Raw genomic sequence first — 72,089 nt, forward strand, 5'->3', positions numbered from 1 at the left:
GAGGCAGAGGTTGCAGTGAGACGAGATTGCGCTACCGTATTCTAGCCTTCGTCTCAAAAAAAAAAAAAGAAAAAATAGAAAGAGTAAATAAATAAAAGCCTAGCCTAGTTATACATACTACTTCAATCTGAATTTTCTCCCTAAAAACTAATTCAGTTCAAGCTCCATGGTACATATGAGTTTACTAATAAATTAAAACATATAAATGATTAAAACCTTAGTTCTCACAGTTAAGAGGATTTTCTCCTATAACACTCTATTAAATAATTTCACTTATATTGAACCCATAAAAGGATTTAAAACAAAAAACAGGCCGGGCGAGGTGGCTCAAGCCTGTAATCCCAGCACTTTGGGAGGTCGAGGCAGGCGGATCACGAGGTCAGGAGATACAGACCATCCTGGCAAATACAGTGAAACCCTGTCTCTACTAAAAATACGAAAAATTAGCCAGGCGTGGTGGCAGACGCCTGTAGTCCCAGCTACTCGGGAGGCTGAGGCAGGAGAATGACGTGAACCTGGGAGGCGGAGCTTGCAGTGAGCCAAGATCTCGCCACTGCACTCTAGCCTGGGCGACAGAGCAAGACTCTGTCTCAAAAAACAAAAACGAAAACAAACAAAAAAACCCAAAAAACAATTTAACATGCTATATAGGATTATTCTATTCTTGTAAAAGATGCTTACTCATTGCTAGGTCAACAAATTATACATAAAAAATATATACTTAAATTTGATCTAGCAAAATGGCTCTGAAAATTAGCTATTTCTAACGTATTATCTTTTGTCTCGGCCACATGCTACACTAAGCTAAACAGAATGTTATCTGCAAACATTCAGGACTTAAAATTGATCAACTTGGCTGTAACCCAGGAGTAGGGTGATAAAAAGCGTGAGTTAGAATAGTAACACCAGGAAAATAAAAAGCAAGAATGGAAAAGTTCTGATCAAGGCTGAGAGCAATTATTTATAGCTTTTCGAAAATAGACAAACTTACAAAACACTATGCAAGATAAATGTAAATGTCAAATTACTTTAACTCTAGCTAAAGAAATCCAAACTAGAAACCTACAATAACACACCTAGAAGATGACTAGTTAGGCCTTGTGAACTATATTGCCTCTGATAAGTAGTCCACCAAATTTCTTATTAGAGCAAAATTTATGTATTAACATGGATCATCTGGGCAGACTTCTGCATATGGGTATATAAAAAACACACACTAATTTTGGCAGAATCATTACTGTTAAAAATTCATGGATCCACTAGTCAAATTATACAGTCTTGAAGGCATATTTTACTCCAGATAATTTTTTGGCACATGAAACTGATATATGAGACTATTTATATTAATATAAAATACATGGAGATTTTATCCTTCACTAAAATTTAAGTCAAATGGGGCTTTGTCTATCTTGTTCATCTCTGAGTATCTAGAACATGCCTGGTATGTTATCTTTTCATCTCTGTGTATCTAGAGCATGCCTCGTATGTTAACAGATACTCAAATTGTTTATTGAATGTTTAAGTACCAAATAAAGTAGGCAGATGTTAATTAATCATCAAATTTTGGTTGTAACCATATTTTAACCTTCTTTTGACCATATTTCTACAGGTTATGCCTTATAATACAATATAAGCATAAAGTTAGATAAGTAATAACCAAACATCATCATACACTATATGACTCCATCAACACCATAATGTGGTAAAATTATTTCTGTTGCACCATGACTCTTTCAATGGGCACTTAATCTGAAGTTATCAGGAAACCGAGAGAGATAATTTTATTCAGCTTTGGATGACTACTGTTCAAAATATAAGTGACTCAAGTGAGACCAAGCTGCCAGAATAGACTGTTATCTACCACTAGACATCAGGTTTTTATCAGCCAAGTTACCTAAGAGTAGGAGGGAGGCAACATGAAGTTTCTAGAAATAACTCTACTTCCCTGCAACGGGGAAAGAGGCCAGACTTTGAAAACCATAACAGAACCTTGGGGATTACTCTGCCACTTACCTTTAATCCTGCAGATAATATTTCACGTGTTTGGAATCTCAGTAACTCTTCAGGAGAGGTAGCCAAACATACAAAGGCTGATTTGTGAAACAATGAAATAAAAATCTAAAAACATCTCTGTATCTCACATTAAGTGGGTCAACTTAGTTTATAGTTGATTGAAAAGTATAATTTAGTTACTATAAAACAAGTTCCAAAAATTGACTAAGCCACCTCTTCCTCTTATGATTAATAAATATGTAGGGGTCCTAAAAAAAAACAGTGTTTTAACAACCATTGGTACAGGCTTCTAGATTCAGGAAAATATCCTTACCCTGAAATTGACTCTGTTCCTGACCCTCTGAGCCAATGCTGAATTTATAGCCTTATCAAACTGAAGTAGAACTTGAAGGGCAAGTTGGGGGGTGATCTGTTGAGACTGAGAAAAGGTAAAGGTCATAAATCCCCTTAAGGAAGAACATTAAAGACAAAGTAAATAAAAATATACAAATTATCATCTAAAATTTAATTGAGGTTAACCAAAGCCTCTAAACTAGAATTCCTTTATCTCCTTTGCCATAACTGATGATGAAGCAGCAAAGCTTGAAGATATCTTTTATACTATCTTGACACAAACAATCTTGAAGAGAAAACATGCAGTGATGTTACAAAGCCAGAACAAAACTTTGTCAATTTTCCCTTCACAGTGGCTGGAAAGGAGAAGACAGACAAAGAGGTGTTTCTTTTAAATACATAGGGCCTATATTAACAAACAAAAAACCTATTAAATTTTATTGAAGCTCATAAAATATACCAACAAATGGAAATACTTAATATGTTTTTGTTTTTTTCTTTTTCCTTTTTTGTGAGATGGAGTTTCGCTCTTGTTCGCCAGGCTGGAGTGCAATGGCGCGATCTTAGCTCACCACAACCTCGGCCTCCCGCGTTCAAGCGATTCTCCTGCCTCAGCCTCCCAAGTAGCTGGGATTACAGATGTGTGCCAGCACGCCCGGCTAATTTTGTATTTTTAGTAGAGACAGGGTTTCTCCATGTTGGTCAGGCTGGTCTCTAACTCTCGACCTCGGGTGATCCGCCTGCCTCAGCCTCCCAAAGTGCTGGGATTACAGGTGTGAGCCACAGTGCCCAGCTGGAAATACTTAATATGTTTTTATTTGGGAGAATTATACAGAAGGGTTAATTCTCTCAAAATTGAAATATAAATTCAGACTTGTAAATCTCAGAAGACTTAAATTGGACAAAATTATCTTAAAGCTAAAAAGAATATGAATTTCTTCCCTAAATTTGAGAAGGGGGAAACCAACAATCTCAATTTTTATGTTGAACAAAAATTTTTGAAGATTTATTTATTTAGAGGCAGGGTCTTGCTCTGTCACCAAGGCTGGAGTGCAGTGGTACCATCATAGTGCACTTAAGCCTCAAACTCCTGGGTTCAAGCCATCCTCTCACCTCAGCCTCCTGAGTAACTGGGACTATAGGCATGCGCCACCACACCAAACTAATTTTTTTATTTTTTGTGGAGATGGGTGGTGCTATGTTGCCTAAGCTGGTCTCAAACTTCTGGCCTCAAGCGATCCTTCCACCTTGTCCTCCTAAAGTGCTGAGATTAGAGGCATGAAACACTGCACATACCCAGATTTAGCTATATTTAATGATATCATTCAATCATGTTTTGTGTCCTGTTGTCAGGACAGTGTAATAAAGAAGAATTTGAGGTAATTTAATTAGTGTTACTGACTTGCTGGATCAAATAGTCCAAGATATTTTACCTCATATCTCTTTGCCTAAGTGATATGACAAGAATTACTGTAAACCCATCAAGATAAAAATGTTTGATTTTTAATTCAGTCTCCCACCTGTATGAGCTCATCTAGGCTCTCCTGAAGACTGTTTCCCAAAGTGGTATTTCTGTATAACTGATATGCCATGGCTTAGGAGGAAGAATTTGTTTTTCTTATTCAAGCTTGCATTGATGTCCTAAAAATTTAATATAAAATTGTTAAAAAAAGATCATACTGTAACATCATAAATTATGTATATAATATCATCTACCTCAAATATTCTAATATAGAACTAGGAGAACGCTTAGTGGTTGCAAATTACTAGATAATCATTTTAGAATTACAAGGAATTGCTACAAATGATTTTCCAGTTTTTTTCCCTGTGATTTTGACATAGGCATTTATACTCCTTTATGCAGTATAGATGTTATATTTATTAAAATGTCTTTACCATTTCCTTCAAATGTCTGCCTTCTGACTTAGTCTAGAATTTTCCATGTACCGTCCTTTCTACCTGCTGTCAAGTCACTGGTAAAATCTTCAGCTCATATTTGTATGTCTGCCCCTTTATTTTCCTGTTCTCTCTAAATTCAGTATTTACAGAATGCCTACCAAGAGAATGGCACTGTGACAGGTTCCAGGAAGAAGACGATGATTAAAGACATGCTCCCAATCCTAAAAATTTATATTCTAGAGAATGTAACAAACATACAAAAAGATAAGAACTGTGATAAAGATACAAAGCATACCATGGAGGCTGCCTGTAGACTGAGCTGGCTCAGAAAAGCTTCCAGGTTCTTTAAGCTAGACTTTAGCCAAGCAGAGGAGGGAAGTCATTCCAGAGGCTGACAGAATAGAATAAGTAAAGCCATGGAAGGATGAAATGTTTGTGGGGAAAAACATAAACTGTTCTACATTATCAGGGCATAAGTATGAACAGGGAGTGGCAGGAGATGAAGCTGAAAGAGACAGCATAGATGGAGTTGTTTGGCAGGATAGGTGCAAGCAGTGGGGAGTCACTGAAGCATTTTAGGCAGGAAAGGTCAGACAGCTGGGCTTGAGTGTGCGATTTAGAAACAGATGAGGGATGCGGGCTCAAAAAGGGTGGCAGCAGTACACAGTCAATAAATATTTACTGAGCTTCCACTACACGTCAGGTGTAAGATCTTGACCTCATGGCACTTTCAGTCTGGAGATGGATGGGGGAAAATACATTTGAGGAGCAATCATCAGATAAAACTCAGCAAAAATAATGGCCAGCCATCAGTCCTTACATTTCACACCTTGCTAGCATTGGATACAACAGATCATTTCTGCCTTCTTGAAACATTTCTTTGGCTTTGAGACAGCACTCTCAGTTCTCATGTCACTGGATACCATTGTATTTCTTATTTTCTTTTGCTGATTCCTCCTCAGCTCCCTGACTTCTAACTGTTGAACTGCCCTAAGTTTTCTTGGGTCCTCTATTCTCCACATACTTTACTCTCTTAGTTACCTCATCCAGACTTATGGCTTTAAATACCATCTACTATCTGGTGATGACTCTCAAATTTGTATCTCCAGCCCTCAATTCTCCCTTTGTACCCATATATAAAACTGCCTGCTTGACACTGGATAAAAATATCAAGTAGGTAGCTCAAATTCAATTTGTCAAAAACCATGTTTCTGATGCTACTCTTGCAAATATGCTCTGTCCTCAGTCTTACCCACCTCGGTAAACAGTAAATCTAGTCTTCCTGTAACAGCTCAAAAACCTTAGTCAAGAGCAACTTCTTTTTTTCTTACCTGGCATCCAATCCATCAGCCAACCTTTCAGCTCTTCCTTCTAACTGTAGCCAGAATCTGACAGCTTCTACCATCTTCAATGCTATTACCCTAAGTCACCATCATCTGTCACTAAAGTTAATGTGATAACTCATGGTCTCCTTATTTCCACTCTTGCCTTTCCCAACCCCACCCTCATAGTAGCCACACTAAGACTTTAAAACATAAGGCAAATCACATCACTGGTCTATTCAAAACCACCAATGGCAGCATCCCATCTCAGTGAAAACCAGAGAGTCCATGGTTTGGAAGGCCTATGTGATTTGGGCCCCCCAATACCTACTTCCCTATCTTCGTCCACTCACCCTCTCACTCTGCTCTGGTCATACTGGTCCCCTGCTGTTCTTTGACATGGGAAGCATGATACTGCTTGAGGGCCTTTGTGGTGGCTCTGCTTTTTGCTGACAGTATTCTTTCCAGATAACTGTATAGTTCACTCCCTCATTTGATTCACATCTCTGGGTCAAACATTACTGCATCAGAAAGGCCTTCTATAATCAACCTATAAGAAAGAATTACCTCCCTTCTTCCTCACACTGCTTTGTTTTCATTCATACCAATAACTGAAGCTGACATATATATGCTTATTCTGTCTCCACCTACTAAAATAGATGACCCACTGAAGACAGGGACTTTTGGTCATTTACATATTTACCAACTACAACAACGTATGTAGTATCTATTAAGTATTTGTTGAGTGAATTACTTGGTAGTATGTTAAAGTGCTAATATATTAGAAATGTATCTGAGTATGACACAAAGTATTCCACTTTACTGAGGAAACTGAAGCAATAACTTCCAGACTCACAGCCACATCCAGCTACCTACCAATAGCTATACAGGTTCCTTATCTGAAATGCTTGGGACCTGAAGTCTTTTGGATTTTAGAATATCTGCATCATATATACTTAGTGATTGAGTACCCCAAATTCAAGCTCTGAAATGCTCCAAAGAGCATTTCCTTTCAGTGTCATGTTGGTGCTCAAAATTTTGGATTTTGGAGCATTTTGAATTTGGGATGCCCAACCTGTACCCATATACTCTGCCTCCTTGTCACTATAGTTGAACTCTATACCTATTTTTATCTAAATCCAATCCTTTTACCTTTGTATCAGGCATTGTCTTCTAGTTCACTCAAGGATATTGTTCTGACAATTCAGTTGTTACTTCTCTCCCTCACCATCAAATTTTCCCTCTCTGCAGATCATTTCCATTAGCAAACAAATAGGTGGCTACTTCTCCCACCTTAAGAAGTAAAACAAAACAAAAACTCCTCAACCCAAATCCCCTGCCAGCTACATCCTATTTCTCAGTTCCCCTTTGCAGCAAAATCCCTTAGTTTTGTCTGTATTCACTGTCTCCCAATTCCTTTTTTCCCATTTTCTCTTAAGCTAATTTTTGCCTCTAGCACTCTAAGGAAACAGGTTGGTGAAGGTCACCAATGACAACGCTAAACCTAATTCTCTAGCCTCAATCAGAATATTGGACACAGCTGATTACTCCCTCTTTCGTACAGGATCTTAGCTTGGCTTCTGGGACACTGCCCTTTTTGGATTGTCCTAACTCACAAGTTCATCCTTCTAAATACTGTTTGCTGGTTGATCCCGTTTTCGCTAAACTCTTAACATCACAGGACACAGTCCTTAGTCCTCTGCTGCTTTCTGTCTACACCCATTCCTTACTGATAACATTTATTCTCATGGTTTAAGTACCACTGCTGATGATCCCCAAATCATATAGCATAGAACTTCTCACTCCTGAATCTAGCTGCCTACTCAACATCTCTACTTGTTATCTTTTGCATCGTGGCTTAAGTAACTCCATACTTCTACAAGCCTGGGCAAAACCTTTGAATTCATCCTCCACTCCCTCTATCTCACTCTCCATATCCAATTCCTAGCAAATACTGTAAGGCCTACCTTCTAAACGCATTCAGAATCCAACCACTTCTCACCATCCCCTACGGTTATCACCCTGACCTGGGCCACTCTCGTTGTCATCTGGATTACTGCAAAGATCTCCTAAATGATTTCCCTGCTTCTACACTCACCCCTACACTCTAATCACAACTCACAGCCAGGGTGATCCTCTAAAACTTCAGTAAGAACATACCTCTCCTCTATTCAAAATCTCCCATGGCTTCTGTCAGCCTTTACAATGATCCGGCTACCCATGATCTCTTTATCTTCTTGTGCCTTCACCCCCAAAACTCTTGCTCATCCCTCTCCAGATACACTGGCTTCCTTGCTATTCCTCAAACATGACAGGCCTAAAAGCCTTTGTATTGGCTTTCCTATCTGCCTGAATGCTCTTCCTGATATTTACTTAGCAAATTTTCTTAATTCCTTCAAGTCTTTGCTCAAATAACACCTACTAAATGAGGCTCAAACTGACCACCGTCATCTTTAAAATACCAGTTCCCACCTCCGCTCTGGAACTTTCCCGTACTCCTTTATCTTTCTCATTTTTTTTTTTTTGATGGCACCATCACTTTCTAACACCATTATATATTTATTTTATTTTCTGCATCCTCTAATAGAATGTAAGCTCCATGAGGGCACAGCTTTTTATTTTGTTCACTTAAGTAAAATGGGCGTCTAGAACAGTACCTGGCACCCAACGGGAGCCAAAAAAAAATCTGTTCAACAAACGAAGGCAAATATCAGTAAGTATAATATGCGTGTGGGAGGGGAAAGGGGGTTAAAAAGGGCAAGAAGTCCCAACAGGTAGATAAAAACTTCACAAAGTAGGAATACAGAATCGTACATCGTGTCCCATTTGACAAATTTATCAGTTTATCTAGAAAATAGCTATGCGTTAAACATTTGTTCAAAGTGCTGATTTCAATGTTCTTACATTCTTTAAAAATTCCTTGTGAAGTGTTCTAATCTTTTAGATGTGGTATCAGCCACAGAAATTTATTGTTCCCTTCTTGTTTTGCAGTTCAGAAAATTAGAAGTCTCCAAATTCGGAAGTAACTCGTCCTAACATTTTTTGATTAAACCACCCAGTTTAAAATTCGTTCCCTGTGTCGGAGTTCGCAAGAAAAAAGTTGGAAGGCAGACTTCAAACAACAAGCTACAAAGCACAGGAATGAGACATTTAAAAAATGCTCTCCGAAATTCGGCAAAACTCACAGGGCGCTTTAAGACATTCACCTGGCTGAAAACACGGTGGTGGGCTGAGGACCTCCCCTAGGTGGGTTCTGTGAGCGCCCCGTGAACGACGAGCCTCCCGCCACAGGACGCGACCGTCCCCGCCGCCTCACCGCCCTTCTCCGGTGCCGGCCGCGGGCCTTGCCGGCAACGGTCGGTAACGGGCAGCTCCCAGGAGCGAAGGGCCCTCAGAGACTACCCAAGCAACGCACCCCGACTCCGGCGGGGGCGGCAGGGAGGGCGGCCCTGTTTCCCTCCCTAACCCTGCCCTCTCTAACCCACTACCTGTGGGGAAGGCGCTTCCCGCCGCGGAGCGGACAGAAGCTGCCACGAGCCCGGCAGGAGTTTCCTACTTCTCCGACCACCTCTCCAGCCGCCGCAGAAACCGCAGAACTGGGCTGGCGACCCGGAAGTGCTCGCGGAACCTGGAAGTTACACCCCGCCCGAGGGCCGGGAGGCCCCGCCCAGCCCTGCTCTCGCCCGCCACTCAAGCCTTGTCAGGGAAGGGCGTGGAGACGGAAGGAGGGGCGTCGGGCTGGAGCTTCAAGCCCTAAAGTGGTGGACAGGTCCGCTGCTCGAGTAATTCACCAGGTTTACTAAATCGTTCCTAAGGGAATTATAATTTTTAGAGAGTAATCTTCTCCACTGTTAGATGCACAATTTAAGAAATATAGGGCGTTCATATTTCATGCCGGAAGTGGGTTCAGGGTAACACTGTTGAAGATCTTGCAGACGAATTCTGACAGGATTATAGCAGGGGCGGGGGTCGGTGGCGCACGCCCTAATCCCAGCACTTTGGGAGGCTGAGGCGGGTGGATCACCGGAGGTCAGGAGTTCGCGACCAGCCTAATATGGTGAAACCCTGTCTCTACTAAATACAAAAAATTAGCCGGGCGTGGTGGCGCATGCCTGTAATCCGAGCTACTTGGGAGGCTGAGACAGGAGAATGGCTTGTACCTGGGAGGCGGAGGTTGCAGTCAGCTGAGATCGCGCCATTGCACTCCAGCCTGGGAAACAAGAGCGAAACTCCGTCTCAAAAAAAAAAAAAAAAAAAAATTATAGCAGGGTATCTTCTTTACCCCTCGAAACAGAGCTGCAGGCAAAGTTTTTAGTTTGTGACCAGTTCATGAAGAACTTTAATTTGGGAGAAGTTATATTTAAAATTTGCATCTAATATGCAAGATAAATACTTCAATATAAATTCCAAGTTTGCAAAATCACAAATTGTTTTAGGTGTCAGGGTGCATGGTACACTAACTGGCTCAAACGCAGCAGTCATGTGTAGAGCAGTTTATCCTACAAAATAGCTGAACAGTGATTAAAGAGTACGTGCAAAACAACAACAACAAAACCACAAAAACACTTAACGAGTGGTATCAGCTGGAACCTCTGAGCAGGTCTATGAACTAAACAACTTCTTATTTAAGCCATGTTTTCGGCCAGGCGCGGTGGCTAATGCCTGTAATCCCAGCACTTTGGGAGGCCGAGGTGGGCGAATCACTTGAGGTCAGGAATTTCAGACCAGCCTCAACGTGGAGAAACCCCGTCTCCACTAAAATACAAAAAAAATTTAGCTGGGCGTGGTGGTGCATGCCTGTAATCCCATCCCAGCTACTCGGGAGGCTGAGGCAGGAGAATTGCTTGAACCTGGGAGGTGGAGGTTGCGGTGAGCCGAGATCGTGCCATTGCACTCCAGCCTGGGCAACAAGAGCAAAACTCGGTCTCAAAAAAAAAAAAAAAAGCCATGTTTTCATTTTAAGCCACTCATAGTTTCATCCTTGGATTCCTCATTAATTAAAAAAAATTCTCAACTATGAAACACAAAGTTTCATTATTGTTTTGATGTTAAAGCAGGCTGAACTCTCTAATCCCCAAAGAATAGAAGCACGCATACTATAGAAAGGGAAACAAGTGTAAAGGTCTGAAATTATTTAAGAGGTTTATAGGATAATTCAAAGCAAAAATTTAGTAGCATAATGAAAGAAAAATGTGATAAAAAGACAAAGACGAACGTTCCAATTAATTTATTTAAATTCATTAATGTTGCAAAAAATACAATGTGCAACAAATTAAGACACAAGTTATATTCCTAACAGGTCAAAGAAAATATTACATCTCCTTAGTAAATAATGACCAACTCTGGTTATTTCTTACAGGGACCACATTAATATCTTGCACACACAGACATCAGAACTGAATTTCTGACACTGCTAGGCTGGGCAACATCATCCTAAGAGTAGGAAAATATCATAGTACATTAATTTTGTCTAAATGACAGCAATGAACTTGTGGTAACAGAAGTATTTTTGAAATAGATATCAAAGTGCGTTAATGTCTTAACAAACTCTGAATTGTGTTGTGTGTGAATAGTGCTCCAAGGGCTGTGCAAGTCAGTGGCCCTGAACACCATCAATATTTACTAGCTAGGTTTACACAAATAAACAAGCAACTGTTAAACGGACATTAAACTTTACAAAGTCCACATACAAAAAGTGCAGTGTAGAAGCTGATGAATGTTATTTTCCAAGTTCCACCTTAGCCAAACTGCATAAAAATTTCAAAATGCAAATGTTTTAACTTCTTGTTAAACATGATTCTAAGACATCCTATAAGCCTAATATCATTAATTTGAAAGCAAGAAATGATTTTCATTTGGTGCTTAAGTGCTTTATGTGAATTTTTCATAGCATTTTACTTAGTTCTCAAAACATAAGTAGGTCTATTATAAATAGTTGCAACATACTGTTATATTCAAATTTTAGTGTCACTCCTTACTGTTAAACATGCCATACTACTTTATTTTCAATTATCATTTAGAACTTCAAAGGAAAGTTACGTAAGTGGGTCTCACCACTGATCTGATTCTAAATTCATTCAGAATCTCAAGAAGGGAAGAGGGGAATGCTTGCCAGGTAATTCTTTTGTATTAGCTTAGAACATTTGAGTAGATAATACGCCACTTCCCTCACCACTTGGCCTTCCCATTCAAGTCTAAGTTCTTGACTCTTTCTCCCAGCAACTCAAACTACACAATTCCCATGACCTATGACAAGACAGACTCTTTAACAGCAAAATAGGTCTAACTTGTAAGTACATACATTAATGCCTCTTTTTACTCTATCCCTCTCAGATTTGTGGTCCATTTCTCAAATGTCCATATAGGATTGGAGAAAAAACAGGCATGAAAACAAAATAGAATGGTGTAGCAATCTCTATTTTCAGCCTATCTCCTACTCCCATTTGCTTGAGCAAGTTTAACACTTCCACATATAACATGGAAAAAGGAAGGATGAACCTACCGTAACATCTCTACCAACCTCATCAAGAAACTGGCCTGTTCTATCTGATATGTCCTAATGCTAATTTATCACTTGAAGAAATACAAAAAGCCACTTCTGTATAAAACACATTTCCAAATTCCCTGAGCATTCACATAAACAGCCAAATAGAAATGTTATATAGTCTTTTTAAAAGGCCTCTATCAAAAAGCAGATCTCTTACCTTTTTACATTCTGGAATTACGGTTGAAAAAATTCTAGCTACAGATATATGCTTGCCAATCAGTGTATTTCAGCATTCAGTGCACTTACTAGTGATGTCCATTTTGGAAGACCTAAATCAATGTTCGGCAACAGTGAAATATGAAAAAAAACAAAAAACCCTCAATCCTAAACTTTTAAGTGCTGTAATTGCTAACCTCTGCTTGAACTTGCTTCTGTATGAAGAGACAAAGAAAGAGAAAATATGAATTCTCATCATAGGTATGTATTATCAACCTTTCCCCCTTCAATCCACAGTCTTTATTCACATATCTTGCGTGTAGCCTGCAGGTTTTCCTGCTGCATACAAGAAATGGTACCACCAGCAGTCATATATAGTACTTCCCTTAAAAGGACACACATGGCCGGGCGTGGTGGCTCAAGCCTGTAATCCAAGCATTTGGGAGGCTGAGGCAGGTAGATCACGAGGTCAGGAGTTCGAGACCAGCCTAGCATGGTGAAACCCCATCTCTACTAAAAATACAAAAATTAGCCGGGCATTGTGGTGTGTGCCTGTAATCCCAGCTACTCAGGAGGCTGAGGCAGGAGAAATGCTTGAACCCGGGAGGCGGAGGTTGCAGTGAGCCAAGATTGCGCCACTGCACTCCAGAATGGGTGATGGAGTGAGTCTGTCTCCAGAAAAATAAAAAATAAAAAAAAAAAAGAGAGGACACACATACAGTGGCATATTATGTAACAACTATGTCTTTATCCCTTTATAAAGGTTTGCTTTCTCTTACTTCCTAGTTTTATCACTTTCCAATGGCTCTGCTAGACCTTACTTAGAATCATATTTCTTCATATCTCCCTCTGAGTTAAAGACTGTTAAGCTTAAATTGTGGGGTGAATAGAACGTCTTCCCTTGGTGCTTGCTTAGGAGTATGATCAAGCAGAACACACAATCAAATTATTTCACATGAAAAACTTCTGACTAAAAAAGGGGTACTTAGAGCCTAGTGACAGAAGCATCAAATTAAGCCAGTTAAATTAGATCCATGATCCCAACAGAAAGATAAAAGTACAATCACATATACTTTCACCTCAGTCAGAATGGGAAATTAAAATGGAATAATATGGAAAATGTTAACTTAGCTATAGATTAGAAACAACAGACTTAATAAATGCTCTTCCTCTAACCTACCAGTTATGATCTTAAATCTTATAAAACATTTATTGTGGGTACATCTCTACACCAGATTCCGTTAAGGTGTAGGTTAAAGCAGGTATCCCTTTAGTTTACTGATTCACAGCACCTCATTTTCTTTATATCTCAGGTGTCATCACTGTTGTCTCTGAATTTTAATGTTTAACAGAATAGTCGTCTACTTTTAAAAACAATTCAGAAAAACATCACTTTTGCAACACGTATCTACAGTTAGGAGCAATGACTGCAAAATCAAAAATCAAAATAATGCAAAAAAGAGGTGAAGTTATTCTTCATATTTTTTAAACTGAAGAACCAAGTACTTAATGTGGTAGAAAACTGCCTATTAAAAACCTCAGCCCATTTTGAGCAAGACAAAGATGTACAGATGAAAGACTACGTTAAATCTTCTACAAATATAGAATCTAATGACAAATTCAACACAATTGTTTACACATAATTCTTATGTGGTAAATTCAGAAGGAATGCCTAACTTGTTATTGTTGGTATGCTTCTTCAACAAAAAGTGTTCCTAAAATGTGAGCAAGCAATAATCGTTTTGGCTCAATTCACTGTAATGACATTAGTTCAGGATCTGCCAAGAGCTGCTGGATCTGACTTAAGTCAGGAGGCTGCTGAGGAATGTTTCATCCTGGGAATCCTCCAGCATCTCTCTCCTATAACTGGTTTTAGGTTAGCATGCCAAGTTTAGGGCTGAGGAGGACAAAAAGTATAGGAAAGTTCCCTTTTGTAACAGAAGGCTTTTAAGTACATGAGAATGGTAACAGCCACATGTGTGTTCAATCTAGGATAGAATAAATCTTAAAAGGTTAGCTCACATCCACTTCAATTTTGCTACTCTAGGCCACTGTTTTGTAAAATACCTTACAGGAAGGGTTGAAGAGTAGCCATGACCTTCGAATTTGGAAGGTATTATGCTTACCAGCTGTGTATGAGCCTTTCAAGTATATGACACAATATTAGATCAATCTGTTGTTTTAGAAATAATTTTGTCGGTAATTAAACTTTTTGTTTGGAGGCACAAACGCAATTTATTTCAATGTAAAGGTACTTACCAAATGAAACAGTTTAAATGCTTGTAACAAACGTGTTATCCAAAACAGCACAATATAATGATGCTAAGACTTACAAAATTAACCTAATTTACAGTATTGTCAAACATGATTTCATACAAACTTGAATAAACACTACATCTAACTAGGTCAAACAACTACTGAGTTCAAATAATTGATATGGAAGTATTTTGGTAAAGTGCCCATAGTGAGAGCAGTTTAAAAAGCAGCCCCTGTTTTCTATAGAAAAAGTTGTGACAGTAACTCATCACATTCTCTGCAATACTACTCAGCACTCACACACACTCAGGGGAGCAATACCCTGGACACATAGCTTATTTCACATTAGTGAACAAACTCAAGATTTTTATAAAGTTCTGACTTTGGGCCAGAAGATAAAATGTCCCATATATACATATATACAAACCCTAATTCCTACCTTCTTAAATCCTCTAGTTCTAAAAATGGCTTTTTGACTTGTCTTTAAGTTTAGAAAGGAAAAAGTGTGCAATGCGCTTGCATTTGTACTTGCTGAATTATGAAACAATATATGTTAAATGAGAAAAAAACCTTGGGATGGTACTAATACACTTCGATTATATACATGATCTTTGGGTATTCATGAGAATCAGTTTAACCATCTGTTGCCTTATGAGAAACTTAATTTTCTAAGTTACCCAGGAAATGTATTTAACCATTTACAAAAACAAAAATTCTAATATGCACTTTACAAAATCGTGGTCTTATATACCTGCATATTTCTTCCATAAGACAGGTACACATTAAAAAATATTGCTCAATAACATAAAAATATATATTATTTCTTTCCTTTGCCATTTATGCATATAAATATTTCACCGAAGAAGATGCATCATTCAATAAACAAATGCAAAAACTGCTTTATATAAAGTGTGGTTCTCTATTTAGCAATATAAAATATAAAACAATAATATAGTTAGCTATTAAAGAGCTAAATTCAAGAAATTTGCAAACCAATACAGCAGTGAACAGTCCCTTGTACAATACAAAAGTCCATTATGAAAAAGTCAAGTCGATTTTGTAACAGGTTACATAAAAATATGGGCCAATAAATGCATTATGAATGCAAAAACAGCACTGCTCCATCAGCACATTCTTCAGTCTTGTTTGGACTAGATGCCAAACTCACTGTTCATTTTTCGGTTCATCTTGTTTTCCATTAAGTTCTTGATCAACTCTGTTTAATGAAGAATATATATAATAAGAAACCAGCAACTGAACAATTTTCTTTCTAAAAATAATGACTATTTTAGCATAAAATATTACTCTGTTAAAGACAAAGCTTTGCAAAGAAGCAGACATAGTAAAAACAGTTACCAAACATTATTTCCCCAACCAGAAAAGATAATTTTTAAAGGCAGGAAGACACTGGCAAGAAATGTGACTGTTGTTTCTTTAAAGATTATAAAATACTTTACATGCAAATGCATATAAACTTTCTTAAAAGTTCAAATTACATGGCATATTAAAATCTTGACCTGTAACTTGGCTGTGATAGGAATCCAGGTGGTAAGAAACTGGTAGGAAAAACAACTCCCTCAAAAATGATTCTGTTAACTAAAATATGAAAGTGCCATGAATGCCACCAATTGTCAATCAATATTTTAAAATCCAGTGATAAAAAATGCATCCTTATAGAACCCATAATCATTCTCCAAAACTTATTGGCACAGTTTGTGAATGCCTTAAATTTGTTTTGACAGTAAGAAGCCTTACGAATTTAACATTCAAGGCCGGGTGCCGTGGCTTACGCCTGTAATCGCAGCACTTTGGGAGACCTAGGCGGGTGGATCACGAGGTCAGGAGTTCGAGACCAGCCTGGCCAACATAGTGAAACCCCATCTCTACTAAAAATACAAAAATTAGCCAGGTGTGGTGGTACACGCCTGTAGTCCCAGCTACTTGGGAGGCTGAGGTAGGAGAACCGCTTGAACCCAGGAGGCAGAGCTTGCAGTGAGCTGAGACCATGCCATTGCACTCCAGACTAGGTGACAGAGTGAGACTCCATCTCAAAAATAAATAAATAAATAAATAAAAGAATTTAACATTCAAAAATAACTAATATAAATTAATTATTGGCTAGACACAGTGGCTCACACCTATAATCCCAGCACTTTGGAAGGCCGAGGCAGGCGGACTGCTTGACCAGGAATTCGAGACCAGCCTGGGCAACGTGGCAAAACTCCGTCTCTACAAAAAACACAAAAATTAGCCAGGTGTGGTAGTGTGCACTTGTAGTCCCAGCCACTCAGAAGGCTGAGGTGGAAGGATTGCTTGAGCCCTGGAGACGGAGGTGACAGTGAGCCGAGACTGCACCACTGCACTCCAGCCTGGGTGACAGAGGAAGACCCTGTCTCAAAAAAACAAAACAAAAACCCATCAAAAAGCTTATTTATTTAGTGGTGGGCTGGATATCAGTCATATCAGAATTTAGGCATGTGGGGATTAGAAGGATTACATAATTACCACATAATAATTACAGACAACCCTTCAAAGATAACAGTCTATTACTATTACATTTGTAGTGGTCTGAATAACTGATGCAGGGACCTTTAAAACAATCTGGTATTAGATATAGAAAAATATTTTTCATATGTTTTTATTCTCACCACCCATTACTATGCTCACCTGAATATTAGTGAAACAGACCTAAAAGCCCTGGTCTGTGGTAAAGCCAAAGTAACATTTTGAAATATTTAAAATATTGTTATAAAAATTTGGAATGTATTTCTGATAAGGCATGCAAAATATATCAAATCCTCTTAACATCTGAAATATCCTTACCAACTAATTTCATAATTATTTTTAAACTCCCCTGAAACATTTTAACAATCTGTATCTGCATGGCCACACTTGCATCCAGTTGTTTGAAAGAAACATTTTAAACATTTAAAACTGCTATCCTTTTTCTGTCACTGGGGACACTGGATCTCACTGTTGTCAACATTTCTTCAACCCTCTTCCCCACAAGCCCCTCAAGAAAATGGTTTTACCCCTTCTTCCCCTGCTCCCCAAAAACCTGCCATATGGACTCATAGCTTCATACTCTTCTTAGCACCAGTACTTATCACATCATGCAGTTGTCACCTTAAATAAGCTCCCTTGCACTTAGCCTCTGTAAAGTTTGGTTTAGGCTGGGTGTGGTGACTGATGCCTGTAATCCCAGCACTTTGGGAGGCCGAGGTGGGCGAATCACCTGAGATCACGAGTTCAAGACCATCCTGGCCAGCATGGTGAAACCCAGTCTCTACTAAAAACGCAAAAATTAGCCAGGCATGGTGGTGGGTGCCTGTAATCCCAGCTACTTGGGAGGCTGAGGCAGGAGAATCGCTTGAACCCAGGAGGCAGAGATTGCAGTTAGCTGAGACTGGGCCATTGCACTCCCCCCTGGGTGACAAGAGCGAAACTCTGTCTCAAAACAAAACATGCCTCTCTACCTAAATTTAATTTAAAAATTAAATTTTATCATTTTCAGATTGACAAAAATTTATTATTTTTTTAAGACTAAAGAAACTATAAAAACCAGAACGTTTTTGAAAGATACATGTAATCATTCTACTTATGGTTAAACACAAGTAAAAAAAAAATCAAGATAAAATAGTGACAGTTTTCAAACAATACATTTAAATAAAAAGTACAAATTCCATATTTTTTCTGATGTCTAAATTACTTAACAGTATTAAAAACTTTTTTTTAAAAAGGCTTAATACAGCATATTTTATCAACAAAGGCAATTCACTGTGAAATCTATGAAGCAGCTGGCTTCAAAATATTCTACAATTATAAATCATATTTTTAATTTCAGCCACTTGTCTGTTGAATGCACAGCAATGCCTAGAAAGGAACAAGAAATCGGCATGATCTAAAATCACTGTCTACATTTCTATGTTAAAGTGTTGTTCAAACTGTGAAGTTTCATATAGAAGTGTAAAACTGATTCTATCACAAGGCCTACTAAATTCTCACTCATCAACAGAAACAAAATGTTCAAAGTTAAGAATGTTCCAGTTAGTTACAGTTGGCTCCTTAGAATGGTCAAGATAATTACATATAAATCTCTCACCATAACTCTTAAGATTGTATTAAACTATGTTTTGCTAATTTAATTGCCAATATTTTAAAGATCTAACAAACTAGATCTAAATTCTACATTTTTCTAAATTATTATATAAAATTGTAAGTATTTTATACCCTTGCCTTTCATCATCTATGTCAAGGTATCAATAGATAATAGTTTGTTATGCTCAAAGCAGAAGTGTTCAAAATTAAATTTAAAATAGAAAGCGAAGTGTTTAACTGTTAAATGGGACACTGAGATTTTAGGTATTTTATCACATGTAGAATTTGACTGGTTAGCAAGCCATTTAATTTAAGCGTAAAAGGAAATCAATGTTGGTTAGCCAAAGAATATATGCATTGCAAATATAATAATCAACCCCAGGGAAATAAATTGAGAACTTTTAAAAAGTCTGCAAAAATATTTCAAAACCACAAGTTAGCTATTTAAAGAAAATGGTGAAACAGATAAAGTCTTCAAATTATTTGGGATTCCAAATACCATTTTCAGTAATTTCTCTGGTTTCACCATTAGTACTTAGACTAAGAAGGAGAGAGAAGCGTCTGTGGTCTTTAATTGCTAATTGGTATCATATATGGCAATAAAACATGGTGAATCCAAGTCATATTCAGCCTTAGGAACTCTGGGTTCACCCTGTATTTGGCAGTTGGGGTACATTTATATTTGCAAATGCTATTATCTTTGTCTACAAGCTAACCAACCAATAAGGAAGAGTTAGTCTGCAATGCAAATGGACTAGTCTAGATGCAACCCAGTCAAGGTGTGCATATACCTTTTTTGTTTCTTTTTAAACTTTTCTTCTTCATACCTTTGTAGGGAAGAGTTATTTCAGTAAATATACATGTTATGAAAATGAATAAAAACTTGAAAAAAGCTACTAAAAGTAAACTCATTTAAATTTTCCAACAAAACCAAAAATATTTAATACATGATGTAGAAAGTAAAAATTGACTTAATAAATCTGACTTTCATACATTAAATAGACTAAAACCTCGGGTGAGCAGAACAAAGAAACTTTTCAACATGCATTGTAATACTCAGGTATTTATGTTAACAGCCTTCTACCAAGTCCAAGAAGTTACATGGAAGAATGTGAATCTGATAATCAGAACAGAATTTCAGTCACTGGAAAACATTAAGGTTATGATGATTTAAATATTTTTATTTATTTAGCAATATGATTATTCAATAATAATATTGATGATGAGTTTACTCAAATTTGTTGAGCACTATGTTCAGTTTGGAGAATGTTTTAGTACTGATCAATTAGAGAAATCATCTCTTAGATTATAACTAGTCTATAAAAGTATAACATGAATCACAACCGGAAATAATTTATCCTAGTTCTTCAACTGACAGCCTGAAGAAAATGCTCACTTATGGGGACAGTGTGGGAAAATGGCTTCTTCCTCTTTTTCTTTGTTACACACACACGCACATACACAGTTATAAAACATAATACATAAAGAATGAGTGTTGAAAAGTATTATCCATTGCACATCAAAATATTAAGATCCAATACAATTAAGGAAATAAAACAAAACATACTGTTTTATGCATTCTGGTATGCCAACGTATTCCATGGGGACAAGTTCTGCTAGTTCTGCCAAATTAAAGACATATCTAATTTTTTGGCTGAATTTCGAGCTACGGAAGAAAATAAAAATAATTACCTCCATATTTCTGACAAATACCATGGATACAATGTTTACAAGATACAAAAATCATGTCATTTTGAATGTTCAAAACACAAAAAGATGATAAATGTCTGAGGTGATGGATGTACTAATCACCCAGGTTTGATCATTCTACAATGTATACACATATCAAAATATAGCTCTGTATCCCATAAATATGTATAGTTATTATGTGTTAACTAAAAATAATTGAAAAAAAAATAAAAATAAAGTTAAAGTCAATAGCTTTCAAAAATTACCTAATAAATGGTCTTGTAACAGCCAGAAGTGTTCTGATAAACCAAGAAGGATGTACAATGATTAGGGATTTTAGATTTTTCCGTAACCTAGAGTTAAAAAAAAAAAAACACACACAAAGAAAATTACAAATTTCTATAAATTCTAATGCTAAAAGTCAAGACATCAATAAATATGTGCAAGTTTATACAAAATAATAGTTGAAAAATCTCACCCAAGAGTTCTCATTTAGGTGTGATACCCCTGTAGACAAGAAAATGCACTCTTGAATTCTGATGGTCCCTCCTACTGCTATGAAATGAACTTTACTTCATTTGGCCAGATTTATGTCCACAGTATAGCCTGTTATTAAATGTCTCCTAGCATACACACTCACTTGTCTTCAGGACTCTGTTAACCAGAGAAAGAGGCCAATACTGAATGTAAAAGTAAACTATTCTCATTTTCCAAGACTAGGGAGAAATTGGTGCTAAGTTCTTCAAAACCATGAAAAGCACTGTGCAGGCAGAGAAGTGTGAGTGGAGAAGATGACCACAGGAACAAAAACAAATCAGATCTAACTCCTATTCTTAAGAAATTAAAGTTTTGATTAAAAATTAAAGGTATTATCCTAGACCTCTTCTTTTTAAATGACTAAAATACTCATTGTATTATGCATATTTCACACATAAAGTGAGATACATATATAATCACAAGAGCTAGCCAATGTCAAATTTAGATGTGAAGAGAAACCTATTAATGGGTCTGACTTGATTTAAATTAGCCACAGCAAGATCAAACCAATTGGAAGATCACATTCCTTCCATTAAGTACTGATGACTAACTCCCAAGACAAAACACTTCTAAAGCTTGTTCCAAAGAAAGATTACAACTAAATAAGCACCATTAGGAAACATAAAGACTGAGCGCTGTGGCTCATGCCTGTAATCCTAGCACTTTGGGAGGCTGAGGCAGGTGGATTGCTTTAGTCCAGGAGTTCAAGAACCAGCCTGGGCAACATGTCAAAACGCTGTCTCTATAAAAAATACAAAAATTAGCTGGGTGTGGTGGCACATGCCTGTAGTCCCAGCTACCTGGGAGGCTGAGGTGGGAGAATCACCTGAGCCTGGGAGGTTGCCGCTACAGTGAGCAGAGATTGCACCACTGCACTCCAGCCTAGATGACAGAATGAGACCCTGTCTCAAAACAAAACAAAAACAAAAACATAAAACATGCTAAGCACTATAAATTAGGCAAAACTCAGAATGTAATGAAATAGGAAACATACTACATTCTCCATCCTTTGCCAAGATGTAAACAGTAGGAAAGTGTTCAATGTGGAGAAAATTCCATCTTATAAATATGGAGAAAGTGTTCAATTAAATAAGGAGAAATATAGAGCTACTTTATAAGTTTGAAGAATTAAGGTTATTCTTTATAGAAAAATCAAAATTGATTTCCCTCACAATATTCTAAAATGCCATCTTTAGAAAATAGAAACCTGCCATGAAATTAATAAATAAAATTTAAAAAATAAATGGTGTTTTAAAATAGCAACAGAAGGCTGGGCGTGGTGGCTCACACCTGTAATCCCAGCACTTCGGGAGGCTGAGGCAGGCGGATCACCTGAGGTCAGGAGTTCAAGAGAAGCCTGACCAACACGGAGAAACCCCGTTTCTACAAAAAATACAAAATTAGCTGGGGGTGGTGGCACATGCCTGTAATCCCAGCTACTTGGGAGGCTGAGGCAGAAGAATCACTTGAACCTGGGAGGTGGAGGTTGCGGTGAACCGAGATTGTGCCATTGCACTCCAGCCTGGGCAACAAGAGTGAAACTCCATCTCAAAAAAAAAAAAAAAACGTTAAAAAAAAAAAAATAGCAACAGAAAACAAAGTTTGATCTCCTAAAGCCATTATAAAATTTTTTCAGACTCGCTTTCAACTTGTATTTGTATTACCTTCTATCAATTTGCTGATAACACTTCCTGAGCCATCCCAGACTGGGCATTTTTCTTCGAGTTGTTGCACCATTTAAATAAACTATCATGTAGTTTTCTGCTACTAATAGCTCCAAAGTGCCAATAACATACCTGTAAAAAACAAATTAAGTTTAAGCCTTAAAAATCACTATGCATAACTGAACTAGGTTCTCTAAATTGTACCATTATACAATTCCTTCCTCTCTCCTACAATGAGAGCAACAATGAAAATGCTCAAACCGCATTAGCTAGTATTACGATTATCTTAAGTTATTTTTTAGAGATATATTTTGAAATGTTTCTAGATGAAATGATTTGCTCCTGGAATTTGCTTCACTTATAAACTGGGGGTTAGAAGTGGGAACAAAGTATAAATTGATAATTGTTGAAGTGACTGATACATGAAGATTTGATATACTTCTCTTTACCTCTGTGTATGTTTGAAACTTTCCACAATATGGTTTTTAAAAACTGCACTAACCTGAGAAATAGAATGACCTTGTGGAAACAGAACTGATTTGGCTCAATTATATTGGCCTTCTAGGGGTATATGTAATTTAGCCACATGATTTTGAGACAAAAATCACTTCTTTACACTTAATGTGCCTGCAAATGTAAAATAAAACAGTTGGGACAGGTAAGGCATGGTGGCTTACTTGAGCCCAGGAGTTTAAGACCAACCCTGGCAACATAGTGAGACTCTGTCTCTACCAAAAATTAAGAAGTCAGCAGGATGTAGTGACATGTGCCTGTAGTCCCAGCCACTAGGGAGGCTGAGGTAGGAGGATGGCTTGAACCCGTGAGGTCAAGGCTGCAGGGAGCCGTAGTTGTACCACTGCACTCCAGCCTGCGTCACAGAGTGAAACTCCATCTCAAAACAAAACAAAGTTGGAACAAATAATCTGAGATATATTTCCCAGTTTTAAAATGACAATTTTTCTCTTGAATTGGAAAACTATTGTTTCATAATATCAAAGAATAAGGACTCATCTAGTCCTCTATCTAGTAATAAATACTTTTACTTTAACCTTCATTCTGTTGTTCACAAACTTGCACTTGAAAAGATCTGGGATATTTATTTTTCTGAGATAGGGTCTTACTCTGTCACCCAGGGTAGAGTGCAGTGGCAAAATCACAGTTCACTGCAGCTTTGACCTCATGGGCTCACGTGATACTTCCACCTCAGCCTCCTGAGTAGCTGGGGTACAGGCCCATACTACCACGCCTGGCTAATTTTTTTTATTTTGTAGAGAAAGGGCTTTGTCATGTTGCCTAGGCTGGTCTCCAACTCCTGGACTCAAGTGATCTGCCCACTTCAGTCTCTCAAAGAACTGGGATATTTATAATTTTTAAAAAGGTTAAGTTTCTTAAGGTGTAGATCTAATTAGCTCAGAATTCTGCCCAAATGTTTTTGTTAAATATATACTTACTTAAAAAGATTGTCCATCAGGTATCTATAGTTAGGCTGACTACTTTCAGGCATGAAACAGACAGCAAACACAACAATGGCATTTAATCCATCCCCATAATATCCTAAAAAAGAAACCAAAGAGAGTATCACCAGCATGATTTTACTCTTAGGCGTTTTTAGAAGACATCTGTATGATTGGTAAATTATAAATAAGAGTTTACTTTTCACAAATTTCTGTATTAAATGTATGTTTTGTAAATCTTACATGGTCTTATATAGAATTTTAATTTCTTCTTCCCAAAAAGAGAACAGTAAAATTTAAAGAGGACAGTGGACAGAAAAAACAAAAAAACCCAAGACCACTTAAATTAGCATATTTAAAAAGCCAGCCCTATTTTAGCAGGTAGACAAATATAGTGATATAACCCAATACAATACAGACAGAATACAATATCTGCAATGTATTTTTATTTATTTCTATGATGCTTATGGTTAAAGTGGGTGCTTTTTTTTTTTTTTAGACGAAGTCTCGTTCTCTTGTCCAGGTTGGAGGGCAGTGGCACAATCTCGGCTCACTGCAACCTCTGCCTCCTGGCTTCACACGATTCTCCTGCCTCCCGAGTAGCTGGGATTACAGGCGCACACCACCATGCCCGGCTAATGTTTTGTGTATTTTTAGTAGAGACGGAGTTTCACTACGTTGGCCAGACTGGTCTCGAACTCTGGACCTCGCGATCTGCCTGCCTCGGCCTCCCACAGTACTGGGATTACAGGTGTGAGCCACCGTGCCCGGCAAAGTGGGTGCTTTTTAATTTTTAATTTTTTTTTTAGAGATAGCATTTTGCTCTATTGCCCAGGATGGAATGCAGTGGCACAATCACAGCTCATGCAGCCTTGAACTTCTGGGCTCAAGGGATCTTCCCACCGCACAGCTTCCAGAGGAACTGGGGATACAGTGCACACAAACATACCTGGTTAATTTTTAAAAAATTTTTTTGTTTCACTGTGTTGCTCAAACTGGTCGTGAACTCCTGGCCTTAAGCAATCCTCCTCCTTTGGCCTCCCAAAGCACTGGGCATGAGCCACATCGCCAGAGCCATGAGTGAGTGATTTTTAAAAGGTAAATTTATATTTAAAAATGCTAGCATTTTGTAGAATTTAGGACATTAAAACTAAATTAGGCTGGGCGCAGTGGCTCATGTTTGTAATTCCAGCACTTTGGGAGGCTGAGGTAGGCAGATCACTTGAGGCCAGGAATTTTGAGACCAGCCTGGCCAACATGGCGAAACCCCGTCTCTACTAAAAATATAAAAAATTAGCTGGGTGTGGTGGTGTGCACCTGTCGTCCCAGCTACTCAGGAGGCTGAGGCAGGAGAATCATTCAAACCTGGGAGGCAGAGGTTGCAGTGAGTCGAGACTGCGCCACTGCACTCCAGCCTGGGCAACAGAGCAAGACCTGGGTCTCAAAAAAAAAAAAAAAAAACAAAAAAAAAACTAAATTACATCTCTGACATAATTTTCAGTAATGGAAAACAGCACTAAAATACGTATGTTTCAACTGCAGTCTTTAGATATTAAGCCAATATTTAGTAGCAAATACGTCTGCTTTAACCTTCATTTCTATTGTTTACAAATTTGCACATGAAAAGATTTGAACATTTCAAGAACATCAGAGTCTTCACTACCTTTCTTAATCACTCAGTCACAAAACATATTAAGTGTGATAATGCAATAAAATAAGGTGGTCTTATTTTCCCCTATAAAAAAACTGCTATTTCTGAAAGATAAAGAGATTTAAGACATAAATCAGGTCTTATAATTTGATTCCTGTGAACTAGCTGAATAATGTATGTCTGTGGACTTCCTGATGCAGATTATGCGATTTTCTTCATCGAGTACGATTAAATTAGGTAGAAGAATGCAACTACAAATATTCATGTGATTTGCTTTCAGAAGAATGAAGACTGTAGAAATAAGCAGGTGAATGCATCTGGCAGAGAGTAAATTAAGTGGAAATGACTCTGAAAAAAAATCAATCTGCTTGACCCATGTGCCCCTCCGTCCTGTGTTAGGAAGATTTAAGGTAGTATGACATGCTCTACAGTGAGCTGTGTTCTGACTCACTACTAACATTCTAGCACTATTTACAATGTGCCTAGGTAAACTTCTATATATGGTACTGTTAGATTGAAAAGATTTATAACTTAAACTTTTATGGCTTTTCCTATTTCTTAAGGGAAGGGACTTAAGCCTTGTATGTTTGTATATCCCATAAATATGGAAAGTGGGTGTTGTATAAAAGTGTGGAGTGAACTAGTTCTCTATTAAAAAATAATTTGGGCTGGGCGCTGTGGCTCATGCCTGTAATCCCAGCACTTTGGGAGGCTGAGGCGGGCAGATCACAAGGTCAGGAGTTCGAGACCAGCCTGGCCAATATGGTGAAACCCCGTCACTACTAAAAATGCAAAAATTAGCCGGGCGTGTGGCATGCACCTGTAGTCCCACCTACTTGGGAGGCTGAGGCTGGCGTATCGCTTGAGCCTGGGAGGCAGAGGTTGCAGTGAGCCGAGAATGTGCCACTGCACTCCAGCCTGGGTGACAGAGCGAGACTCCATCTCAAAAAAAAAAAAAAAAATTTTGTTCACTGTTTTAAGGCAAATTAAGAGTTAAGGTTAAAAAGTCCAAGTTTTAGGGCCGGGCACAGTGGCTCATGCCTGTAATCCCAGCACTTTGGGAGGCTGAGGTGAGCAAATCACGAGGTCAGCTGATCGAGACCATCCTGGCTAACATGGTGAAACCCTTTCTCTACTAAAAATAAAAAAATTAGCTGGGCATGGTGGCGTGCACCTGTAATCCCAGCTACTCAGGAGGCTGAGGCAGGAGAATCCCTTGAACCCGGGAGGCAGAGGTTGCAGTGAGCTGAGGTCATGCCACTGCACTCCAGCCTGGGTGACAGAGCAAGAATCCGTCTCAAAACAAAACAAAAAAAAAAAGAGTCCAAGTTTTACTTATATCCATAAATGACTTCTACAAGAATGTTCAAAGCAGTTTTGTTTATAATAGCCCAAGCTGGAAACAACTCACATGCACATAAAAACAATGGATAAGCAAATTATGGTTTATCCAAGTAATGGAAAACTACTCAGCAATAAGAAGGAATGTACTGTGGATACGTGCAACAGCATGGATGAATCTCAAAAACTTCATGCTGAAAAGTAAACAATAGAGTGCATAGGATGATTTTAGTTACTATATATGAAATTCTAGAAGAGGCAAAACTAATCAGGGGGTAGATATGACAGTGGCTACCAAAGGTGAGTATTGGGCAGTGGTACTAAAGAATTCTTCTGGGACAATGAAAATGTTCTATATTTTTAGGGGTGTGGGTTTCATATATATGGATATATATGGTTATATGGGCATTTGTCAAAACTCATTGAATTGTACACTTATGATCACAGCATTTCACTGTTTATAAATTAGGGAGAATGTTCAGTCCCAGTTTTGGGTAGCCTAGAGACAGTTAAAAAAAATTTTTTTTTTAATTTTGAGACAGGGTCAAAAAACAAAACAAAACAAAACAAAAAACTAGAGTGCAGTGGCATGATCACGGCTCACTGAAGCCTCAACTTCCCAAGCTCACGCTCTCTCTCCTCCTACCCCAGCCTCCTAAGTAGCTGGGACTACAGGCATACGCCACCACTCCTGGCTAATTTTTTTTTTTTTTTTGGTGGAGACGAGGTCTATGTTGCCCAAGCTGGTCCTGAACTCCTGGGCTCAAGTAATCCTCCTGCCTCAGCCTCCCAAATTGCTGGGATTAGACCAGAGCCACTGTGCCCAACCTGACAGTTTTCACTACAAATTCTTTTGTACTTTTTCAACTTACTGTGTGCATATAATCATTTTTAAATGGTACTTTTATTCTTTTACTTTAAACCTGTCATGTTTCTAAAATGATATGAGAAATGCTTATCATTCTTTCAAAATTACATAATATCTCTAGGCAGAGTTTATAAAAGTATTTAGAATTCTGATATTGCAGGAGACGGCTAGGGCGGGCGAGTGCGGTGGAGTGCCGCGCGGTGCGGTGCGGTGCGGGCGGCAGAGTGAGGGCGTCATGGAGGATGAGGGGAGCTTTTCGGGTATCTGCGGTGGCCGCCTGGCCCTGCAGCGCCGCTACTACTCCCCTTCCTGACGGGAATTCTGCCTCAGCTGCCCTGGGCTCTCGCTGCGTTCGCTCACCGCTGTCACCTGCACGGTGTGGCTGGCGGCCTACGGACTCTTCACCCTCTGCGAGAGCAGAATGATCCTCTCTGCTGCTATCTTCATCACCCTCTTAGGTCTGCTTGGTTATCTCCATTTTGTGAAGATTGATCAGGAAACTGTTAATCATCGATTCCCTTGGCATTCAGATGACTTCATCTTATGCTTCAGGCAAAGAAAGCACTACCTTCATAGAAGTGGGCAAGGTCAAGGATATTGTCATCAATGAGGCTATTTACATGCAGAAGGTGATTTACTACTTCTGCATGTTACTGAAGGATCCAGTGGAACCACATGGGAAATCCCAAGTAGTACCCGTCTTCCAGACTGCCAAGCCCCGGCTGGACTGCTTGATTGAAGTATACAGGAGCTGCCAGGAGATCCTGGCACACCAGAAAGCCACATCAACAAGCCCATGAGCCCCAGCGTTCAGAAGGCCAGCATTGTCTTCCATGGGAGATGACTCTTAAGCCATAGGGGCTGGTTTTCCGTACTCCAAACCATCAGGTGGTCACAGTCCTAGGAACCATTATGGATGTAGTGCATCTCAGAGCCATAGAGCAGGTGACTGGAAATCTAACTCAGTATATTCCCGTGTAATATAGTGTTTTCCTTATAAGGTTTTGCCTACTTTACCAAAAAGATGGGAGACCTTAAGAATTTTGACACAGTATGTCAAAAGTAATGTCAGCAAAGAACACTTTGGGAAATTGCTAAGCATGTTCAGGTTTACTTTGTTGATGTTTGTGAAGCAAAACAATGGGAAACTGACATCAGATGTCTTGAGAAAGCTATATTTTCCAATAGTATCCCTTGTATAAAGTTACAAAAAAAACAAGCCCTCCAGGTACTGGTTAGCAGGAAGAAATGTTCTACAAAAGACGAGTCTGTCAACCTAGCGCCTGTGTTCTGTACAGGGCTTATTTATTTACTCTTAATAAACAGATCTCCTTCCAAAAAAAAAAAAAAAAAAAAAGAATTCTGATATTGCATTAAACAATCTGAAAAACCCTCAGTAACTCTTACCCCCATGGCTGATAACTTTTTTATAGGGTTCAATTGCCTTCATATCAACCCTGTGGTCCTGTTCTCCAATCCGGAACATACGCCAGCGTCGTCCATCTTCTTTTTCCTCTGCTGCTGTGTATTCAGTAATTGAGCCTTTCCTAATTACTTCAGTAGTCTTGGGTTTTGGAAGATCATCTGTCAAAATAAAAAGTTTTTGAATCACAAATTGTTATACAACAAAAATCAAATTATACGTTAACCACTTTACTACCTAGATTTTACAGAGAATTTTCATTATACCATCTGCACAATTTTAAATCTCTCTTCCATAAAGGAGGAAAAGGCTTATTCTTAACATGAGGCTGTTTTATGTCTTTGGAAATCATGGTTCTTTAACTTTTATTGCCCAATTTAGCAAAACCCACCTAATCATAGTGCAACGTATATCCACAAGTTCAGAAAATGTAATTCGTAGAGTCATCAAAATCTTAGTACACCGGCCTTACAATGCCATTCCAGATTCAACTTGTGATAATATTCTCCCTGGCAGTTATGACTATAGGTTACTTCAAGTAGCTATCTGGGAGCCAATTTTGTTGTTGTTGAGCACATAAATTAACTGTAATACCAGATAGGAAGTGGTTAACTACTCAATGATCACTTCTCATTTGATCAGTTTTATAAAGCAGAAATGTATTTATAATATTTTGAAGTATACATGCAGAAGTCTATTTAAATTAGCATTAGCCAAAGCATAAGCACCAATGATTAAATGTAATTTATGTTTTGAGATTGCAGTTTAGCTGATTTTTAATGTAGTAATAATTTTCAAAATTTCAGTATTATAGTCCTTACCAAAAGATGGGGGGAGGGGGAAACCTACTGCATGTTAGTTGTTTCCAAGACAAAGCTGTTAACGGAAAATATCCTTCCAGGAAATGACTACAGCAGCATTAAAGAAAGAAGAGACAAAACACATAGGCACAAAACTATTTCAGTATCTTTACAAAGTATTGCTTATTACTGGACTGTTTATTGAACCAGTAAAACAGGGAAGAAAAAAGAAACCAAAAATATAGCATATCACACTTTATTACAGTAAAATACTGAATGCTAAACACTACTTTGAAAAAAAAATCATTTTCAAGATGGAAAAAACATACATAAAAATTATAACAACTATATATAAGATACTGTAGACAATTTTGTAATTAAAGAAAGCATGCAAAGTAAAACACAGCACAATTCCTTTGAATTACAAATAATAAGGAATACTAGGTTCGGGGGCTAAAAGAATTTAAGTTGGTCATCTCACAAAGTAGAGCAATGTCAGGCAAACCTACTTAAAAAGTCACCCCAAACATCTCCTTTCAGAACTCCCTTCCCCCAAACTGTTAACTATATGTCTCTTCAAAAGTTTCTTACTTGATTGACTGAAAAAGAGCATGCCATAATTATCAAGAAATATTTTTGAAACAACTATGAAAAAAACATGACAGCACTGGGCAAATATGAGGGGAAAAAAGCCACTGGTGTACTCTACTATATACACACTTTTTAAGTCCTTGAGAATATTCAAGGGTTAGCAGAATTTCCTATCTTAGTAACAAATATATGAACTTTAGAAAGAATGACGTATTTCCAACAAAATACACTAATAAAGATCAGATTAAAAACAGTGAAACATTTACCTTCCCACTCAAACTCATTACTATTCTCTGACGGTGTATCTAAGCCATCTAAGTCAATCTCCCCACTTTCATCCAAATCATCTGACAATACAGAGCCATCACTAGGATCCAGTGTCAGGCTAATGTCTGGAGCCATTAGTTTCTTTCTCACTTTATTTCCATTAACTTCTAGTGAGCCTGGAATTGGAAAATAAAGAAAAAGATATGTAATAAGGAATGCTTAGATGCTAAAGTTGAATAAGAAAAATTTTAACTACTCCATTCTTGGGAAAAAATAATATTAATTAAACATAATTTCAAAGCACCTATTCACAAAATTTTTATTCTGATCATTATTGCTTCTATATCGTTGGCAAGAGATCAATAAAGTATCAATGTCTTTTAAATAGAGGCAGACCTTATAGATACCTCTTACCACTAAAAATGATGTCCTCCACCCCCTTTACTGTAAAACTTTCCAAAAACCAAGCATATGTTTTTGGAATTTTTTAAAGCATTCTAAAAATGCTTTCCTCAATGTTCAACTTATACTTTGACTTCTATGATGGAATAAAAACTCAAGTTTTTTTTTTGGACAAAGAAATGTGTTTTAAAAAATAACACAAAGTCCATAATTTCATTGAAAGTAAGTGTCAAGCTCTTACCAGGCTGGTCCTCTGGTCCAGTTATAGCTAGTATATCTGCTTCAATACTGTCATCTTCTGGTAAAGGTCTAGAAAGACAAAGGCATACTTTTTAATCCAGAAATTAAGAAAGAATTTTTTTTGAAGTTCAATCTATTAAACATACAGCTTGTAGAAATAATTATTTGGAAAATGGAATAAAGCAGTGTTGTTGTTTTTGAGACAGGGTCTTGCTGTCTGTCACCTAGGCTGGAGTACAATGGCACAATCATGGCTCACTGCAGCCATAACCCCTGGGCTCAAGAGATCCTCCCGAGTAACTGAGACTACAGGTGCAAGCCACGATGCTTGGCTAATTTTTAGTAGAGACAGGGTCTTGCTATGTTGCCCAGGCTGGCCTTGAACTTCTGGGCTCAAACGATTCTCCTGCCTTGACCTCCCTAAGTGTTGGGATTATAGGCATAAGCCACTGTGCCCAGCCTAGCAGTGTTTAAGATAAAGCCTCAGCCTTCTGAGTAGCTAGGACTACAGTTGCACACCAACATGCCCAGCTAATTTTAAAAGTTTTTTTTGTAGAGACTGGGTACTGCTATGTTGCCCAGGCTGGTCTCAAGCAATCCTTCTGCCTTGGCATCCCAAAGCACTAGGATTATAGGCATGAGCTGCTATGCCTGGCTACACTTTCGAAGTAAAAATTCTGACTGTCAGAGTTGACTCATACACTTATTATATATAAGTAACACATAAAAGTAGATATAAATTCCTTATGCAACAGCTGTTATACAATTATAAAACGTAACAATTTTAAACAAATATGACTGAAATGCACAAATATAATGTGATGTATGATGCAATGTATGAAGCTCAATTTTTACTCAGGAGACTACAGTAACAATGGTTCAATTCTTCTGAGATCAGCATTCCTATATTTAGTATCACTACCATATGCAACAGTGACTCAGGTCTCCTATCAGCTGTCCAACTGCTAAGCTATCCAACTGCTAAGGCACCTGATTATGCACTAGGATGTCTTCTGACCAGTATGGCATGGAAGCACTATTTAAATATAAGGACTGCCATTGCTCTCTTTTTCATTAGCCTACCTGGTGCCAATATAATTGTAAATACAAATGCAAACATGTCAAGGTGGCTGGCCAGATAAGCTAGAAAATCCTTATTAATTTACTTAGTAAGGTTTTTTTTTTTGTCGGGGGGAACCCACTTTTTTTTTTTTTTTTTTTTTTTTTGAGACAGAGCCTTGCTCGGTCACCCAAGCTGGAGTGCAGCGGCGCGACCTTGGCTCACGGCAACCCCTGCCTCCTGGGTTCAGGCGATTCTTGTGCCTAAGCAGCTGGGACTACAGGCGCCCGCCAAGCCTGGCTAATTTTTTGTATTTTTAGTAGAGACAGGGTTTCACCATGTTGGCCACGTTGGTCTCAAACTCCTGGCCTCAAGTGATCTGCCCATCTCGGCCTCCCAAAGTGCTGGGGTTACAGGCGTGAGCCACCGCACCTGGCCACAAAATTAAAGAAAATTTTTAAAGACAACTAAAGACCTCCTTCTCTGAGGAATCCCTCAGACCCTGTTTAAAGGAAAACGAAAACAAAACAAAACAAACAAACCACACTAAAACACTTTATTATAAAAGCAAAAATTTGGAAACTTAAGTGACCAAAACAAAAATGAAAGATTATAGAAGATTATATATATACTTGGTTGGAAAGTAAGATACAAGAGAATCAATCTAACTGTTGGGAAGAAACTTTTACTTCCTAGTATCAATGATCACCTTGTATTACTCAGTTTCTTAATGACATCTCAGCTGTGCAGTGGCTCACACCTGTAATCCCAGCACTTTGGGAGGCCAAGGCGGGCAGATCACGAGGTCAGGAGTTTGAGACCAGCCTGGCCAATATGGTGAAATACCGTCTCTACTAAAAATACAAAAATTAGCCAGGTGTGGTGGCGCACACCTATAGTCCCAGCTACTCGGGAGGTGGAGGCAGAATAATCGCTTGAATCCAGGAGGCGGAGGTTGCAGTGAGCTGAGATCGTGCCACTGTACTCCAGCCTGGGCAACAGAGCAAGACTCCGTCTCAAAAAAAAAAAAAAAAAAAGTAACATCTCGATAAAGAAATTTTGAAGTTTTGTTCTAAAATTGTTTCCATTTAAAAGCATTGCTCACATGGGAAAATCTTCATCTTGCCATTCTTCTTTAAGTTCCACACCTTCCATCCTCAACCTGGATTCAATGTCAACTACAAACTCTTGATAATCCAGGGAGCCAATGTCCTATGAAAAGAGAAAAATGTATAACTTAATTTCCACTTTACTTTTCATCCACTGAAAAGGCACGATAATCTTATATATTAGTTTATACTTGATGTTTAGTACAGTGGTCTGGTCATGAAATTCATTTATGGGGTTGCAATTTTTTTTTTTAAAGAAAAGAGAATATTCAGACTACATATATTCTGGGAAAGTTAAATACTGTTTATAGTAAGGATACTGTTCAGTGAAAACACTTGTTTTCAGTTCCATGTATAGTATCTCAGGTTATGATTGAAAATATATTTCATACTATGGATTATATTAAAAAATTTAAAGTGGGGTAAGAAATAAAAACGTTCTTTATTACAGATTCATAATTAAATTTTCTGTCCCTTGGATAGAGGCCCATTCTAGAGAGTGAATAATAGTAAATCAATAATATTTAAACTCATGATTCAGCAGAGTCAGGTAGTGTGCTATCTTTTATATTTCCTTCTCAACAGTTTGATGCCACAATTCCTGAGCCACTTAAAGAAGTCTATTCAATAACTTGTCCTGTAAATGAATTATGCTCTTTTGATTTGTTTCATATCTATACTATGCCCTTCTCATATAGCTCGGCATATGTTTTCAAACACTGAACTTGGTGAATGCCCTTTTATGCAACTACATATTTTAACATATGCCATGAACTTTAGTTTTAGTTTTTCGAAGGAATCATGTGAGTGACAATATCCACATTTTAAAAGTGAGAAATCTAGAGATACTCCCTCTGGTGATGGAGTAAGAAATAGAAGTTTAGGTAAGGTAAAGATCAACTGGTTAACAATGCAACAAAACAGTGAAAACTATAGAAGGAAAGAGGTATACACGAGTATTTAGTTCATTTACATTCAAGTCAATAGACGTCTAAAGTTATTCAACAAACAGCAGTAACATATTTCTGTTCTTTTCTTTTCTTTTTGCAGTAACATATTTAAGAGATACAGAGCATCACCAGCAGTACTAAAAATAAAGTTAAAAGTGGTTGACACTAGGCTGGGCATGGTGGCTCACTCCTATAATCCTAGCACTTTGGGAGGCCGAGGTGGGCGGATCACTTGAGGTCAGGAGTTCAAAACCAGCCTGGCTAACACGGTGAAACCCAGTCTCTACTAAAAATACAAAAACATTAGCCGGGTGTGGTGGCAGGCACCTGTAATCCCAGCTACTTGGGAGGCTGAGGCAGGAGAATCGCTTGAACCTGGGAGGTGGAGGTTGCAGCAAGCCGAGGTCACACTATCGCACTCCAGCCTGGGTGACAGAGCAAAACCAGTAGAAGAGGAAACAGGGTGAAATGCAGAAAATGACTAATGCTTTTCATAGTAAGTCCTTCTATACCATTTGATTTTTAAAACGATACTATGACTTTAAAAGATATTTATTAAATAAAATCAATTATGCCAGCCATTCATATCAACCAGTCTTCTAAAAGAAAAATGTGGTCATGTCCTATAGCTATCTTATCTGCTAAAGATGAATAAAGTTATATAGAAAAAAGCCTTATGTTCCGTAATGACAAAATTACAATGGAAATATCCTAAAGTGTTAGATTTCACAAGGTAAACTAAATTTGTATCTCTGCCAAGGGTGGAAGGCTCTCTTCCCAGTTTGAATTTTTACTTATACTCAAGAGAAGGTTTTAAACATTCCCAAAAGGTTTCAATGTTTGTTGATACACTTGTTAGCACAGAAAAAAAATGGTAGATGCTGACTTTTCCACACCAACTTATTTGCTTGAAAAAGTCATTTACATATAGGAGTAAGGTTTTTAATTCTCTGGGAAAACAATGATCTAGGCAATTTTGATAAATTAATGAAAAACATTTAAAATAATCTTGACTTATTTAGCACTTTCTCTGTTGGGAGGGAAAACAAAAAGAGGGACACCTACCTTACCAAACAATCCCCTCTGTTTAGAACAGAAATAGTAGAAAGGAGCCCACAATTACAATCAACAAGCCCAAATGGTGAAAATACTTACTACTCTAGAATTACAATGCTCAAGTGAGACCAAAGCATTCTATGACTAAAGGCTGAAAACTGGTAAGTCTTTTCTAGATGTTTAATTTACTGTATTTCCCAATGTTTAAGTTTTCTTAAGTCTTTGGTACTCACTCTAAAGTGAACGATGTATTTTCCTAAATTCAACAATCAGAAAAGCTTTCTATTATCTTGTCGCACCTTCTTATTGTGTGTTGAAAAAAATACCAGGATGTTGTCTGGGTGTCTTTTTCAAATATCTCAAATACTTAGAAAAATATTTAGCATTTCAAAAATAAAAGCAGAGACTGAAAGTTGTACCCAATATATTCCCAACACCTACCATGGTGCCTAGCACATAATAGGCCTATAAAAAGTAAGTGAATAATACTTACCTGCAGGGTATGGACACTGGTCAGCAAACCCTTGCTCAATCTCTTAGGCTTATTTTGCTTATTAAACTACATGAATAGGATTTGTCACGTGTTACCCCATAAAAATGTAACAAAAATATTCTGTGGGAACCTACACACCAGCAATATTAATTGCTGTTTGCAAAATTGTTCCTCACTGGTAAGAGGAAAGGTTTATCTTGGGAAATTCTAGAAGATAATCCATTCCTTTCAGCTGCTTAACCATTGGAACAAGTTTGTCTCTTCGAAAATAGCTCCTTGAGGCCAAACGTGGTAGCTCACACCTGTAATCCCAGCACTTTGGGAGGCTGAGGTGGGCGGATCACCTGAGGTCAGGAGTTTGAAACATGCCTGACCAAGACGGTGATACCCCGTTTCCACAAAAAATACAAAAAATCAGCCAGGCGTGGTGGTGCCTGCCTGTAATCCCAGCTACTATGGAGGCTGAGGCAGGAGAATCGCTGGAAACCCAAAGGCGGAGGTTGCTGTGAGCTGAGATTGCACCACTGCACTCCAGCCTGGGCAACAAAGGGAGACTCTGTCACAAAAAAACAAAACAAAACAAAACAAACAACAACAACCAAAACCAAATAACTCCTCGAAACACAGGCAGCCCAAGTCTTTCAGCTATCTCAGCCTATTTATTCCATTTTTACCTTAATATCATATTGAATCATGTGTTAATACCTCAGCATACAGACATGGATATTTAGTTTGAGGATAATCAATTAGCCAGTTAAACAGAACTTGGTGAGAGAGATATAGATAGATTTACTCTACCATTTCATCGTGAATTTTAGGGGAAAAGTACACTAGGTAGATCAAAACAATTTAAACAATTGAGGGAGTACTGTTTCTTGGAAGCACTTTATCATCAAGCAGCTGTTAAGAACAGGAAACAAACAAGAAAGGAGTTAATATCACCACAACCACTTTGAAGAAAATCAGGATACTGCTGACTCACAAGTTAACTGTTGTTGCTTCCCATTTCTTGTTCATGTATTTTTTTTTAGTAAATTAGAATGGGAAATAACACTTTAAGATGATATTTGTTAAAATAACCTGTTGGCACAGGAATAACTTTATTTCTCAATAGATTTGACTCTTGGTAGTGGTGGCACATCCTTATGCCACTTACTTGTTGCAGTCATAAAGATAAATTCAAAACAGTTGTTGACCTTAGGTTAAAAATCAAAGAGACAACTGATTCCTTCTGACATAGCTTCAAGGAGGAGGAGTACTGGTAAATCCAACCAGGATGAAGCAGCTTTCCCCAGGCAGTTTAGCAACATAAGCAAAAATTAAATGTTAAGATCACATTTAGGCCAGGCTCAGTGGCTCACTCCTGTAATCCTAACACCTTGGGAGGACAAGGTGGGAAGATGGTTTAAGCCCAGAAGTTCAAGCCTAGCTTGGGCAACATAGTGAGATCTGTCTCTACAATTTTTTTTTTTTAAGATCGCATTAGAACTGTGTAGATTATAACACGATTTTACACAGTGATTTTACTATATGCAGTTTAATACTGCTGCTGCAATAGGTGCCAGTAACGACCGTTTATGCTGAAATCAATTACAGTAGGCAGATGGAAATGCCCAGGCAAGCCTTTTACTTCCCCATTTAAACAAAAAGGTTTCATTCTAAACATTTATGTTCACTTTTTAACCAACAGCCTGTACGTTTAGGAGATCACCAAACATCCTTGAAAAAATCCTAGACGTGTGCTTGTCATTGCTCCCTTGAGGGTAGTTTTTAAACAATGAAATGAAATGCTCTATCAGAAGTGTTAACACAAGCCGGGCGTGGTGGCTCACACCTGTAATCCCAACACTTTGGGAGGCTGAGGCGGACGGATCACCTGACGTCAGGAGTTCAAGACCAGCCTGGTCAACATGGTGAAACCCCATCTCTACCAAAAATACAAAAATTAGCCGGGAGTGGTGGCACTGGCCTGTAATCCCAGCGATCAGGGAGGCTGAGGCAGGAGAATCGCTTGAACCTGGGAGGCAGAGGTTGCAGTGAGCCGAGATTGCGCCATTGCATTCCAGCCTGGGTGACAGAGCGAGACTGCATCTCAAAAAAACTAAATAAAATAAAATAAATGTTAACACAAAATTTAGAGGAAAAACTAGAATGGTGCTGAGTTCTCTCAAAATTGTGAAAATAAAGCAAAAGATGACTGTGCCACCTACAAAAGTTACATTTATTATCACTATGCAGAACATACTGAAAATGCTGACATCTTTAAAAAGATAGTCTACTAACTGATGTCTCAGTTTGTTGTAGTTAGAAACATAGTTGTAATATAAAACTATAATCGTGGAATATTACTATCACCACATTATACTAGCATTCTGCTTTATAGGATGTAAACTTACTTTATAGGATGTAACACATCTTTTCTTTTTTTTTTTTTTTTGAGACGGAGTCTCACTCTGTCGCCCAGGCTGGAGTGCAGTGCTGCATTTTCGGCTCACTACAACCTCCACCTCCCAGGTTCAAGTGATTCTTGTGCCTCAGTCTCCCGAGTGGCTGGGATTGCAGGCACGAGCGACCATGCCTGGCTAATTTTTGTATTTTTAGTAGAGATGGGGTTTCATCACGTTGGCCAGGTTTGTCTCATCTCATTGCTTTATCATTTTTTGCTCCTGACCTCAGGTGATCCGCCCACCTTGGCCACCCAAAGTAACAAGACATCTTTCGATCTATCAGCCCGGTAACTTACTAGATCTGGTTACACATACTTTCTCTGACACCTTCCTCCCTACTGCTCCTTCTACCAGCATTACTCCAGATACAATGAACAGAACTTTTCCAGAGTGCTTTTCACATTTACTAACCACTTTTACATCCATCATCTCAAGTTCCAACCAGCAACTTTGGGATGCATGACACTTGTGTTATCATTTTATCTTATATATGAGGCAATGACACTACATCCTGGTCCCCATATCTAGTCCGGAACTGTTTCTAATATAGCACACCGTCTCCAGTGCGCTGGTAACTTTATACAGAATAAGCCTGTAATGCCTGATTTGGCTGCACTTAGCTTCAAAGGTCTTGTAATGCCTGAAGACCATAATAGCACTGACTTATGATAATCTAGTTCAAGTTCCGTTTGCAGAAGTGGATCTGTCATACTTCCTGTCTAAGCCCAGCAGTGTTAGGCTGCACTAGAGATTATGAAGACTAGGAATAGAGTTTAGAGAAAATGTAAACCAACAAGAACTAAGAATATATGTGCAAAATGATCAAGAAACTAGTCTGCAGAGGTAACTTAATTGGGTAAGGTCAGTTGTAACTTTGAGGAAACATCCATTTACAAATTACAGAATTTGTTTCTACAATTGCAGAGATTCCTATAAAATGTTAGAAAAACTACATTTAATTGAAAATAGGAAATCAGGTATTAGGTGAAATACAGATCCTAATCAAGAGAAGGTGAGAATGAAAAAAGTAACACTAAAATGCAATCACATAGTTCATTCAATTAAATAAATAGGAGGCACTGTAACTATCTTCAACACCGCAAAAGCTGTTTCATCAGAGAGCTCACGGGACACACAGACAAGTAACTCTCCAGCGGCATGAAATGCATCCAGAAATCCAAACCATTTTGCCACGTATTTAAACAGAAAGGGTAGTGTCTAGATTCACGCGGGGACTCGGCTTTTGACGTACACACTCTATATTTGGTTTAGCGTACTCGGGAAGATCTATTAAAGACCTGATTACTTATGCTGCTTCCGTGTCTATTCCCCGAGGTTACGAGGCATACCAGAAGTCCAAGTTTCTTTGTTCTGTACCAGGACGGACGCTGGTCATAAATACTGAACCATCGTAGCCCAGCCACTTCACCCACACCAGGGTAAAAGGGTGGGGGAGCGGAGGAGGGGCAAGGTTCCATCCCGAGCACAACTACCAGAAACGGAAAAGCGACGGGGTGGGGGGCCAAACCGCCAAATACAAACAGGACCCGAGCCAAGGGCGAGGACCTAAGCTGGGCGGGGATCCAGGAAGCACCTCCCGCGCACGTTCTATGGCTCCCCCTACCAAGGGTAACTCTCTGGGTTTCCTCTCCCCGGACGTCGTGGGCACGCGCCCGACAGACTTTCGCCCCTAGGCCGGTTCCCAGTCCAGCTCCGGAGCCACCGTGCCGAGTTCTCCCAGGCCACACTCACCCCGGAGGAAGCCTTGGCCCCCTCGTCCTCTTCGCCCCTCCAGGCCGGCGACGTGGGGCTGACGGCCAGGTCGCAAAAAGCAGCGCCGAGCGGAGCCCGCTCCCCTCGGTCGGCGGTGGAGACCCCGGCCCAATTCCCCGGCCGCAGCGGCACGGCGGCGGCGGCAGCTGCTGACCCGGACACAGTGAGAGGCCCCGGCGGAAGTGATAACATCCCGACCTCCTCCGGGCGCGGCAGCCGGCGGTGGCGGCGGCGGAGGCGTGGCGTCTTCTTGAAACCCACACAACATCCCCCCAACCCCCTCAGACGTCACGAGCTAGCGCGAGCGCCTGCGCGCGCGGGGTCGGCCTCCCTTGCCTGTGGGCGGACCCGTCGCGTCGACTCCTTATTGGTGGCGTTACTACGCCTCAAGGCGTTTCTTCACTCTTTGCTGTTCGCAGGGACGCTGCCCGGTAGTTTCAGTTGTTTTTGTTTTCTTTCTGCCTGGCTTTATTGATCATTACAGTAGGTGAAATTATCGATATCAATAATAATGTTGTAATGCAATAGGTGCAATTATCAACGATCAATAATAATGTGAATTATAAAATGGATGAAATAAGGGGAGGAGGTCGGGCGCGGTGGCTTACGCTTGTAATCCCAGCACTTTGGGAGGGCGAGGCGGGTGGATTACCGGAGTTCAAGAGCTCGAGACCAGCCTGGCCAACATGGTGAAACCTCGTCTCTACTAAACATACAAAAATGAGCTGGGCGTGGTGGCGCGCGTCTGTAATCCCGACTACTCAGGAGGCGGAGGCGGAGGCGGAGTTTGCAGTAAGCCGAGATCGTGCCACTGCACTCCAGCTTGGGCAACGGAGCAAAAACTCCGTCTCAAATGAAAAAGAAAAAGAAAAAAATAGGGGAGGAAAAATATCCGAGGCCTCATTTTGGGAAGTTAGGCCTCAGAAGCGACCTTAGAGTTTGGTAATATTTGAGTGTGAACAGCTTTACAGCAGTGCTTCTCTTCACTAGGGGAACGGTCGGTTTATTTTTTTCAATTTTCAATTAGTTTTTGACCACAAATTGATAAAACAGAAAAATGAAAAGACATACAAAGTCCAAGTCAAAACTTTTTATCGTTAGAGTTAACAGCCATAAAATTACCTGCAAAATTGCCATAGAGTTTTCTACTCTCTCTCTGCGGACCATTTGCAAACAGTTCTCAGAATAGCCCAGGTCTATAGACCATGGTTAGAGTACTCAAGGTAAACTACTCAAATTAGATCATACTCAGCTGTAGAGTTTCAACCAAATGACATTTGTTTGGAGAACATCATAGTCTCTCTCAGTTGGGCGTGCTGGCTCATGACTGTAATCCCAGCACTTTGAGAGGCCGAGTCGGGTAGGTCGCCAGACCTCAGGGCAACATGGCGAGACCCCATCTCTTAAAAAAAAAAAAAAAAGAGAAAAAGAAAGGAAAGAGAGAGAGAGAAAGAAAGAAAAAGAAAGAAAGAAAAGAAAAGAAAATTAGGTGGGCTTGGTGGCATGCACCTGTGGTCTCACCCACTCGGGAGGCAGAGGTGGGAGAATCGCTTGAGCCTGGCAGGCGGCGGTTATAGTGAGCCAAGATCGCGCCACTCCACTCCAGCCTGGGTGACAGCGAGACCCTGTCTTAAAAAAAAAAAAAAAAAAAAGTCCCTTTCCAGAGTTTCATCTGATAAATCCATAAAAAGGCTCAGCAGTCAAGTATTTGGGTGATTCCATTAGGGTACGATCAGGCCTGAGGGGAAGAGAAAAGCTCAAAAATTTAAATCATTGACGAAAAATGCAGCACTCTGCCTGGATTTCACATTGCTTTGGCAACATTAACCCACCATTGGTAGATTAAAGTCCGTCTCTTTGATAAAATGGGAAGAAAATAGTACCTACCTTATAGGGTTTTTGTGAGATGAATTCATATATATGTATTAGGACCTTGGTTGTCATATAGTAATCACATTTAAGAATTAGGTATTCTTTTTATCCTAGTCTAGCAATTTCACTAAATAGCTAGTAGAGAAAACAAAACTGATCAACAGAGCTTTAGCTAAACAACTTCTTGGGCCAAGAAATTTCATCTTGATTTACAGAAGTTTTTATAGTTTCGTATTTTGCTTCTTCAGTTCTGCAATGTGCAGAATTCCCCACAGGGTGGCAGAAAATCATTGGAAATCATATACAGTTATGTGATTTTTTTTTTTTTAAAGATCTTTAGTTCCTTCTTCATTTTAGTGACTTTATCATTTAATAAGCTTGATCAGTGTTTGCTTTGGTTTCGAGTAAGCCATCTTGTTACTTATCTTTTTATCCCTATCTCGTTAATTATCCATACTTATTGTTGAAACATTACAAACTACAAGGCAAAAAGATAATTATTATTAACATATTTATGTATAGCCTTTCAGATTATATATATATACACACACGTATATATTTTATGTATAAATTGCACATATAAGTCTTTATAAAAATCAGATAATATACTTAGTGGTTTATAATCTCCATTTTCTTCTTTTCATTTAAAATATGAGCTGGGTGCAGTGGCTCACACCTGTAATCCCAGCACTTTGGGAGGCTGAGGTGGGTGGATCACCCGAGGTCAGGAGTTCGAGACCAGCCTGGCCAACAGGGAGAAACCACGTCTCTACTAAAAATACAAATATTAGCTGGGTGTGGTGGTGGGCACCTGTAATCCCAGCTGCTTGGGGGTGCTGAGGCAGGAGAATCACGTGAACTCAGGAGGTGGAGGTTGCAGTGAGCCAAAATCACGCCATGCACTCTAGCCTGGGCAACAGAGTGAGACTGTGTCTCAAAAATAAATAAATAAATAAAAATACAGATTCTGAGTCTTCACCCTCTACAGTCTATGGAAAGATATGGGAATCTATATTACAAAAATAAATAAAATATGAACTCTTTTTCAAGTCAATAAATACATTCCAATGTATTTATGGAAAATGTATTTATTAAACAATCCTTTATTGACCTTTTAGATTGTTCCTTTTTTTTTTTCTTTTGAGACAGGGTCTCACTCTGTTGCCAGGCTGGAGTGCAGTGGCATGGTCTCAGCTCACTGCAGCCTCCACCTTTTGACTTAAGTGATTCTCGTGCCTCAGCCTCCTGAGTAGCTGGGATTATAGGCATGTGCCACCATGTCTGCTAAGTTATGTACTTTTGGAGAGACAGGTTTTTGCCATGTTGCCCGGGGTTGTCCTGAACTCCTGGCCTCAAGTGAACTCCTGCCCACCTTGGCCTCCCAAAATGCTGGGAATACAGGTGTGAGCCACCACGCCCAGCCTTGTTCCATTTTTTTTTTTTTTTTTTTGAGATGGAGTCTCGCTCTGTCACTCTGGCTGGAGTGCAGTGGTGTGATCTCGGCTCACTGCAATCTCTGCCTCCCAGGTTGAAGTGATTCTCCTGCCTCAGCCTCCCGAGTAGCTGGGATTACAGGCATGCACCACCACGCCTGGCTAATTTTTGTATAGTAGCGATAGGGTTTCACCATGTTGGTCAGGCTGGTCTTGAACTCCTGACCTCAGGCAATCCTCCCGCCTCGGCCTCCCAAAGTGCTGGACAACACTTCATAGGTGTTCAAAATTCAGAAACATAGGACTAATTTATTTTCTAACAATGTATTAGTAACATTTTGAAATAATATTGCTCAATATATTTTCCTTTGACTTCCACCTGCTGTCTTAGGTAAGTGTCTCTAAAGCAATAAATGGAATTGTTAATCTAAAATACGATGTTAAAAATACACTGTAGGCCAGGCGTGGTGCTCACGCCTATAATCCCAGCACTTTGGAAGGCTGAGGTGGGCGGATCACCTGAGGTCTGGAGTTGGAGACCAGGCTGTCCAACATGGTGAAACCCCACCTCTACTAAAAATACAAAAGTTAGCTGGATGTGGTGGCACACATCTGTAATCCCAGCTACTCGGGAGGCTGAGGCAGGGGAATCGGTTGAACCTGGGAGGTGGAGGTTTCCGTGAGTCTGGTCGCGCAGCTGAACTCCAGCCTGGATGACAGAGCGAGACTCTGTCTCAAAAAACAAACAAAAAACCCCACTGTATTCCCTGTGTTTCTAGAGTTTTTGGACAAGATTTAGGGTATTTTTACAATTACTTATTGTCTCCTTGAATAGGGAGATATTTAAGCTCTTAAAAATTGGGGAAAAATTCTGTGGAAAAAAAAGCATGGCTTCCAGCCCTTATACCCTACATAGCACGTAATACTTGGAGAGTGATACATTAGCTCAGAGCCATGATCATCCTTTTCTTGTGTAGTTTTTGGTGTTATGTTTAAATAGGCATTCCTCACACTAAAATTATATAGTCACTGTTGTTTTCTTTTTTTTTTTTTTTTTTGAGACGGAGTCTCGCTCTGTCGCCCAGGCTGGAGTGCAGTGGCGTGATCTCGGCTCACTGCAACCTCCACCTCCTGGGTTCAAGCAGTTCTCTGCCTCAGCCTCCCAAGTAGCTGGGATTACAGGTGCCTGCCACCACGCCCAGCTAATTTTTATATTTTTAGTAGAGACAGGGTTTCACCATTTTGGCCAGGCTGATCTTGAACTCCTGACCTGATGATCCGCCTGCCTCAGCCTCCCAAAGTGCTGGGATTACAGTGAGCCACCGTGCCTGGCCCATCACTGTTGTTTTCTTCTGATGGTCTTATAGTTGCTTTTTCTTCTTTTTTTTTTTTTTTACATATGAATATTAAATCCAGTTGGCATTTTGTGTATGTGCTTATGATATGAATAGGGAGTCTGACTTTACTAAACTGACTAAATAGTTTGTGTAAAAGCATTTATTGAATAATCCAGTAATTCTTGAACTCACCTAGAACTCAGTCAAATGAATGTTTACTTTCAAAGTTGTCATTTTAGGTTACCCACTTCTTTCAAGTACCCATTCATTTGATACATCTTTATTTACTTATTTAAATATTTATTTAGAAATGGGGTCCTGCTATTTTACCTAGGCTGGTCTCGAACTCCTGGCCTCAAGCAATCTTCCTGCCTCAGCCTCTCGAATTGCTCTGCCATGCCCGCTTGATATATATATATGTTTTGAGACAGGGTTTCACTTTGCCGTCTAGGCTGGAGTGCAGTGGCACGATCTTGGCTCACTGCAGCCTCCACCTTCCGGATTTATGCCTCAGCCATCAGAGTAGCAGGACTATAGGCGTGTGCCACCACACCCGGCTAATTTTTTTATTTTTATTTTTTAGTAGAGACAGGGTTTCGCCGTGTTGACCAGGCTGGTCTCCAACTCCTGACCTTAAGTGATCTGCCTGCTTCAGCCTCTCAAAGTGCTGGGATTACTTTGGGAGCCACCACACCTGGCCAGTAAATCTTTATTGAACAATACCATAAATCAATGCTGTTGGGCCCCGAGGATGCAGGAAAAAAAAGACTAGTATCTGCCTTCAAAGAGCTTATCAACTGGTTAGGGAGAGGAGCAATGAAGACAATAAAAAATTTGGTGGATTGAGGTGGCCTTGGTACTTTTAAGGTGCAGCTAAATTGAAGGGAGCTAAACAGATTAGAGAGTGGGAGACAAAGGCAGTAGAGGTTTTCTGAATGAGGAGATCTTGAGCTTAGTAACAAGAGGATGATCTTTCTGGCAGAGGGAATTGGCATATGCAAATTCACAGAGGCTTCTAGGAACTGCAATGTTCAGCATGACCAGATCACAAGCAATGGGAGAAGGGGTGGCTGTGAACAGCCTTTAGCAAAAAGGAAGTAGTCAAAGGCCAGATTAAAAAGGGATTTTTTAATGGTAAGGATTTATTTGTAGCCAATATAATGAGCAATGTGGAAAAGCAATCACCTATTAATTTATAATCGAATTCCAAAAGAAGAGATTGAAAGGTATCCTGCACAGTGGCAGCAGCGTTAGGATGAGTCCTCCCAAGACAACGAACTTTGAGAAAGGCAGCACTCATTTGAATATATGCTTCAGTATGTGTTAAAAGCTTTTATGATACTTTGTCACACTTCATACATTAAAATAAAAGTGCTCAGCCAACATAGACTTGGAAGAGGTGTTGAGCCTGTGCCAAGAGTGGTGGGTAGTGATGAAAGGCCAAAGGCATGGACATGATGGCTAGATGGGGAGGCAGAAGACACCATCTGACCTATGCTCACAGGGAGTGATGTATCAGACTGTGATGAGAACAGGCCCTCTGACAACTTCTTGAAATAATGGTAATAGGCCAGGTGTGGTGGCTCACACCTGTAATCCCAGCACTTTGGGAGGCCGAGGCGGGCGGATCATGAGGTCAAGAAATCGAGATCATCCTGGCCAAAATGGTGAGACCCTGTCTCTAAAAATACAAAAATTAGCTGGGTGCGGTGGTGTGTGCCTGTAATCCCAGCTACTTGGGAGGCTGAGGCAGGAGAATTGGTTGAACCTGGGAGGAGGAGGTTGCAGTGAGCTGAGATCATGCCACTGTACTCCAGCCTGGGCGACAGAGTGAGACTCTGTGTCAAAAAAGAAAAAGAAAAAAAAAAAAAAGAATGATAACAGTGTTCAGGGTGAGTGGTGGAGTGGCTTTTTCTCTGGGAAGCTCTCTCTATTATTAGGCACATGGTTTCCACAGGGAAGGACCATGTGTAGCCTGGGAATTACTAATTACTCCTCGGGTGCCCCACTCCCCAGATGTCCTTTTTTTGTTTGTAATTATTCTGTATTGGGATACATTTTGTATCCTGTTTCCCTACTCCATCTGGCCCACTCTGCCATGAAGTGTGAGAGTCTTGTGCTAAGTTCTGTTCAGAACACAGATTCTTGGGTAGCTTTTTTTCTGCTTCTTTGTGCTTTGCTATTTCCACTGCTCATCCTTTCTCCTTTCATCAAACCAGCCTCATAGCATCTCCCAACAGATGGAGAATTTGGGGTATGCTATTACCCTGTACTAACAAGGCATGTTGTACTCCTTCAAATAATTTTTGTAAATAATTAAAAGCGTCTCCTCACACAGTCTTCCTCTGAATGTTTCTCATAATTCCTACCTTACAGATGGCACAATGAAGGTATCTATTAGAATGGGAAAGTTCCTCACATAGCTGTTGCCATCCCATGTGACACTTTTCTGTAGATTAGCCAAGGAATCTCTTCTGGCTAATGGAGAAGCCTTCAGAATGGGCTGAGCCTTTCTGGTTCAACTCAACAACCTTGCCCCAAGGAGCTGATAAAGCTCAATAGACGTCTTTGTTCAAATTTTCAAAAGCTAGGCCTCCCCCCTGGGCAGGTAGAGTCTTGCTCCAGAGCATGTGGCTTGATAAATAGAATGTTCCCTCAGCTGAGTCCTGTGTGTAGACCACAACCTGCTCAGCTGGACAGACTGGCCCTGGTTCCCCACCAAGGTCTTGGAATCACATGTAATTATTTTCCCTATAATAAGAAGACTTCCTTGGGCTGGGGGCTTACTTTTGTAATCTCAGCACTTTGGGACGCCGAGGCCGGCACATCACTTGAGGTTAGGAGTCCCAGATGAACCTGTTCCAGATGGCGAAACCCCATCTCCACTAAAAATACACACAAAAAATTAGCCCTGTGTGGTGGCTCACGCCTGTAATCCCAGCTACTGGTGAGGCTGAGGCAGGAGAATTGCTTGAATCCAGGAGACGGAGGTTGCAGTGAGCCAAGATCGCTCCACTGCACTCCAGCCTGGATGTCAGAGCGAGACCCTGTCTCAAAAAAAAAAAAAGAAGACTCCTTTATTGTTCTGTTGATAAAGCATCTTTGGAGGATTGGATCTCTACATGAAGATTCTGTTTCTAGATACATTTGCATATGCTACTTAATGATGTTCACTAGAACTGCTTCCCAGCACCCAAGCCAACCTTGGACTAGAAGATGAGAGAGGATGAAGAAGATATTTAAGACGATGCTTAGGAAATGCTTGTGTAAGTTCAAATTTTAGAAGATAAAAGATACATTGCACAAAACTCGCAGGCTGCTTTACTTTTCACTGTAGGATTTTATAGACAGATTGTTATTCTCACTTACAAGCATATAAATTCAGTGATGTTTGGCAGCTTGCTCATAATTTAAAAAAAAAACATGAAGTAACCTTTTTACATGGGCTGAAGATGTCTTTGCTGGTTAAGCTTGAGGGTAAAACTGGATACAATTATATATTCATTTAATAATTCATAACTTGAGTTGAAATGAATGTGTATATATTTTTCACTTGTTCACTTTATAAAATTCGAAACTAAACCCAGCAGCTGTTTTGTCTTTGGCATGGTGACAAGTTTCTACAGTGAACCAGTCAAAGAAATTGTTCCAGAGAGAATATGTGCTTCCCAATTTCAGAAAATCAAATTGGACTGTACACAATTACACATCACCGTTGTGTGATGCTTCCACATCCCAGAGTGTGCAAGAGAGAAGTAGCAATATACATTTCTAAGAAATACCTCTATATCCGGCTGGGCGCAGTGGCTCACGCTTGTAATCCCAGCGCTTTGGGAGGCCGAGGCGGGTGGATCACTTGAAGTTGAGCGTTTGAGACCAGCCTGACCAACATGGAAAAACCCCGTCTCTACTAAAAATACAAAAAAATTAGCTGGGCATGCTGGTGCATGCCTGTATTCCCAGCTACTCGGGATGCTGAGGCAGGAGAATCGCTTGAACCTGGGAGGCAGAGGTTGCGGTGACCTAAGACAGTGCCATTGCACTTCAGCCTGGGCAACAAGAGTGGAACTCCATCTCAAAAAAAAAAAAGAAATACTTCCATATACAGTTAGATTATAGCCATTCAAGGGAGAAACTAGGCTTAGTTGTCAGAGGATTTTATTGCACAGAACTTTAGAGATTCAACTCATTCAAATAAATAGCTAGGTTATAATTTGCAGTGAAGTGAGACTGAGAGTTCAGATCTGGACATAGTCATGTTTGCTGAGGAGGAGGGGGTGTGCATTTCATCCAACAGAAGTTGGGAAAGGCTGACACTAGCTTAGATGACTCATCAAAACCAATAGTGTGAAGAAATCCGTTTTTTTTTTTTTTTTTTTTTTGAGACAGAGTCTCGCTCTGTCACCCAGGCTGGAGTGCAAGGGCACAATCTCAGCTCACTGCAACCACCACCTCCCAGTTTCAAGCAATTCTCCTGCATCAGCCTCCCGAGTAGCTGGGACTATAGGCACGCCACTGCGTCAGGCTAATTTTTGTATTTTTAGTAGAGATGGGGTTTCACCAAGTTGGCCAGGCTGGCCTGGAACTCCTGATCTCAGGTGATCAGCCCACCTCGGCCTCCCAAAGTGCTGGGATTACAGGTGTGAGCCACCGCGCCCGGCCAGTGTGAAGAAATCTTAGAGTTCATATTCAAGACTTCTGTGAGGATATCTCTGCAGTCATAAAAACTTATAAATACGAGTTTAAAATTATCTGAGGATATAAATTTTATATTATAAAATCATAAACTTTGGTAAAATCATAGCAACCACTTGGTTACTATCATGGTCACCATTTGAGAAGTAGCTGATGGACAGCGATGCACGTACACTGAACCCTCTAAGCTGAATAGTATACAAGATCTACACTCAACAGGGGTCATTACAAAAATGATTCTTCACTTAAATAATTAATGCTCTTGCAAAAGTATTAATACATAGTATCTACATGCTTAGTTTATAATTAAAATAAAGATTGATCTTGATGAGGGAAGTAGATTTCGCTCTTCTGTTCTTCAGGATATGAAATGTTAGTAACACTGTGATCAACTATATTTAGAAAAACATGAATAAGCAGTAGCCTCCAATTAGAAAAAAGCAGTTTGATTGATAATTTTAGCAATGATAATGTTTTTTACATTATTTTTGGGGTGGGTAAGTAGAAGTAAGAATTGATCAACTAAAGCTAACTGTTTTGTGGTCAATTTCAGTCTCCTTATCCAGAGTAACACAAAATTAGATATAACACTGTCATTCATCAAAGCATTAATCATTCATTCTGCATCTTTAGAGTCAAAGCGCAATCTTATTTGTTTAGAGAAAACAAATGCATTTCAAAATACTCAAGTAATTGTTGGGTCAATTGGAAATTTTGTTATATTTAACAAAACAAAGCACTGATGTGGCTCTATGTAAGGCACATGCATTTTTATTTAATACAAATATAAAAATTAAAAGGTGGCATCTAATTCACTGTTGCAATGGGTGAATGTTCTACAAGTGTATTTCCAAAAATAGTTTACATCCTAAAAGTAACTTACTCAGCTGAGAGAATCTAGGTTATTATTTGTATTTTAAAACATGGGAACTCTGTAAATTGATAAAAATGTACTAGCTTAGTTTTAAAAATGAATTTCAGTATAACTGAGAAGAAAATATTAAAATTGTAACATTATTTCTCATTTATATGGTTCCTTTATGATAAAGAAGGAGAAACACCTTCTCCTAATACAATTGCTAAAACACCAAATTATACTTACTAGGAAAAAGAAGAAAGCTTTCCAATTTCAGGTATATACATAATAGGGAGAAATGAAATGAGAAGTTTAGTATGAATTATCATCTTTAAAAGATTCTTAATATCTAACATCTGGATTCTTTTTTTTTTAGTGGAATACTAATTCCTTAGCAGATTACTCATTTAATATGAATGATTTTAATGTAAGACATACACACACACATATATGAATGAGATGCCATTCCATCTATATGCCTTGTATGTAGTTTGAGGTATGGGGGCGGGATTTGAATCAGTAAGATGACTGATGCCTGAAATTACATTATTCGTCTTTCCTTAATTAGCTTATGACACTGATCCATGTTAAAATGCAATTCTTTTTCATAGAAGGGCTCAACACATAAACCTTACACTAAAATGGAAGGTGTGCGAACTTGGTTGGGGTTAGGAAGAGCATTTTAATTACTATTTTTCTCCAGTCTCTGTGGCCTTAGGCAAGTTACCTAACTTCCCCGACATTGTTTCCTTATCATTAATTTCTGGTGTACCTAAGACTTATTTTATCTAAGTTAGCATTTTGCCTGAAGCTGAGATGATTATTTCCTTGATTTTTTAGAAATTCACTAAAATGTTATATGGATGTTTAAGTACAAGCATCTGAAAATTATATTTTACATGTCTATATTCTATCTTTTCAAAAAATGGCATAACACAAGAAGACCATCCAAATACATACATAATTCCACACCAGGTAATAGGGAAGATTTTAAAAATCTGAATATTTACAAGGTATGTTGGTATTTACAGTTTTCAGGTTTGCACAGTATGGGTGATAGAGCCCTGAACTCAGAATCAGCAAATTTTCTTTAAAATTTCAATCCGACCACTGAATTTGTAGATCCTCCTCCCCCTACTCCCTCCCACTTCATTCCTATCTGCGTTATCTAAGACTAGAAACCACACATCAGCATATGAAGAAACAGATGACAGTTTCAGGCATTCCCTTGAACTGATTATTTTTTGTTTAAGGCCCATTCTGAAAATGCAGAATTCCTTCAAAGTTTTGTCTATAAGATTGCCTCTTCTTTTTTTTTTTTTTTTTTTTTTTTTTGAGACGGAGTCTCGCTCTGTCGCCTCAGCTGGAGTGCAATGGCGTGGTCTCTGCGCACTGCAACTTCTGCCTCCCGGGTTCAAGCAATTCTCCTACCCCAGCCTCCCGAGTAGCTGGGATTGCAGGCGCATGCCACCATGCCCGGTTAATTCTTGTATTTTTAGTAGAGACAGAGTTTCACCATGTTGGCCAGGATGGTCTTTGGACTCCTGGCCTCCAGCGATCTGTCTGCCTGGGCCTCCCAAAGTCCTGGGATTACAGATGTGAGCCACCACGCCTGGCCAAGACTGCCTCTTCTTGTAATAGTTTTTGCTTCAGTTCCTTATCCAACCTGGTGGTATAGAGAACACATGCTGAAATGTAATCACTTGAAACTTGCTCTTTTTTTCATTTTAATAATTCTTTTTTGTGTTTTACTATTAAAAAAACCATTCCCTAGCAAATGAATTTCTTGGCTCAGCTATATATATTTGTAAAGTATTAATAAAAATGTGTGTATTTTTAGGTTCTTCTAGCTAGGGTACAATATATTTCTGAAGGTGTCCTAGGGGCCTCTTAAATAAGGAATCTTTTTGTTAAATTAACAAATATATTCAAAATTAAACTTCTTATTTCTGTTTATTTATTTTTAAGTCACAGGTTGTGGTCTTCACTGCCCATCTTCTCCTATACCCTTATAAAATGGTTTGGTATTTCATTTTTGATCTAGGAAAGAATAATTCATTTTTATCTTCATTTAATTGTAATAGTCAAGGAGTAGTCTATAAAGATTGAATAAATTTAATCCTTCTGCAATTAGTGTCAAGTTAATTCATTCTGGATGTGAGTAACTGAAGAAATACAGACCCTCCCACACACTGACAGACACCTTTATCAGGTTTAATGTTTTATATAAATGACCCTACTTGAAAAGAAGTTGTCTTGTTTCTCCCTCCTCCCTTTCTGTCCTTGATAATTGTTTTTAAACCTAAACTTTCTCTCAGCATTTTCTCAGGACTATAGTACCATTCACTGGATCAACTGTGTTGATCCTACAAAGATAACACATTCTGCCGCTGATTTGACTCCTTTGCACAGAGAAATTCTTCCGTTTTTCCCTTCTCATAAAAGTTCACAACCATGTAACTTCTGTGGGTTGCTCCAGCAAGGATATGATCAGACCTCATGAGGATTAAAAGGATCTGGGTATGTCTTGTGTGCAGCAAGCAGATAGGATTAGTGTAAGTAGCCTTTTGTCTCGCCCAACACGATCCATCTGAATCATCCCAGATTTGATCAACCCAGAGATGACTTCTCTGAGCCAGAATATTTTCCCTCCTATGGAGAAGATAAAATACAAAAATCTATCAAGCAGGTCAACATCTAAAACATTTAAAATGCCCTTTCTGCTTTCTTTCCATTAAAATCAACACTTGAGGTTATATAGCTGGTGTTCATATAGATTTTAAAATGAATCACCTTAATACATAAGGAATATAACAATCTAATATACTTCTTTTAATTTCAGTGCAGCTATAAAGGCATACTGGCTATTACTAACATGACTCATCAAGATTTCTTTAAAAGATAATTTAGTTATCTCTTGTCAAGTCACTATTTAATGTTACTTTCTACATTTGCTGTGATAAGCATTAAAATCTGTATATTGGTTGATAAATCATTGTTTAGGAGTGTCTAAAGGGTTCAGTAAATGGTATGAAATTGCCATAGTGTAGTAAATGGTTATTTGATAATGAATGAAATTGTTTGAAAATACTGTTAAAATGTCAAGTTTAAACATATAGATCATTACTCAAAAGGAAGGCAAACATGGAAACCACAGTGACATCATAAATATACTGCAATAAACACATTTATTTATACCAGGCAAGTTGTAGGTACTTTGTATAAATGTGTACAAATTGATATATGAAGTTAATTTCAATCTGTAAAAGTAATTGCATTGGTTTAACTTATTTAACTCTCCTTACAATAATATTTATTGCAGAAAAAGAAGGTAAAGAAATAAATGATGACAAATAGATAAAATACATAGGAAATGGGAATTGTTTTACAATTTAATTATACTGTCACATAAAATTATCACACAAATACACCAATCCGACAGCAGAAATACATTAAAACCCTATTATCCAATGTAAGGAACAGTTTTTTTTGTTGGCCTTTATTTCATTTACACATTTAAGATAATTTTCTTTTTTTCTACCAGCATGAAATGTCTAAACAATGTCAAAAGCAAAAAGAGTAAGTCAGGAACAAAAATTATTTTCTAAAAAAATGTTCTGCTTTGTGCAATGTTGTGAAGTCTGATGTGCAATCTAAGAAAAGTGCAGCAACCCCCAGTCCCCCATGACGGGTGTACCGAAGAAATGTAAACTCAGGAACTCACAATAGAGAGTGAAGTTAATTGGTTTGTTAGACTTCTGCAGAGCTCATAACATGTGCAAATAACTTTGCAGCTGTACATCTGAAATGATAGAACATTTCATTTTGGGATAAATAAATATATACTGCAAAGATTCATTGGTTTTACAAAGCCAACTAACATTTATTTCCTAATATGTATGAGGCATATGCTAGGTGCTGTGGGTGTTACTCAGGCTCTGTCCTGAAGAGGCTGATTATCTAACAGGAGATGAGATATGTTCATAAGAAATAAGGCATTTATGTCAGGTGTGGCTGTTTATTTGTTGAGCTGTATATTGGGTTATTTTTCTCCAAGTTTTAAAATTGTAGGTTGAGACCAGAGTGCAGTGTCACAAACCTTCCAGTAAAATGTTTAAAACCTGGAATCAGTTTCTGTCTTTGTTATTTAATTATCCTAAAAATGCTGTAACACACTGAAAAATACGTATACTAGTAACATATTTAGGTTATTAGAGCAAGGATAATTTCATTCATTCTATAATGGAAAATATAAAATTTAGTTTGAGAAAAATGAACATGATAATGAAAATAAACTGGTCAAAGGAAAAATTAATTGAAGGGATGGGTGAGAATTGAAAATAATCATAGGAGTGAAAAAAGGTTTAACACAATAATATGAAGTGATTAAAAACATATGCAATTTCTTTATGTGTCAAATATTTAGCCATGGACAATAAACTAACTTTTTAGATGATTTTTAGTCTTTATGAAATAAAGCCATAATTTCTTTCTCATTTTTCTCAATGTCTATTCAAAGTGAAGGCAAATGTCTGGATCTTTTACAGTGTGAAGGTTAAATGAGACATTGTAAACACTCACAATGCCTGGAACATAACAAATTGGATTTATTTTTCTGATTTGTCATAAAATGCCCAGTGGGGAAACATAAATGATGAATGAAAACCCAGAAGAAAGTTTTCATGGACTTAATTGACCAGACAAGGGCTCATCTGAAATTAATTATGTTGTTCTCTAAACTAAAAAAATCTTTGATAATTTTCTTACCTCTGGTATTTGAAGCATCTTTTATAGTATCAGTTTTACAGAGTCATTTTATAGTATAGTCTGTATTCATTTTATGTATTTATGTATAGGTTCTATTACTTGCATCTTTTTTTTTTTTGAGACAGAGTCTCATTCTGTTGCCCAGGCTGGAGTGCAGTGGTGTGATTTCAGCTCACTGCAATCTCCACCTCCCAAGTTCAAGCAATTCTCTTGCCTCAACCTCCCAGGTAGCTGGGATTAGAGGTGCACACCACCACGCCCGGCTAGTTTTTTTGTATTTTCAGTAGAGACGGGGTTTCACCATGTTGGCCAGGCTGGTCTCGAACTCCTGACCTCACCTGCCTTGGCTTCTCAAAGTGCTGGGATTACAGGCATGAGCCACTGCCCCTGGCTACTTGTATATCTTTCAGTAGGTAATTTTTTCTTTTATAGGCATGAGCCACTGCCCCTGGCTACTTGTATATCTTTCAATGGGTAACTTTTTCTTAAGTAAAACAAGCAGTGAGAATGATGGAAATACAGTTACAATAACATTCACATTGTTTAAAAATTTAAAAATAATAAGAATAAAGTCAATTTTAATATGTACTTCCATTTTATTGCTATTAAAAGATAATTTTTAAGAAGTCCAATTTAATGATAAAATAAATGTAAACATAATTCGTATCAGAGAAGGAGCTATATCTGATTTTTCTTAATAGCATGATATATGGTAACTAAAGTGTGTCTTAAATCTTAAGGGTTTTTTGGCTCATTTTGACTTCAACTAGTGAATTCATTTATAAAAGAAAAAAGTAGACATTGAAATAGGTAAAATACAATAATGAAGGTAATTCAGACATGACAATGGAAAATGGAGATGCTTAGAAAGAAAATTTAGAGTATCAGATATTGATGAGAGTAGAATCATAAAATGTAATTCCTAGAATGGTTTTTATATACCTATAAATTAAATAAATTGACTCACTTCTGAATGTTAGGGTCTTCAAAATGATATGTATATACTAAAAATATGATCCTTTTTATTGGCTATTGCTACAGAAAGGGTCATATGTAATTCCAACCATTATTAGAATTTAGAAGACATCATTTATTATACTTCAGAATGGCCTGTTATATACAATCGTTTTTAAAGAAAATATTGAATATGGGAGGTAGTTAACTTTTAACATATTGAAAATATTGTTAATTTAAAACTCAAATTTCTTTATTCTCAAAGGAGCAGTGCTTAACCATTAAAAAAATGTGTACCCCTACCTTGAATTTAAAAGTAAAACTCAAGAAAGGCAAGCAATATAGTAAATCAGAGCATACAAAGTGCCATCATTCTAAAATAGAGCTCTTTTGCCTTTAATTTCTAATGTGCTCTCAGTATGAATGCTTTCACAAACACTTCTACTATTCTTACTGTTCCTTTCTGTTCCCCCATGTCACCTACTTCTCATTTGACATTCTTTCCTAAACTGTGCCATTTGGGTGTCTGGGGAAGTTTGTGTGCTTCTGTATGAAATTGCAAGAAAACAATGGGGGTAAATCCTCCCTTTTTCCCTTAAGGTGAGAGATAGGTCTTACAACAGATTACTCCCTCTGTTTATGCAGAGATAACATTCAAGTCAGGTCAAACATAAATAGGAAATCACCAGTTGTATCTGCATTTTATATCAGAAGAAGGATGACCATGGGAATGCTGCCACAGACCTTCTTAAGGCTTGACATGTCAAAGATACCCATGTTAACCTGTAGGCAAGAACCTCTCTCTAGGATGTGAAAAATAGGGATAAAATTGCCCAGAGTTCTGTGTTTGGAGTTCTAAACTTTTCAGGATTTAAGCAGCAGTTGCTACATGGCATCAAAGAGAGTGGAGGAAGAAAGGATGCTATCAGTTGGTGGCAAAACCATACTGGAAGTCCTGGTGCATATTTGCATAAATATGCTGTCTGGGCTTGGAAGCCCTCCTTACTGCAGACCTCTTCACCCTGAACATCGCCTTTTGAAATATTTCTGGCCAGGTGCTGTGGCTCACACCTGTAATCCCAGCACTTTGGGAGGCTGAGGCAGGTGGATCACCTGAGGTCAGGAGTTTGAGACCAACCTGGCCAACCTGGTGAAACCCTGTCTCTACAAAAAATACAAAAATTAGCCAGGTATGGTGGCGGGCGCCTATAGTCCCAGCTACTCTGGAGGCTGAGGCAGGAGAATTACTTGAACCCGGGAGGTGGAGGTTGCAGTGAGCCGAGATCATGCCACTGCACTCCAACCTGGGTAACAGAGTGAGACTCTGGCTCAAAAAAAAAAAAAAAAAAAAAAAAGAAAAGAAATATTTCCTCCTCTTCTTTTCCTGTTTAAAACAATGATTGTTGTTGTTTTGTTAGATTTCTCTGTGTAAAAATAAATTATTTTACTTAATTCAATACATATATATTTCTTGCAGAGGTTGGGGGTTGGGAGGTAGAAGAAGGGAGGATATTACATACTATGTTGTGACTCCAGCCTTGAAAAGCCCTGAAGATCTAGACAGAGGCCTGTTTCACTAGACAGATACTAAAACTACTATACAGTGCTTAATTTTTTTATCTTTTTTTTTTTTTTTTGAGACGGAGTTTTGCTCTTGTTGCCCAGGCTGGAGTGCAATGGCACGACCTTGGCTAACTGCAACCTCCACCTCCCGGGTTCAAGGGATTCTCCTGCCTCAACCTCCCGAGTAGCTGGGATTACAGCACCCGCCACCACACCTGGCTAATATTTGTATTTTTAGTAGAGACGGGGTTTCACCTTGTTGGCCAGGCTAGTCTTAAACTCCTGACCTCAGATGATCCACCTGCCTCAGCCTCCCTAAGTGCTGGGATTACAGGTGTGAGCCACCATGCCCAGCCAGTTCTCTCTTTTTTTTTTTTTTTGTCCGAAGTCAGGTATAATTTCTATCTATTAAATTCACCCTGTTTGGATATACAGTTCCATGATTGACAAATGTGTACAGTCTTGTAATCACCATTACAATCAAGATAGAGAATATTTCCATTATCCTGAGAATCCTTTTACCCGCCACCTACCCTCAGCCCCTGGCAACCATTGATCTACTCTTTGTTCTTACAGTTTTGCCATTTTGACAATATCATATAAATGGAACCATACAGCATGTAGTCTTTTTAGTTTAGCCTTTTTCACTTAGCATAATGCTTTTTGAGATTTATCCATGTTGTTGCATGTATCAGTAGTTGATTCTATTTTGTTGCTAGTATTCCATTGTATGGATGTGTCATAATTTATCCATTAATTGAGGTATATTTGAGTTAAGTTTTTGATGATTATGAATAAAGCTGCCATAAACATTTAAGTACAAGGTTTTGTGTGTATCTACGTCTTTGTTTTTCTTGGGTAAATACCTAGGAGTGAAATTTCTGGATTGTATGGTAGTATATTTAACTCCATAAGAAACTGTCAAAGTCTTTTCCAAAGTGGTTATCCCATTTTTTATTCCCTCTGGAACGAGCAACATTTCCAGTTGCTCTGCATCCTTGTCAGCACTTAATATTGTCAGCTTGTTTTTACTTGAAGCAGTCTAATAGATATGCAATAAAGTAGGTTGTATTTTAATTATTTCACATCTATGACACTTGATTCCGTGGGGAATTTAGTGAAATGTAAGTAATTCTGTCCACTAGGAGCTTGTTTTCTAGTTGAGAAGAGAATACAAATACACACAAAAGTCAAATGGAATATTTCAATAGCAGTCCAAGATGGTAGCAAGAAAAATAGCAGAAGAAAGTACATGATTGATTTTCATGGAATTATGTTAATCATTGTTATAGCAATGATTAAACTAGTCATAGTTAATCATTGTCCCTGCATTTGTTTTTTGTGAACATCAAGTCTAATGGACTCTTTCCTTATAATTTGTTACTAGTTTTTTCTTCTTATATTCTGCTGTCAGTACCTCAGTTCAGGCCTTTATCTTCTCATCATAAATTACTATAGCAATTTTTAACTGATTTTGTGTCTTTTAAATTCTTTCTACTGCAAGTAGTCCTAATTATAGCTGTTAAACAAATCTACTTAAAACAGTTTTCTGTTGCCACATAACAAATTAGCACAAGCTTACTGGCTTAAAACAACACTCATTTATTTGTTCCCAGTTCTATAGGTCAGAAGTCTGGGCATAGCGTGGCTGCATTCTTGGCTAAGGGTCTCACAAAGCTAAAATCAAGATGTTGACTGGGCTGGGGTCCCATCTGGAGCTTGGGACTCTTTTCCAAGTTTATGTGGTTGTGGCAGAATTTAATTCACTGGGGTTATAGGACCGAGGTTCCTGTTTCTTACTGGCCATCAACTAAGACACGCTCTTAGTTTCTTGAGGTCACCTTCATCCCTTGGCACATGGTCTCTTTCATCTTCAAAGGCAGCAATGGGAAATCTCTCTCACATAAAATTTTTCTAATGCTTCACATCTCTTTCTTAATCCATTGAGGGGAGCCAAATCCCATTTAAGGGCGCAGTGGACTAGGTCATGTCCACCCAGGATAATCTCTCTTTCTTAGAGTCAACTATTCCATAGACCATAACCTAATCATGGTTGTGATATACCATCATATTCACAGATTTCATCCACACTCAAGGATGAAGGAAATAATGTATATAGTAGTCCATTTCCAAGACAAAGTGCCTTAGATTGGCTTAGGTCAGCAAACTACAGAAGAAACAGGATATACTAGGCCCCTGCTTGGATAGCCAACACCTGCTTCTCTGCCCCACCCCTCTTAGTTGCCCTCACCTGAATCAAATAAGTTTTCTTTCTTTCTTTTTTTGAGATGGAGTTTTGCTCTTGTTGCCCAGGCTGGAGTGCAATTGTGCAATCTCTGCTCACTGCAATCTCTGCCTCTCTCGTTCAAGCAATTCTCCTGCCTCAGCCTCCCAAGTAGCTGGGATTGCAGGTGTGTGCCACCACACCCAGCTGATTTTTTGTATTTAGTAGAGACAGGATTTCACCATGTTGGTCAGGCTGATCTCGAACTCCTAACCTCAAGTAATCCTCCTGCCTTAGCCTCCCAAAGTGCTGGGATTACAGGAAAGAGGCACTGTGTCCAGCCAAATTTCTCTTTCCTTCATAGTTTTGTTTTGTTTGGCTCTCTTTCTTAGAATTTGTTTTCTTTCTTTCTTTTCTTGTCTTTTTTTTTTTTTTTTTTTTTGAGACAGAGTCTCACTCTGTTACCCAGGCTGGAGTGCAGTGGCACAATCTTAGCTCACTACCCCATCCATCTCTCAGATTCAAGCGATTCTCATGCCTCAGCCTCCCGAGTAGCTGGGACTACAGGCATGTGCCACCACGCCCAGCTAATTTTTGTATTTTTGTAGCAACAGTGTCTCACTATGTTAGCCAGGCTGGTCTCGAACTTCTGACCTCAAGTGATCTGCCCGCCTTGGCCTCCCAAAGTGCTGGAATTACAGGCATGAGCCACTGTGCCCCGCCAGAATTCATTTTCTTCTTGTGGTTTAGAATTTAGGTTTTCAGACTCATTTAGAGTGGGGGGGGGGTTTTATTTTCCTCTTACTGTCTAGTGATTTTAAAATTGCCTGTACATGATCTCCTCTAGAGGCCTCAGGCTAGAACCCAGTCTGGTGTCAGTTGTTCCTAATCCAGTCCCAGAGGATATTCATGATATTCAAGGTGATATTGGATGAAGTCCAGGTCAAGAGGAGATATATACATCGTCTTATCTCCCTTGATATTCACTTACTTGTAAAGCATACCCCTGGACCAAAGCATCCTTGAGCTTGAACAGAGGAGTTCCGTCCCTAGTCATGGTTTCAAACAGCTAGAAGGACTCTAGTCCCCTGCCTCTTCTTGGGCACTTTAGTCCCTGGTATCTCAGAGAAGCTGAACTCCTGACCTTCTCTATATGCTTCCAGATCTGGGTGTATTCCACAGCTGCAGCCCCATCCATTGCAAGGTTTTGAGCAGAAGATTGGCATGATATGATGCACATTTAAAAATAATTATTCTGGTTACTGCATTGGAAATAATCTTTGGGGGATCAGTAGTGGAGTTGGGTGGGGTACAGGCAAGGGCGGAGGCAAAGAAAAGACTAGTGAGGAGGTTGTTATAATGATCCCAGTCAGAGATGATGGTGGCCCAGACCAACACGAGGGAAAACAAAGAACTAAGGATGCTTTCTAGAGTCCCACTGTGAGGCGCTGGGTGGATGATAGTGCCATTCACTGAAATAGGAAAATAAGCTGAATATTTTCCCAAATGAGTGAAGTGGTTGCCCAAACCCAGGTGATTATGGGTTATTGCAGGCACCCTGAATCTGGTCTCTAACGTTAAGGTTAGAGGTCATTTGGACGAAAGGATCAGAGCTCCCTAAAAGGATAGTTTCCTCTAAAACTGGAATGGAGGCCAGTGCAGTGGTGGCACTTGTAGTCCTAGCTACTCAGGAGGCTGAGGCAGGAGGATTGTTTGAGCCCAAGAGTCTGAGACCAGCCTGGGCAACATAGCGACACCCCATCTCAAAACCAACCAACCAAACAACACCACCCAACCCTTTCCTCCAAAAAACAAGTGAACAAACAAACAAAAACAAAAGAATAAAATCCTAAATAAATAAATAAATAAAATTGGAATGGATCTCCCTGGGCTGGGGATGTGATAAGGAAGCCCTTTTGTATTGACAGTCCATGACTTACTTAGACCCAGCTTAAGCCTCTGTTTCTATATATTCATTGTCATCTACTTGCCTGAGTCAGCCTGTGTCCAGTCCTTCTGAGATGGGGCTATCTCCCTACTGTGTGATACCTCTGTTACCTTGGCAGTTAGCCTTGGCATCCATACTGTCCATGAGAAATCAAAGGATAATTCAGATTCACAACCAAAGTGTCGTTTAGGACGTCTCTCTTCATAGAAAGTGAAATCAAATGTTGAGGCAATTATGAAAATTATTCAGGCAAAGACATTTCTTTCTCCCTTATATGGATGTTTCCTGACAAATTTTTGGGCCTGTCATTAACTAGCTCATTACTTTAATTAACCACTTCATTATGAAAGTGTAGACACAGCTTTAAAATTATTTATACTGTTTCTTCCTGTGTGTAAATAATTGTGAAGTAAAAATATTAATTTATGAATGTAATTGTGTAGCTGATCACCCCGAATTTACTCAGAACTAGCAATTAGTGCATGCAAATCAGCTCAGACAAAAGCCTCTCTGATCCTGTTCAGAATACAGGAAGAGTTAATTTGCAAAAATGCTTGCTCCCAGCCCATCTGATTCTCAAAAGTCACGTTCTTGCCTCTGAGAATCAGAAACTGACCATATTTGTTGTGAGCTGTTTGATCACTCTTAATGCCCTTGCAAACATAGGAAATAAAATGCTAACAAATCATCATCTATTACCTAATTATATTTATCTAGACAGATAAGGTTGGGGGGGGAAGAGTGGATTGTACTTTTTTAAGAAAGGCATTTCTCTTTTGGCAAACAAAGACGAAATTTATAGCTTAATTACTCCTCACAGGCCATACAGAGCCTTTTCTGTTAATCATACCCAGGTCCTGAGATTTTTTCTTTCCCAGAGAGGTGTAAATGTGTGTTGACTCCCAATTAAATCAGTACCTCCTCCAGTGGGAGTAGTGCTAATGGGATTTAAGTGTTTGTGAGGTTTCATGGGAGCCCACAGTAGAAAAAAATTCTGACGTAGATGGAATGTCACTCCTTCAGCAATACAAATATCAACTAATACTGAATAGTTCAGCTGCCTTGGACGTCTTGAATTGTGGAAGCAACTAGAATTATTCATCTTCATTAAACAATCATGCTGTCTGTGAATAGCAGCTGTTGAGTTGTCTGATCATTGGACAATACGTGGGCATTTACGTCTGTACTACCTATTTCAAAACATACTGTTCTAAAGTTTTATCAGATGCATTCACAGGTCTCTCTAAACAGAGCTACATCCCTTGGCTACTGTGATGATATATATTCTTAACTCTGTGTGCCTTGGGGAAGGCACTCAGGTGCAGGCTCCCGAAGGTGAGGGTTACCTTGAAAAGGCACAGCCTGGAGTGGTTATAGAAGATAAAGATAGGTGTAGAATACACTTCTCATTTACTCATGAGTTCAATGTTTTAATTTTTATTCCTCCACTTGGTGTAACACCTAAACATCTCTACCAAAGACAGAGATGCTAGTGTTTGGAGAAAAAGCAACAAGTAGACTTATATCACTACTCACAGTAGTGGCAGATTATTTATCAGAGGCTGATAAATAGTGCCATCCATATTCTAGGTATTTTACAACACTACTTCTTTTCTTTCCTTTTTTTTTTTTTTTTTGAGGCAGAGTCTCACTTTGTCACCCAGGCTGGAGTGCAGTGGTGTGATCTCAGCTTACGGCAGCCTCCACCTTCTGAGTTCAAGTGATTCTTCTGCCTCAGCCTCCTGAGTAGCCAGGACTACTGGCACACACCACCACGCCTGGCTGATTGTTGTATTTGCAGTACAGACAGGGTTTCACCATGTTGGTCAGGCTGGTCTCAAATGCCTGACCTTAAGTGATCCGCCTGCCTCGGCCTCCCAAAGTGCTGGGATTACAGGCGTGAGCCACTGCACCTGGCCAGTTCTTTATTGATTTTTAAATAAAAATATCAGTTAAATCTTGCTTTCTATACACACACACATATATTTGAGACAGAGTTGCCAAGGCTGGACAGTGGTGTGATCATGGCTGTCTGCAGCCTGGATCACCTGGGCTTAAGCCATCCTTCTGTCTCAGCCTCCTGAGTAGCTGGGACTATAGGCACTGCCATACCTGGATAATTTTTTGATTTTTTTGCAGAGATGGGGTCTTGCTATGTTGCCCAGGGTGTTCTCAAACTGCTGAGCTCAAGATATCTTCCTGCCTTGTGTTTGCTTTTGTTTTTACTTAAAGCAAACACATTACAACACATAAACAATTCCAGCCTGGGCCAGGAAATCTGCCTTTATATTTCACCTAGATCTTTCTTTCTTCCCCTTCCTTTCCCTTTCTTTCCTCCTTTTCTTTCTTTCCTTCTTTTCCTTCCTTCCTTCCTTCTTTTCTTTCCTTCCTTCCCTTCCTTCCTTCCTTCTTTCCTTCCTTCCCTCCTTCCTTTTTCTTTTTCTTTTTTTGATGGAGTTTGGCTCTTGTTGCTCAGGCTGGAGCACAATGGCGCAATCTTGGCTTACCACAACCTCCGCCTCCCGGGTTCAAGTGATTCTCCTGCCTCGGCCTCCTGAGTAGCTGGGATTACAGGCATACGTCACTATTCCCACCTAATTTTTTGTATTTTTAGTAGAGACGGGGTTTCTCCATGTTGGTCAGGCTGGTCTCAAACTCCCAGCTTCAGGCCATCTGCCCACCTCAGCCTCCCAAAGTGTTGGGATTACAGGCGTGAGTGCCCGCACCTGGCTCACCTAAACCTTTCATATTGTAACTATAGGGTGTTTGCTTTGTTAAAGGGTTAACCCTTCAACGTACAGTTTCTCTGTAAAATAGCTCTTGAATCGATTTCCTTCCATTCTTACTGTCTGTGCCATAGGTTGTATTCTTGTCATGTCTTCCTGTGTCCCAAGCCTAGTCTCCTAATTGCCTTTCCTCTCCCATCTCTTCTCCCTTCCAATTCAGCTTCCATGGCTGCCATAGATAAGGAATAGAATGACAGTATTTTTCAAGTACAGCAAAATATTTGTTCATTGACGATCTCCCCTTGCCTTAGAATATAAGAAGGGACTTAGTTTTGTGCCCTGCTGTATCCCTAATGCCTAGAACAGTGCTTGGCACATAGTAGGTGCTCAGTAATGAATGGATACCTTCGTGTGGAGTGACTGCTCCCTTTCCATCATTGATCGAAATCTTGTTTTTCAAGTCACAGCTAAACCTCCCTTAGTCATTTCATTCTGTGAGCTTTTTTTTTTTTTTTTGAGACGGAGTTTCGCTCTTGTTGCCCAGGCTGGAGTACAATGGCACGATCTCGGCTCAGCGCAACCTCCTGCCTCCCAGGTTCAAGTGATTCTTGAGCCTCAGCCTCCCGAGTAGCTGGGATACAGGCACATACCACCACGCCCGGCTAATTTTGTGTTTTTAGTAGAGACGGGGTTTCTCCATGTTGGTCAGGCTGGTCTTGAACTCCTGACCTTAGGTGATCTGCCTGCTTTGGCCTCCCAAAGTGTTAGGATTACAGGCGTGGCCACCGCGCCCGGCTCTCTGAGCATTTTTATTCGTATCATAGCACTCATCAAATTCTGCTTTGTATTAAATTATTTCTCTACAAATTTGTTACCCCTCTAGATTGTAATTACCTCAAATGCAGGCTCTGTTCTGCCCACCTGTTTCCCCTACAATGTATAACACCTTAATAGTCAATTAGCATCAAGGTTGTGAATAGTCTTACATTCTTCAGCAGGTGACTATGATCATCCCAAATGGTCAATTCCAGTAACCTCACTGCTTTAAAATAGGGGCTTTTTCAATCAACATGCACACTGAGCATTCACATCACAGTTAGAATCTATGGGGGACACATATAGGGTATGCTGTTGGTCCTTAAGTGGCTTACTGTTTAATTAGGAATGTAAGATGACTCTGGTTACCACAGCATCAGGACCACCTGGGTGCTTGTCAAAAATTTCTGTACTCTACCCAAGACCTCCTGAATCAGAGTTTCTAGGGAAGATTGCTGAGAATCTGCATAATTAGGAATCTCCCCAAATAACTTATTCTCAGTAAACTTTCAATTAAAGAAAGCCCCAGCCTGGCATGGTGGCTCATGCCTGTAATCCCAGCACTTTGTGGGGCTGAGTTGGGTGGATCACTTGAGGTCAGGAGTTTGAGACCAGCCTGGCCAACATGGCGAAACCCTGTCTCAACTAAAAATACAAAAATTAACCGGGTGTGGTGGTGCATGCCTGTAATTCCAGCTACTCAGGAGGCTGAGGCAGGAGAATCGCTTGAACTCAGGAGGTGGAGGTTGCGGTGAGCCGCAATTGCACCACTGCACTCCAGCCTGGGCAAGAGAGCAAGACTCCATCTCAAAATAAAAATAAAAATAAGTATAAAAAATAAATAAAGCCCCAGTCAGCTGCAGTCCTCCTTTCAACTCCAAGATGGCATATTTGATCTCTAATTATAGACCCAGCCAGGTCCCAGTTCCTAGAAATAATACTGAGTTCTTTTAGACCAACATGCAGTGGCTTAGTATCAAATCACTGGCACAATAATTCTGGTATCATTCATTCATTCATCAAAGTTAATGGAGAACTTGCTGGATTTTTTTTTTTTTTTTGGTATACCCTTGAGTCCTGGGTTTTATTTGTAGATTTCTACCTTGGTCCTGATTCTCAAATCCTCATCTGCTAATCTTCTTATCAGGGAAGTTTTCTTTTAGAGTAAAGTCTCATTTTACTCTTGGTCTTCCTCTCTGCAGAGACCAGAGCTCTTTCTGAGCTTTAGGCTAGCTTCTGCAGCCTAGCTGTTTGTGGACGAAACTCCCAGAGGCTGAGTGCTTACAGCTCTGGCTTCTGGCTTTCTCCTGGCCCACTGAATGCCAGGTCTCATGCCTGCCCATCTGTCCTGGCTCCTTTTAAGTAAATGGAAACAACTTTTATATGGCTAGTGAGGTTCAAAAGATAAAATATATGAATAGGTAGCTTTTCCAATTATAAAGTGTTATACAAATGCTAATTACCATCACGAAAGGATAGGGTCCCAGGCATAAATGTGGGCTATCAGCCCAGAGGTGCTGGGATCCAGCTGTGTGTTCAGGGCATTGAAAACATGGGAGACCACTAATATCCTCCTTAGTGTTTCAAAGTTAAATGGAAACAAGGCCTCATAAATGCACCATATTCAGAAGCACATGAATTGCAAGCAACAGCCCTACTTAATGTTTACTTAAAGCTATGTAAAAAGCCTATTTCTCGCTCTCTCTATCTGTATAAAAGCAAAACAAAGGCTGGGCACAGTGGCTCATGCCTATAATGCCAGCACTTTGGGAAGCCAAGATGGGCGGATCATGAGTTCAGGAGTTCAAGACCATCCTGGCCAACATGATGAAACCCAGTCTCTACTGAAAATACAAAAATTAGCTGGGCATGGTGGTCCATGCCTGTAATACCAGCTACCCGGGACGCTGAGGCAGGAGAATTGCTTGAACCGGGACCCAGGAGGCGGACGCTGCAGTGAACCAAGATAGTGCCACTACACTCCAGCCTGGGCTACAGAGCGAGACTCTTTCTCAGAAAAAGAAAGAAAGAAAAAAAGGCAAAACAAAGAAAAAGCAAGACTCTGATTAGAAAACACAAACTAGAGTAGACACTATTGGCTGCCTACCCCACAGCCAATCTATTGTCTCCTATTTCTTTCTTGCTGGAAGAGCTGATTTTCACGTGAGAGGCTGAAATGTCAGAAAGACACCTGCCAGCACTTGTCCTGGCCGCTAAGGCATTGGCCTGTGACCCAGTAAGTCTTTGCCAATGGACCTGAGGGGTAAGTCTGCTGCTGAGGTACTCTGAAAAGTTTTCTTCCTTAGTGAAAAGAGAAACATATAAGTAAACATTGTCCCTTCTGCCTTTGGGCATGATTGTGTGATAACTTGATGTCTGGAGCTGTGGCAGCCACCTTGCTACAATGAGGGGACATGCCTGAGGATGATAGGCAACACACAGAAGATCACTGAACACTAAGACAGAAAGAGTCTCGGTAATTAAGGTCATTGTTGAGCTACTGAATTCACCTTCCCTGTATTCTCCCTGTAGCTGCTACCTCTAAACCTTTTTTTTCTTTCTGAGATGGAGTTTTGCTCTGTCACCCAGTCTAGAGTGCAGTGATGCGATCTCAGCTCACTGCAACTTCCACCTTCTGGGTTCAAGCGATTCTCCTGCCTCAGCCTCTCAAGTAGCTGGGACTACAGGCATGTACCACCACGCCCGGCTAATTTTTTGTATTTTTAGTAGAGATGGGTTTTCACCGTGTTAGCCAGGATGGATGGTCTTGATTTCCTAACCTCGTGATCTGCCCCCCTCGGCCTCCCAAAGTGCTGGGATTACAGGCGTGAGCTGCCCACCCCGCCACCCGTCTCGGTCCGGCTCTAAACCTCTTTTTATGTGAGATAGTAAATATTCTTTTGTTTAAGTCATTTTCAGTTAGGCTTCTATATTTGAAGCTAAAATAACTCTACATTTAAACAATTTTTCAATTCAACTGTCTTGATTTGTTATGGCCCTGGATATTTGTAAGACCAGTGTTATTCACCTAGCATCTTTTTTCTGATTGAGACTTTGGCTTGAGGAGTAGCTATAGTGTCGCTGAGGTGTTACTGATTATGAACCTATATATATTGTAAAACTTGTTATTATTTTTCTTGAGACAGAGTCTGTTGTCCAGGCTGAGTACAGTGGGGCGAACTCAGTTCACTGCAACCTCCATCTCCTGGTTTTAAGCAATTCTCCTGCCTCAGCCTCCCGAGTAGCTGGGATTACAGGCAGGTGCCACCATGGCTGGCTGATTTTTTATATTTTCAGTAGAGACAGAGTTTCACTATGTTGGCCAGGATGGTCTCGAACTCCTGACCTCAGGTGATCCTCCTGCCTCGTCCTTCCAAAGTGCTGGGATTCAGGCATGAGCCGCTGTGCCCAGCCATGAAACTTAATTTTTATAAGCCAAGCTCAATCAATATACCACACAAGGTGGAATATTGATTCTCTTTTATATATCTGATAAGTAAGGTAGAGTGTGCTGTGGAAGTGAATATTAGAATTCTATATCTCTGACATCGGTTCTGATCCCATGATATAACATTCTGACTTATATAGTCAAAAATCCCTACCATGGCCGGGCGAGGTGGCTCATGTCTGTAATCCCAGCACTTTGTGGGGCTGAGGTAGGTGGATCACTTGAGGTCAGGAGTTTGAGACCAGCCTGGCCAACATGGTAAAACCCCGTCTCTACTAAGAATACAAAAATTAGCCAGGCACGGTGGCGGGCGCCTGTAGTCTCAGCTACTTGGCAGGCTGAGGCACCAGAATTGCTTGAACTCCGGAGGCGGAGGTTGCAGTGAGCTGAGATCGTGCCACTGCACTCCAGCCTGGGTGATAGAGTAAGACTCCATCTCAAAAACAAAACAAAACAAAAAAACATATTAAAAGAACCCAAAAATACCTACCAAAATACAGTGACATGATTAAAGAATATCCTCTTCACTCAAATAATGCTGGGAATGTCTGTTTCAGTTAATTGGAGATGTGTATGTATCCAAGCTTGACTAATTGCAAAGGCCCACTATTCATTTTTTTTCTTTTTTTTTTTTAGCTAAACTGACCCAGGAAATGTTTTTTAAAGTTTGCATGCAAAAAGTTGCACTTACTATATATTTTCAACACTGTTTTCTATACATTAGGTGTACAATGACCATAACTACAAATTTACTTGTCCAAATCTGATGGAGAATCTCATTTTTTAGGTATAACTTGTAAACAACATTTTCAAGGTCCTTATCGGGAGACCCCAGGCCATACATAAATGCTTTGTCTTTGCAGATGATAAGAATGTTGAAAACATTTCATTTCAAGAATATAATTTAACTTGAATCGCAAATTCTTTTAGCAAGAGTTTTCTAGACAAGGGATATTGTGTACACTGAGACCATTACTATTTCAGTCTTGTTAGTACTTGTAATTATTCTTTGAAATGAAGTTTATAATTATAACATGATCCGAAATGAATTAAGAAAAGCAATAAAAAGATGCTGAAACCCACAGTAGCAAAAGGCAATTATTTTATAATTTGTATATTTAGATAAATAGTAATTAGAAGAGCTAAACTATTTTAAAGTTCTATTATAAAATTAGAAAGGAAAGCCAGGCACCGTGGCTCACGCCTATAATCCCAGCACTTTGGGAGGCCGAGGCGGGCAGATCACGAGGTCAGGAGATCGAGACCATCCTGGCTAACATGGTGAAATCCCGTCTCTACTAAAAAAAAAACAAAAAATTAGCCGGGCGTGGTGGCACATTCCTGTAGTCCCAGCTACTCAGGAGGCTGAGGCAGGAGAATCACTTGAACTCGGAAGGCAGAGGTTGCAGTGAGCCGAGACTGTGCCACTGCACTCCAGCCTGGGCAAGACAGTGAGACTCAGTCTCAAAAAAAAAAAAAAAAAAAAAATTAGAAAAGAAGCGATTCAATTATAGTAGATTTTTTAAAAAAAGGAATATGATCAATGAGCAGCAGGTAATCTAATAAGCAGAAAAGATAAATAGAATTTCCCACACATGATAATTTCCCACATTTTAGAAATGGAAGGCATTCTTACAGTGACTTAGAAGTACATTATATATTGTAGATGTTAATTGAATTATAGATGAAACAATTATGTTTTATAATATAATCTTATTTTGAGCCTGGAGATTAGTGCATGAACATACATCAAAAAACAAAAATTTTGGCTGGGTACAGTGGCCTACACCTGTAATCTCAGCACTTTGGGGGACCAAAGTGGATGGATCATCTGAGATCAGGAGTTCAAGACCAGCCTGGCCAACATGGTGAAACTCCGTCTCTACTAAAAATACAAAATTAGTTGGGAGTGATGGTGTGCGCCTGTAATCCCTGCTACTCTGGAGGCTGAGGCAGGAGAATTGCCTAGAACCTGGGAGGCAGAGGTTGCAGTGAAAAAAAAAAAAAGAAAAAAAAATTGACATTGCAAAGAGAATACATACCTAATTTTTAACAACTAGGAAGTACAGATAAATAAAAATATAGATAAAAACATAGATGTAAATGAACATAGACTCAGTCTCACTTGGAGCTAACCATATTTTGATGTATATTCTCTGACTTTTCTCTACATATTATGTATATTGTGATGCACTAATTCTACAAAGTGGGATTATAATTCTACAAAGTGGGATTATAGTTTACATAAAACAATATTGTTTTAGATCCTGATGTTTTACTTTGCAATAATTTCAAATTTACAGAAATTTTGTTAGTACTAAAAAGTACCTAACCACATCATCCAAAGTCTGGTTCCCAAATGCTCAGTCTGCTTCTATGTAGCCAATCTCCCAATCCTTTAAAAATTTAAAAAGCACTTTAAAAAAGTCTATAGTTGAGACTTTCACTAATTCAGAACATCCTCTCCATTACATCCCATAGTACATTTTTCTTGTCAAAACACTTTATATACATTTTTATTATTAGAAAAGATTTGTGTTAACACAACAATTGTAAATCAAGATATTATAATTTGATTTTTCCAAATTCTAGGACAGTCTAGTAATTTTTTATTTTAAAGAGACCTTAGGCTTAGTATAAATACATACTTTGGCCTGGATGCAGTAATTGGCCTACTTAAGGTACATTATGCTTAAAAATGCAGACAGCAGACTGCTTTAGGGCTTCTTAGTGAAGTGGGGTGCTGAATGATGTATTCACTGGTTTTACTGCACTGGGTATCCACTACCCCTGAGACACCATGCCAGGCTGTGAAGATACCAAGATATGAGAGCGTGGCTCTGCCTTCAAAGAAGTGGGAAGCAGGAAGGTGAACAAGGTAATAAAACAAAGATCTCCTTTTCCTAAATTAAGAAAATGATAATTCAGTTTATTTGTTTCATCCTCAAGCAAGCTCTAAGTCGTAATTCCTTAGAAATCTAGTTCCGTGTTTCGGTGCTCTTGAGTCTAAT

General features: G+C 39.2%; 2 protein-coding genes and 1 pseudogene across 6 annotated transcripts in view; 1 reads left to right on the top strand and 2 right to left on the bottom strand.

The window, feature by feature from the left end:
• Nucleotides 1-9,227, bottom strand: part of GTF2A2 (general transcription factor IIA subunit 2) — an 18,730-nt gene extending 9,503 nt beyond the window's left edge. Inside the window, exons 1-3 of one of the 2 annotated variants that reach the window (XM_002825511.4) lie at nt 9,056-9,227; nt 3,867-3,987; nt 2,327-2,431 (exon numbers count right to left, since the gene is read on the bottom strand). In XM_002825511.4, the coding sequence (XP_002825557.1) occupies nt 2,327-2,431; nt 3,867-3,938 (177 nt within the window). In that variant the 5' untranslated portion in view covers nt 3,939-3,987; nt 9,056-9,227. Of the gene's footprint in view, nt 1-2,326; nt 2,432-3,866; nt 3,988-8,773 lie in introns of both variants that reach the window. The other variant, XM_024232315.2, reaches the window with a different exon arrangement.
• A 5,252-nt stretch (nt 9,228-14,479) lies between these two features.
• Nucleotides 14,480-42,065, bottom strand: BNIP2 (BCL2 interacting protein 2). Of its 4 annotated transcripts, none has more exons than XM_024232316.3 (11): nt 40,419-42,065; nt 33,717-33,823; nt 31,553-31,620; nt 30,909-31,085; nt 29,236-29,412; nt 23,966-24,068; nt 22,515-22,646; nt 20,580-20,666; nt 20,192-20,290; nt 19,416-19,451; nt 14,480-15,742 (listed from the first exon to the last, which is right to left on the bottom strand). In XM_024232316.3, the coding sequence occupies exons 1-11, from the start codon at nt 40,629-40,631 to the stop codon at nt 15,691-15,693; spliced, it is 1,251 nt and encodes a 416-aa protein (XP_024088084.2). In that variant the 5' UTR covers nt 40,632-42,065; the 3' UTR covers nt 14,480-15,690. The 4 variants fall into 4 exon arrangements, with proteins under 4 accessions (XP_024088084.2, XP_054387550.1, XP_054387549.1 ...); XM_054531575.2 differs by lacking the exon at nt 40,419-42,065 and adding an exon at nt 40,016-40,384; XM_054531574.2 differs by lacking the exon at nt 19,416-19,451.
• On the top strand, nt 28,064-29,151 carry LOC100443698 (phosphatidylinositol N-acetylglucosaminyltransferase subunit H-like; annotated as a pseudogene).
• Nucleotides 42,066-72,089: the final 30,024 nt, after the last annotated feature.

This window comes from Pongo abelii, chromosome 16 (assembly GCF_028885655.2).
Source record: "Pongo abelii isolate AG06213 chromosome 16, NHGRI_mPonAbe1-v2.0_pri, whole genome shotgun sequence".
Taxonomy (NCBI): domain Eukaryota; kingdom Metazoa; phylum Chordata; class Mammalia; order Primates; family Hominidae; genus Pongo; species Pongo abelii.

Excerpts from the sequence above, each read along its gene's own strand:
- BNIP2 (XM_024232316.3), bottom strand. The coding sequence starts at position 40,631 with ATGTTATCACTTCCGCCGGGGCCTCTCACTGTGTCCGGGTCAGCAGCT. Across the intron at positions 31,621-33,716 it reads CAAGATGAAGATTTTCCCAT|ACCTTTACCAGAAGATGACA; the intron begins GTGAGCAATGCT and ends TTGTCTTTCTAG. Across the intron at positions 19,452-20,191 it reads ATACCAGAATGCATAAAACA|GTATGAAGAAGAAAAGTTTA; the intron begins GTATGTTTTGTT and ends TTCCCTACAAAG.